Genomic DNA, 72,089 nt, shown 5'->3' with positions numbered 1-72,089 from the left:
AGTGGACTGCAGGCAGTTACGGGCTATAAACCCAAGTCGGGTACTATCACAGACACCTCCGCGTCTTTACCGGACGAGCTGAATAACTTTTTTGCCCGCTTCGAGGCTCACAACACGGACCCAGTTACAACGGCGCAGAGCTCACCTGAGGCGGTGGACCTACAGGTGACGAAGAGGACTGTGAGTAAAGCATTTAAAAAAGTTAATGCTCATAAAGCCGCAGGACCAGATGGAATAGCCTCTCGTGTCCTTAAGACATGCTATAACCAGCTGTCATGGGTCTACACCGACATATTTAACCTGTCCCTGTCATTGTGTGTGGTGCCATTATGTTTTAAAAAAAACAATAATTGTGCCCATTGCCAAGAAAAAACCTGTTACCTGTCTCAACGATTATCGACCTGTTGCTTTGACTTCTGTTCTCATGAAATGCCTGGAGAAATTGGTTATTTTTTATATCAAGAGCATCATTGATCCATTACAGTTTGCTTACTGTTCAAATAGATCTGTGATCTCTCTTGCTTTACACACTGCCCTGGTACACCTTGAAAAGAAAAACTCTTATGTCAGACTACTGTTCATAGATTACAGTTCCGCATTCAACACTATTGTACCATCTAAATTAGTGTTGAAACTCAGTGGCCTTGGTGTGGGCAGCTCCATCTGTAATTGGCTATTTGATTTTCTGACAGGCAGGCCCCAGTGTGTACGCATAGGAGAGAGATGCTCATCCACAGTTCTCACCAGAACCGGTGCGCCCCAAGGCTGCTGCCTCAGTCCTCTGTTGTACAGTTTGTTTACGTTTGATTGTGTCGCCAGATGTGGGAATAACAGCATAATTAAATTTGCGGATGATACCACAGTGATCGGTTTAATAACCGACGGTGATGAGAGGGCCTATAGGAGGGAGATAGAAGATCTAACTATGGTGCGATAACAACAACCTCTCACTTAACACCAATAAGACCAAAGAAATCATTGTAGACTTCAGGAAGTCCAAAGGTATCCACACCCCCATTTCCATCAAAGGGTCATCTGTCGACATAGTTGATAACTTTACATTCCTGGGCATACACATCACAGACACATTCACATGGTCACTCAACACCGAGTACATCCTCAAGAAGGCGCAGCAGCGACTGTACTTTCTGAGGCGCCTTAAAAAGTTTGGCCTAAGTACAAAAGGACTAGTGAACTTTTATCGCTGTATAATTGAAAGTGTCTTAACTGGCTGTATCACAGTGTGGTACGGTAACACGACCGCAACAGGTTGCAGAGGACCGTTAAAACAGCAGCTAAAATCATCGGTAACACAGAACTACCCAGTCTCCACAACATCTACACCACTCGTTGTATGAAAAAAGCCCACAACATCATCAAAGACACCAGCCATCCCGCAAATACCCTGTTCAAACAACTCCTTTCCAAAAAACGCTACCAGAGCATCAAATCGCGCACCACCCGTCTCAGTAACAGTTTCTTCCCCCAGGCAGTCAGGCTGCTGAACAACTGACCTTGAACTGTATTGCACTGTATTGTCACCCACTTGCACTTTTTTTGTGTTTTTGTCTTTTTCTTTGCACTATAGATGTTTGTCTATGTCCTGTGTATGTAAGACAGAATGCTCTGAGCAAAATAATTTATTGTATTTATACTTGTATTTATACATATGACAAATAAACCTGAACCTGAACCTGAACCTGAACCTCTCCCTCTTTCTTGTCGTTCTTCACTTGCATTTCTCAATAAAGACAGAAAAGCCACAAAAAAAAAGAAAACATCAGCCATCACTTCCAGTAACAGCCCTCCCCACCTTGTGGCTAGAAGTTCCCAGTTTTGGACAGGGGTACATTAAGCAGCCGAGGACAAAGCATGTACGGTGTACAGTACATTGTTGTTTTGCCAATTATTGCCAAGAACAGGTTTACCCTCTGTTCAGAAGACCGGATATCCCGTCCAAGACCCAGCAAGCAGCTTCTCTGCTTGTTCTCTCCAGCCAGGAGAATTCCAATGCAGAGCAGACGCACGACAGTACTTCCATAGCAGAAGGTTCAAGCATGGACTTCCCTTTCTCTTCCCGCTGGCACTGCTTTATGTTTACTTAGCGGGTGAAACGTTATGTCTTTGGCACACACCGGTGTGTGTGTCATGTCATGACCAGAGCTTCCGTTTCGGAGGGATTCTCCGGAGATCAGACACTATTATGTGAGTATAAGTTAACAAGTGGTGGAAAGTAACTAAATACTGTGACACACTGTACTGCCGTCTTAAGTAAAGTTTTGAGGTATTCTTTACGTTACTGGAGTAGGCCTATACTTCCAATTTTCTTTTATTTGACTTCTTCTCTACATGTAAGAGGCAAATGTTGTAGCCTTGACAACTTTAGTTATAGTTACTTTGTAGATTTTGATTATTAGGCTATTATAAAACCACTTCAGCCATCTTTGGAAATTTGAAAATAGACAATCTACAAGCTCAACTACTGTTGATCTGCTATTTTCAAAGGATTTTTATTATACAAACTTGTCAATAGGCTACTTTATACTTTTACTCAAGTAAATTTTGAATACCGAACTTGTAACAGACTATTTCTACAGTAGTGATACTTTTACTTAAGTAAAGAATACTTCATCGGTATATAACCGACAATCCCAGGCTGCCACAGACTGGGGTTTATGTGTGTTTGCAGCAGCATCATCGATGCATAAACTTGAACAATTCTCACTCTCAACTGCCTAGAGAACTCTGTGGAGTTCATGCTTGCTGTGCGCACGCACGCACGCACGCACGCACGCACGCACGCACGCACAAAATGTAGGTTTTTATATGGTTCTATCCTCACTCACTCCCACATCAACTGTATGTCCATGTCCTGATCTGTAGATGGTGCTGAGGAGCTACAGCTAATGAAAGAATTATATTATTGTGTGTATTATGCAGTTATCAAGAATGGAAACTCAACACTTCTTACTGACTTCCATGCATCGTAATGCCTTTCTCTAGTAATCCAATGTGTTTAATATTTATCCAGCAGCAATTTAAGCAATTTAAGCAAAAAATAACGTATTTTCTATCAATTACACACCCCATGAAGCCTAGAATTTGTGGATATTTTTTTCAAGCATTCCTGAGCCAATAATCTGATCATTTAGGTAAAGGGATCTTACAATAGCAGTTCACATCACATGGTCATAACTCATAATGTAACAGTGGATGCTCAGAACAATTGGATGCCTCATTTAACAGGTAGATATTTGTATAGAAAGGCCTAAATAAAAGACAGGGATCGCAAATTAGTCTTGGTAAGAATAAGAAACCCTGCATACAATGCAACGGTTTCATGTTCTAATAACTTGATACATTGTTTTGTTTTTTTGCCCTGACCCCTTCCCTTAAAAAAATGAAAATTAATGGCGTCCTTTAGCCAAAGGGAGAGGAAATGATTGCTCAACTGCAATAAATCTGAAATTCTCATCATTGGTCCCGCCTCCCTCACCCGCTCCTCTCATGACTTCTATTGATGGCTCCACTGTCACCCCCTCCACCCGAGTTCAAAACCTCGGTGTCAGTCACCCTTGACCCCACCCTCTCCTTCCAGCCCCATGTCAACCACATCACCAAAACTGACTTTTTTTCACCTCCGCAACATCGCCCGCCTTTGTCCCATGCTATCACACACTGCCACTGAAACACTCATTCATTCTTTCATCACTTCCAGACTCGACTACTGCAATAGCCTCCTGCATGGCGTCACCACCAAGGTTCTCAAAAAACTACAGTATGTTCAAAACTCTGCCGCCCGCCTGCTCACCAGAACCCGATCCAGGGACCACATCACACCTGTCCTCCGTTAACTCCACTGGCTCCCTGCAGTCAAGTACAGAATTGACTTTAAAATACTCACCATCACATACAAAGCCCTCAACAACCAGGCCCCCCAGCTACCTCTCTGAACTCATCGAACGCCATGCCCCCACCCGCTCCCTCAGGTCAAGCACTGCCAACCAACTGGAACCCCACAAGAACTCACTCCCAAATCACATCAGAGCTGCCCCACCTTCGAAACGTTCAAAAGCACACTCAAAACCTACCTTTTCAGACCTTTGGTTTCTAGTTTTTAACATTTTCAAAGCTAAGATTGGCTTCCAAAGTCCGGAGGAGTGCTCAGTTTCAAACAAAATGCTGCAAATCATGAACACATCGTGTGATTTCCGTGAAATTGTGCACGCACATTCCCAATTTCCCACTAGGCCGAGGAAGAAATGCCACGTGAACATTTTCAACTCAGCCTCATGGTGGCGCTATAACTGGCCGAAAAGTGTTTTTACCTCTAACTGCATGGATCTGTGGATAACTTTGTATGCCAACTCCCTAGAGGCCAAGGAAAAACCTTTGCCTGGAATTTTTCACATCTGCTCTTTATAGCGCCACCAGTAGGCCGACATATGTAAAACACATTTTCTAATATTACTCCTTCAGATTTTATCCAAATTTCACACAAATCGGTACACATGCTCTCCATAGTCATGTGATCAAGACGGGTTTGTTTGATTTCTCAGAATCCACCCTCATTGGCTACGATTGGCTTCTAAACCTTTCAGGAGTAGCCCGCTTTGTACAAATCGCCACAACTACTCACCGCAGTGTCCGATTGCGGTGAAACTGTGCATGCACATTCCCACTAGGCTGAGGAAGAAATGCCACTTGACAGTTTTCAAAACACACACACACACACACACACACACACACACACACACACACACACACACTTATATATTACTCCTAAACATTTTGCCAAACATCACACACACTGGTGGAGACCTGTGCCCAGAAGGGCACTTTTTCTAGTTTTTCTAATAAAATTGTTTGGCGTTATATAAATTGATAAATTGTATGTATTATTGCTCCTCCCTTAGTCAAGTGACTACCCCCCCTATACCTCTTTACCCTTTTCTTTTCCCCCATGAACCTGTACATGTTATGTAAAAAAAATCATCAAGTTTCATGCAACACAATATCTTTGGGTTTAAAATTAGCCTACATTGCGAAACTAGCCCACCAAAATAGGGCTTACATAATTGTAAGCCCTTACTTACTTATATTGCACACGTGCAGATGTACTGTACAGTAGGCCTACATGCCAATTGCCGGTGTGCTCATTAAGTTGCACATATAACGTGCATAATAAGCATTATGCTTAAGGTGCAGACCATTCTATCTCCCCAGGGAGTTCCCCTGTGTACTGCTAACGGCTGTTTACATTCCGCCAGAAGTCAAGGCAGCCGAGGCGTTGGATGAGCTGTATGGCGTTATTAGCAAACAGGAGACCATGCACCCGGAGGCCATATCAATTGTGGCGGGGGACTTTAACCACTGTAATATGAAAACTGTGCTACCAAACTATTACCAACATGTCAAATGCCCAGGGCTGCCTTGACGCGACAGATTGGACCATTTTCAAGGACTCTGCCACGAGTCTGGATGAATATGCTGATACTGTCACCGGCTACGTCAAGTTCTGTGTGGATAACTGCATTCCGGTACGTTCCGTTCGCTCCTAACCCAACCAGAAGCCATGGATTAACAATGATATACGCATTAAACTGAGGGAGCGCACCATCGCCTTCAAATCCGGGGACGTGGAACGCTACAAACGATCCAGGTACGAACTGAGAAAAGCTATCAAAGCTGCAAAGGGACAGTACAGGGACAAACTGGAACACAACTACAGCGGCTGTGACTAGCGGCGAATGTGGAGTGGACTGCAGGCAGTTACGGGCTATAAACCCAAGTCGGGTACTATCACAGACACCTCCGCGTCTTTACCGGACGAGCTGAATAACTTTTTTGCCCGCTTCGAGGCTCACAACACGGACCCAGTTACAACGGCGCAGAGCTCACCTGAGGCGGTGGACCTACAGGTGACGAAGAGGACTGTGAGTAAAGCATTTAAAAAAGTTAATGCTCATAAAGCCGCAGGACCAGATGGAATAGCCTCTCGTGTCCTTAAGACATGCTATAACCAGCTGTCATGGGTCTACACCGACATATTTAACCTGTCCCTGTCATTGTGTGTGGTGCCATTATGTTTTAAAAAAACAATAATTGTGCCCATTGCCAAGAAAAAACCTGTTACCTGTCTCAACGATTATCGACCTGTTGCTTTGACTTCTGTTCTCATGAAATGCCTGGAGAAATTGGTTATTTTTTATAGCAAGAGCATCATTGATCCATTACAGTTTGCTTACTGTTCAAATAGATCTGTGATCTCTCTTGCTTTACACACTGCCCTGGTACACCTTGAAAAGAAAAACTCTTATGTCAGACTACTGTTCATAGATTACAGTTCCGCATTCAACACTATTGTACCATCTAAATTAGTGTTGAAACTCAGTGGCCTTGGTGTGGGCAGCTCCATCTGTAATTGGCTATTTGATTTTCTGACAGGCAGGCCCCAGTGTGTACGCATAGGAGAGAGATGCTCATCCACAGTTCTCACCAGAACCGGTGCGCCCCAAGGCTGCTGCCTCAGTCCTCTGTTGTACAGTTTGTTTACGTTTGATTGTGTCGCCAGATGTGGGAATAACAGCATAATTAAATTTGCGGATGATACCACAGTGATCGGTTTAATAACCGACGGTGATGAGAGGGCCTATAGGAGGGAGATAGAAGATCTAACTATGGTGCGATAACAACAACCTCTCACTTAACACCAATAAGACCAAAGAAATCATTGTAGACTTCAGGAAGTCCAAAGGTATCCACACCCCCATTTCCATCAAAGGGTCATCTGTCGACATAGTTGATAACTTTACATTCCTGGGCATACACATCACAGACACATTCACATGGTCACTCAACACCGAGTACATCCTCAAGAAGGCGCAGCAGCGACTGTACTTTCTGAGGCGCCTTAAAAAGTTTGGCCTAAGTACAAAAGGACTAGTGAACTTTTATCGCTGTATAATTGAAAGTGTCTTAACTGGCTGTATCACAGTGTGGTACGGTAACACGACCGCAACAGGTTGCAGAGGACCGTTAAAACAGCAGCTAAAATCATCGGTAACACAGAACTACCCAGTCTCCACAACATCTACACCACTCGTTGTATGAAAAAAGCCCACAACATCATCAAAGACACCAGCCATCCCGCAAATACCCTGTTCAAACAACTCCCTTCCAAAAAACGCTACCAGAGCATCAAATCGCGCACCACCCGTCTCAGTAACAGTTTCTTCCCCCAGGCAGTCAGGCTGCTGAACAACTGACCTTGAACTGTATTGCACTGTATTGTCACCCACTTGCACTTTTTTTGTGTTTTTGTCTTTTTCTTTGCACTATAGATGTTTGTCTATGTCCTGTGTATGTAAGACAGAATGCTCTGAGCAAAATAATTTATTGTATTTATACTTGTATTTATACATATGACAAATAAACCTGAACCTGAACCTGAACCTGAACCTCTCCCTCTTTCTTGTCGTTCTTCACTTGCATTTCTCAATAAAGACAGAAAAGCCACAAAAAAAAAGAAAACATCAGCCATCACTTCCAGTAACAGCCCTCCCCACCTTGTGGCTAGAAGTTCCCAGTTTTGGACAGGGGTACATTAAGCAGCCGAGGACAAAGCATGTACGGTGTACAGTACATTGTTGTTTTGCCAATTATTGCCAAGAACAGGTTTACCCTCTGTTCAGAAGACCGGATATCCCGTCCAAGACCCAGCAAGCAGCTTCTATGCTTGTTCTCTCCAGCCAGGAGAATTCCAATGCAGAGCAGACGCACGACAGTACTTCCATAGCAGAAGGTTCAAGCATGGACTTCCCTTTCTCTTCCCGCTGGCACTGCTTTATGTTTACTTAGCGGGTGAAACGTTATGTCTTTGGCACACACCGGTGTGTGTGTCATGTCATGACCAGAGCTTCCGTTTCGGAGGGATTCTCCGGAGATCAGACACTATTATGTGAGTATAAGTTAACAAGTGGTGGAAAGTAACTAAATACTGTGACACACTGTACTGCCGTCTTAAGTAAAGTTTTGAGGTATTCTTTACGTTACTGGAGTAGGCCTATACTTCCAATTTTCTTTTATTTGACTTCTTCTCTACATGTAAGAGGCAAATGTTGTAGCCTTGACAACTTTAGTTATAGTTACTTTGTAGATTTTGATTATTAGGCTATTATAAAACCACTTCAGCCATCTTTGGAAATTTGAAAATAGACAATCTACAAGCTCAACTACTGTTGATCTGCTATTTTCAAAGGATTTTTATTATACAAACTTGTCAATAGGCTACTTTATACTTTTACTCAAGTAAATTTTGAATACCGAACTTGTAACAGACTATTTCTACAGTAGTGATACTTTTACTTAAGTAAAGAATACTTCATCGGTATATAACCGACAATCCCAGGCTGCCACAGACTGGGGTTTATGTGTGTTTGCAGCAGCATCATCGATGCATAAACTTGAACAATTCTCACTCTCAACTGCCTAGAGAACTCTGTGGAGTTCATGCTTGCTGTGCGCACGCACGCACGCACGCACGCACGCACGCACGCACGCACGCACGCACGCACAAAATGTAGGTTTTTATATGGTTCTATCCTCACTCACTCCCACATCAACTGTATGTCCATGTCCTGACCTGTAGATGGTGCTGAGGAGCTACAGCTAATGAAAGAATTATATTATTGTGTGTATTATGCAGTTATCAAGAATGGAAACTCAACACTTCTTACTGACTTCCATGCATCGTAATGCCTTTCTCTAGTAATCCAATGTGTTTAATATTTATCCAGCAGCAATTTAAGCAATTTAAGCAAAAAATAACGTATTTTCTATCAATTACACACCCCATGAAGCCTAGAATTTGTGGATATTTTTTTCAAGCATTCCTGAGCCAATAATCTGATCATTTAGGTAAAGGGATCTTACAATAGCAGTTCACATCACATGGTCATAACTCATAATGTAACAGTGGATGCTCAGAACAATTGGATGCCTCATTTAACAGGTAGATATTTGTATAGAAAGGCCTAAATAAAAGACAGGGATCGCAAATTAGTCTTGGTAAGAATAAGAAACCCTGCATACAATGCAACGGTTTCATGTTCTAATAACTTGATACATTGTTTTGTTTTTTTGCCCTGACCCCTTCCCTTAAAAAAATGAAAATTAATGGCGTCCTTTAGCCAAAGGGAGAGGAAATGATTGCTCAACTGCAATAAATCTGAAATTCTCATCATTGGTCCCGCCTCCCTCACCCGCTCCTCTCATGACTTCTATTGATGGCTCCACTGTCACCCCCTCCACCCGAGTTCAAAACCTCGGTGTCAGTCACCCTTGACCCCACCCTCTCCTTCCAGCCCCATGTCAACCACATCACCAAAACTGACTTTTTTTCACCTCCGCAACATCGCCCGCCTTTGTCCCATGCTATCACACACTGCCACTGAAACACTCATTCATTCTTTCATCACTTCCAGACTCGACTACTGCAATAGCCTCCTGCATGGCGTCACCACCAAGGTTCTCAAAAAACTACAGTATGTTCAAAACTCTGCCGCCCGCCTGCTCACCAGAACCCGATCCAGGGACCACATCACACCTGTCCTCCGTTAACTCCACTGGCTCCCTGCAGTCAAGTACAGAATTGACTTTAAAATACTCACCATCACATACAAAGCCCTCAACAACCAGGCCCCCCAGCTACCTCTCTGAACTCATCGAACGCCATGCCCCCACCCGCTCCCTCAGGTCAAGCACTGCCAACCAACTGGAACCCCACAAGAACTCACTCCCAAATCACATCAGAGCTGCCCCACCTTCGAAACGTTCAAAAGCACACTCAAAACCTACCTTTTCAGACCTTTGGTTTCTAGTTTTTAACATTTTCAAAGCTAAGATTGGCTTCCAAAGTCCGGAGGAGTGCTCAGTTTCAAACAAAATGCTGCAAATCATGAACACATCGTGTGATTTCCGTGAAATTGTGCACGCACATTCCCAATTTCCCACTAGGCCGAGGAAGAAATGCCACGTGAACATTTTCAACTCAGCCTCATGGTGGCGCTATAACTGGCCGAAAAGTGTTTTTACCTCTAACTGCATGGATCTGTGGATAACTTTGTATGCCAACTCCCTAGAGGCCAAGGAAAAACCTTTGCCTGGAATTTTTCACATCTGCTCTTTATAGCGCCACCAGTAGGCCGACATATGTAAAACACATTTTCTAATATTACTCCTTCAGATTTTATCCAAATTTCACACAAATCGGTACACATGCTCTCCATAGTCATGTGATCAAGACGGGTTTGTTTGATTTCTCAGAATCCACCCTCATTGGCTACGATTGGCTTCTAAACCTTTCAGGAGTAGCCCGCTTTGTACAAATCGCCACAACTACTCACCGCAGTGTCCGATTGCGGTGAAACTGTGCATGCACATTCCCACTAGGCTGAGGAAGAAATGCCACTTGACAGTTTTCAAAACACACACACACACACACACACACACACACACACACACACACACACACACACACACTTATATATTACTCCTAAACATTTTGCCAAACATCACACACACTGGTGGAGACCTGTGCCCAGAAGGGCACTTTTTCTAGTTTTTCTAATAAAATTGTTTGGCGTTATATAAATTGATAAATTGTATGTATTATTGCTCCTCCCTTAGTCAAGTGACTACCCCCCCTATACCTCTTTACCCTTTTCTTTTCCCCCATGAACCTGTACATGTTATGTAAAAAAAATCATCAAGTTTCATGCAACACAATATCTTTGGGTTTAAAATTAGCCTACATTGCGAAACTAGCCCACCAAAATAGGGCTTACATAATTGTAAGCCCTTACTTACTTATATTGCACACGTGCAGATGTACTGTACAGTAGGCCTACATGCCAATTGCCGGTGTGCTCATTAAGTTGCACATATAACGTGCATAATAAGCATTATGCTTAAGGTGCAGACCATTCTATCTCCCCAGGGAGTTCCCCTGTGTACTGCTAACGGCTGTTTACATTCCGCCAGAAGTCAAGGCAGCCGAGGCGTTGGATGAGCTGTATGGCGTTATTAGCAAACAGGAGACCATGCACCCGGAGGCCATATCAATTGTGGCGGGGGACTTTAACCACTGTAATATGAAAACTGTGCTACCAAACTATTACCAACATGTCAAATGCCCAGGGCTGCCTTGACGCGACAGATTGGACCATTTTCAAGGACTCTGCCACGAGTCTGGATGAATATGCTGATACTGTCACCGGCTACGTCAAGTTCTGTGTGGATAACTGCATTCCGGTACGTTCCGTTCGCTCCTAACCCAACCAGAAGCCATGGATTAACAATGATATACGCATTAAACTGAGGGAGCGCACCATCGCCTTCAAATCCGGGGACGTGGAACGCTACAAACGATCCAGGTACGAACTGAGAAAAGCTATCAAAGCTGCAAAGGGACAGTACAGGGACAAACTGGAACACAACTACAGCGGCTGTGACTAGCGGCGAATGTGGAGTGGACTGCAGGCAGTTACGGGCTATAAACCCAAGTCGGGTACTATCACAGACACCTCCGCGTCTTTACCGGACGAGCTGAATAACTTTTTTGCCCGCTTCGAGGCTCACAACACGGACCCAGTTACAACGGCGCAGAGCTCACCTGAGGCGGTGGACCTACAGGTGACGAAGAGGACTGTGAGTAAAGCATTTAAAAAAGTTAATGCTCATAAAGCCGCAGGACCAGATGGAATAGCCTCTCGTGTCCTTAAGACATGCTATAACCAGCTGTCATGGGTCTACACCGACATATTTAACCTGTCCCTGTCATTGTGTGTGGTGCCATTATGTTTTAAAAAAACAATAATTGTGCCCATTGCCAAGAAAAAACCTGTTACCTGTCTCAACGATTATCGACCTGTTGCTTTGACTTCTGTTCTCATGAAATGCCTGGAGAAATTGGTTATTTTTTATAGCAAGAGCATCATTGATCCATTACAGTTTGCTTACTGTTCAAATAGATCTGTGATCTCTCTTGCTTTACACACTGCCCTGGTACACCTTGAAAAGAAAAACTCTTATGTCAGACTACTGTTCATAGATTACAGTTCCGCATTCAACACTATTGTACCATCTAAATTAGTGTTGAAACTCAGTGGCCTTGGTGTGGGCAGCTCCATCTGTAATTGGCTATTTGATTTTCTGACAGGCAGGCCCCAGTGTGTACGCATAGGAGAGAGATGCTCATCCACAGTTCTCACCAGAACCGGTGCGCCCCAAGGCTGCTGCCTCAGTCCTCTGTTGTACAGTTTGTTTACGTTTGATTGTGTCGCCAGATGTGGGAATAACAGCATAATTAAATTTGCGGATGATACCACAGTGATCGGTTTAATAACCGACGGTGATGAGAGGGCCTATAGGAGGGAGATAGAAGATCTAACTATGGTGCGATAACAACAACCTCTCACTTAACACCAATAAGACCAAAGAAATCATTGTAGACTTCAGGAAGTCCAAAGGTATCCACACCCCCATTTCCATCAAAGGGTCATCTGTCGACATAGTTGATAACTTTACATTCCTGGGCATACACATCACAGACACATTCACATGGTCACTCAACACCGAGTACATCCTCAAGAAGGCGCAGCAGCGACTGTACTTTCTGAGGCGCCTTAAAAAGTTTGGCCTAAGTACAAAAGGACTAGTGAACTTTTATCGCTGTATAATTGAAAGTGTCTTAACTGGCTGTATCACAGTGTGGTACGGTAACACGACCGCAACAGGTTGCAGAGGACCGTTAAAACAGCAGCTAAAATCATCGGTAACACAGAACTACCCAGTCTCCACAACATCTACACCACTCGTTGTATGAAAAAAGCCCACAACATCATCAAAGACACCAGCCATCCCGCAAATACCCTGTTCAAACAACTCCCTTCCAAAAAACGCTACCAGAGCATCAAATCGCGCACCACCCGTCTCAGTAACAGTTTCTTCCCCCAGGCAGTCAGGCTGCTGAACAACTGACCTTGAACTGTATTGCACTGTATTGTCACCCACTTGCACTTTTTTTGTGTTTTTGTCTTTTTCTTTGCACTATAGATGTTTGTCTATGTCCTGTGTATGTAAGACAGAATGCTCTGAGCAAAATAATTTATTGTATTTATACTTGTATTTATACATATGACAAATAAACCTGAACCTGAACCTGAACCTGAACCTCTCCCTCTTTCTTGTCGTTCTTCACTTGCATTTCTCAATAAAGACAGAAAAGCCACAAAAAAAAAGAAAACATCAGCCATCACTTCCAGTAACAGCCCTCCCCACCTTGTGGCTAGAAGTTCCCAGTTTTGGACAGGGGTACATTAAGCAGCCGAGGACAAAGCATGTACGGTGTACAGTACATTGTTGTTTTGCCAATTATTGCCAAGAACAGGTTTACCCTCTGTTCAGAAGACCGGATATCCCGTCCAAGACCCAGCAAGCAGCTTCTATGCTTGTTCTCTCCAGCCAGGAGAATTCCAATGCAGAGCAGACGCACGACAGTACTTCCATAGCAGAAGGTTCAAGCATGGACTTCCCTTTCTCTTCCCGCTGGCACTGCTTTATGTTTACTTAGCGGGTGAAACGTTATGTCTTTGGCACACACCGGTGTGTGTGTCATGTCATGACCAGAGCTTCCGTTTCGGAGGGATTCTCCGGAGATCAGACACTATTATGTGAGTATAAGTTAACAAGTGGTGGAAAGTAACTAAATACTGTGACACACTGTACTGCCGTCTTAAGTAAAGTTTTGAGGTATTCTTTACGTTACTGGAGTAGGCCTATACTTCCAATTTTCTTTTATTTGACTTCTTCTCTACATGTAAGAGGCAAATGTTGTAGCCTTGACAACTTTAGTTATAGTTACTTTGTAGATTTTGATTATTAGGCTATTATAAAACCACTTCAGCCATCTTTGGAAATTTGAAAATAGACAATCTACAAGCTCAACTACTGTTGATCTGCTATTTTCAAAGGATTTTTATTATACAAACTTGTCAATAGGCTACTTTATACTTTTACTCAAGTAAATTTTGAATACCGAACTTGTAACAGACTATTTCTACAGTAGTGATACTTTTACTTAAGTAAAGAATACTTCATCGGTATATAACCGACAATCCCAGGCTGCCACAGACTGGGGTTTATGTGTGTTTGCAGCAGCATCATCGATGCATAAACTTGAACAATTCTCACTCTCAACTGCCTAGAGAACTCTGTGGAGTTCATGCTTGCTGTGCGCACGCACGCACGCACGCACGCACGCACGCACGCACGCACAAAATGTAGGTTTTTATATGGTTCTATCCTCACTCACTCCCACATCAACTGTATGTCCATGTCCTGACCTGTAGATGGTGCTGAGGAGCTACAGCTAATGAAATAATTATATTATTGTGTGTATTATGCAGTTATCAAGAATGGAAACTCAACACTTCTTACTGACTTCCATGCATCGTAATGCCTTTCTCTAGTAATCCAATGTGTTTAATATTTATCCAGCAGCAATTTAAGCAATTTAAGCAAAAAATAACGTATTTTCTATCAATTACACACCCCATGAAGCCTAGAATTTGTGGATATTTTTTTCAAGCATTCCTGAGCCAATAATCTGATCATTTAGGTAAAGGGATCTTACAATAGCAGTTCACATCACATGGTCATAACTCATAATGTAACAGTGGATGCTCAGAACAATTGGATGCCTCATTTAACAGGTAGATATTTGTATAGAAAGGCCTAAATAAAAGACAGGGATCGCAAATTAGTCTTGGTAAGAATAAGAAACCCTGCATACAATGCAACGGTTTCATGTTCTAATAACTTGATACATTGTTTTGTTTTTTTGCCCTGACCCCTTCCCTTAAAAAAATGAAAATTAATGGCGTCCTTTAGCCAAAGGGAGAGGAAATGATTGCTCAACTGCAATAAATCTGAAATTCTCATCATTGGTCCCGCCTCCCTCACCCGCTCCTCTCATGACTTCTATTGATGGCTCCACTGTCACCCCCTCCACCCGAGTTCAAAACCTCGGTGTCAGTCACCCTTGACCCCACCCTCTCCTTCCAGCCCCATGTCAACCACATCACCAAAACTGACTTTTTTTCACCTCCGCAACATCGCCCGCCTTTGTCCCATGCTATCACACACTGCCACTGAAACACTCATTCATTCTTTCATCACTTCCAGACTCGACTACTGCAATAGCCTCCTGCATGGCGTCACCACCAAGGTTCTCAAAAAACTACAGTATGTTCAAAACTCTGCCGCCCGCCTGCTCACCAGAACCCGATCCAGGGACCACATCACACCTGTCCTCCGTTAACTCCACTGGCTCCCTGCAGTCAAGTACAGAATTGACTTTAAAATACTCACCATCACATACAAAGCCCTCAACAACCAGGCCCCCCAGCTACCTCTCTGAACTCATCGAACGCCATGCCCCCACCCGCTCCCTCAGGTCAAGCACTGCCAACCAACTGGAACCCCACAAGAACTCACTCCCAAATCACATCAGAGCTGCCCCACCTTCGAAACGTTCAAAAGCACACTCAAAACCTACCTTTTCAGACCTTTGGTTTCTAGTTTTTAACATTTTCAAAGCTAAGATTGGCTTCCAAAGTCCGGAGGAGTGCTCAGTTTCAAACAAAATGCTGCAAATCATGAACACATCGTGTGATTTCCGTGAAATTGTGCACGCACATTCCCAATTTCCCACTAGGCCGAGGAAGAAATGCCACGTGAACATTTTCAACTCAGCCTCATGGTGGCGCTATAACTGGCCGAAAAGTGTTTTTACCTCTAACTGCATGGATCTGTGGATAACTTTGTATGCCAACTCCCTAGAGGCCAAGGAAAAACCTTTGCCTGGAATTTTTCACATCTGCTCTTTATAGCGCCACCAGTAGGCCGACATATGTAAAACACATTTTCTAATATTACTATTCAGATTTTATCCAAATTTCACACAAATCGGTACACATGCTCTCCATAGTCATGTGATCAAGACGGGTTTGTTTGATTTCTCAGAATCCACCCTCATTGGCTACGATTGGCTTCTAAACCTTTCAGGAGTAGCCCGCTTTGTACAAATCGCCACAACTACTCACCGCAGTGTCCGATTGCGGTGAAACTGTGCATGCACATTCCCACTAGGCTGAGGAAGAAATGCCACTTGACAGTTTTCAAAACACACACACACACACACACACACACACACACACACACACACACACACACACACACACACACACACACACACACACACACACACACACACACACACACACACACACACACACACACATATATTACTCCTAAACATTTTGCCAAACATCACACACACTGGTGGAGACCTGTGCCCAGAAGGGCACTTTTTCTAGTTTTTCTAATAAAATTGTTTGGCGTTATATAAATTGATAAATTGTATGTATTATTGCTCCTCCCTTAGTCAAGTGACTACCCCCCCTATACCTCTTTACCCTTCTCTTTCCCCCCATGAACCTGTACATGTCATGTCAAAAAATCATCAAGTTTCATGCAACACAATATCTTTGGGTTTAAAATTAGCCTACATTGCGAAACTAGCCCACCAAAATAGGGCTTACATAATTGTAAGCCCTTACTTACTTATATTGCACACGTGCAGATGTACTGTACAGTAGGCCTACATGCCAATTGCCGGTGTGCTCATTAAGTTGCACATATAACGTGCATAATAAGCATTATGCTTAATGTAATTAACATATGTACAGTACGATCCGTAGAACAGGGTTCCTAGACCCCCACACTCCCTCCCCATTCAGATTTATGGGAGTTTGAATGAATGTTATGTGCAGGATGTAATTTGTATGTGAGGGGACTTAATTTAACGTCAATGTTGGCACCCGTGCCTAAGGTTGAATACATCCCTGCCGTAAAGCATAGCTCAGTGACACATCATGGTTTAAACCATCAATTATTGTATTGCGAAAAAGGAAAAGGAAGATAGTTTATGATCGAGTGGAAGTGCCATTTTGCGGTGTGGGTTTGCTGGCTCAGTATCACGTGCACTACGTACTGTACAGTATGTCTCCTAATTTGGCTTACTCAGCAGCGTTAAATAGACAGATTAGAAATAGATAAACCACATAGTTCTCGCTGATGTGTGCATTTCTACCCCCCAAAAGAGGATAATTATTAAAGAGGATCTCCCCAGTCCCACATGCGATATAATGTATAGGAGCAATGGAAGAGGTATAACAGTAGCCTATATGGAAGTTTAGATGCAGGCAATGGTCTTCAACAGGGGGTCCGGGACGGTGGGAACGGTGGGGTCCTCATACAGGGGGGGGCAGCCAAGTCTTTGCATGATAGGAACTTTTTTTACATTAGCTAGCCTCTTGTCTTCTACATTAGCTATCCACCGAAAAAAAGCAGATACAACTCAATGCCTGCCCTCGCGCTGCTAGGAGTTGCTAGGTGAGCTTGCAGATCGGCTATTTTCAGCAAATAAATTTGCTTTGGTGTTGATGGAAAAAAGAGCAGACTCCTTGGCCTGAAAAACCTTGAAGACCCCTGGTCAACAAAGAGATGTGGGAAATCACCTTTCCTCCATCTCTATCTCTGTCTCATGCCACCATCTAATATCACCATCATGCCAGCATCAATGTGAGTCAAGAAGAGCGTGCAGGTCAAGCAGACTTCAGTTTCGTGATGAAGTCACAAATTGTGACAGGGCAGCAGGTCAATTGCATGAACATATAGTTTCCTGGGCTATTTCCTATCTGTTTATTCAGCATACATACACGCCCATGTACTACTGATTATCTGCTGATGAACTGTCACATCATACACCAGTGGTGTACAGTAAACGTTTTTTCTTTTACTGTACTGGAGTATTTCCAATAACAATAAGTACTACTTACTTCTTAGGTGTGAATGTACGATGTTTATAAAGACTGGTGGGTTTTCTATAAACATTATGCATTGTCATGCAGCACCTTACCACATACCTACTATTCGTGCTCACTAACAGAGAAAGAGGGTGAACTTCCTATAATGTAGGAAGCACATTGGAATGTTGTAATGAACAGGATTAGTTGTTCCCCTGTGGTTCAGGTGGCAAATCCATCCTGTCCACTCTCTGCCAAGACTACTTGTTCCTATAATATTGCTGACTGTGAAGTAGGCTACTGAAGTTGAAAGAGAGGCAATCGAATACTGGCAGAGAGAGAGGGATTCTTACAGACTCACCACCAGTGATCGTCAGATGATGACAACATTTGACCCCATTTAAAACGTGCTGTTAAGCAGACAGTAACACGCACTACGTATATGATGTTCTATGATTGATCATGTGTTGTAACTTGTGGGATTCCATGTGAATGAAAAGTGCAATACAAATAAAATGTATTATGTGGAAAAATAAGGCAAATTCCTGGCAGATATAGACAAAACCACTATGGTGGTTATTTCTGCTTATTGCAGCCCTGCTTGGCCCCCAAGCCCACTGTGTGCTTGTGGAGAGCAGCAAGCTATATGGAGCACATCATTGACGATTTGCCCTGTCCAAAGACTGAAAGGAGGATTGCATTCGCTAAATAAAATAACTGTGTCTTCAACTGACAGACGGTACTTTGATATCTCTCATTGTACGACCTCGTCTCTCTCATGATCTTGTGTTTTTAGACTATTACTATCATAATCTATACCACCAACAGTGTATGAGTAGCAGGGCTTGGGTAAATAATACTATAAGTACTAGGATCTGAATGGGTGTGGTGTCCCACTTCAGCATTCCATGGTATAGTGCATTGTGAAGGATACAGATGCCCTCGTTGCCCCGGCTGATACTGACAATAACCCACTCTGACCTGCGTACTCACCAACACGAAATTGTTTGTTTTGATTGGACTTTGTCCAGTCAGCACCTATTGCACTCCTGTCTGCCCCGGCACTTTCCTTTTCGCTCCTCTGAGCTTTTTTCCCGTCAAGGGCTTCTTTCGTTTCTTGGGAATTGTATTGTTTCCTTTGTTAAACATGCAGGCCTGTAACTGGCCTATGGAACTGAGATTATGCAAAAGATGAACTTTACTTGACTAGTTGTGAATAAAATTGTGAATTGTAAATTAATGAGGGTGACCGGTGACTTGTAAATAATTGTATAAGGACGTAGAAACATAGCTGCAGAATTGGCTAGAATAGGTATAGTAGGGATGTGCCGATGAGACATTTTGGCCGATATCGATATCCGATATAATTAATTGCTGTTATGGCCGATAACCGATATTACGATGTCGGTATGATCTCATTCTGTATTAAAAAATTATAATAATTTTGTCCATTCTGAAAAATACATGTAACAGGGTATCTGCACTGCAGGCTTAGGGAAGTCAGATTTAAATTTAATACCTTTATATTTAATATTGTGAGCTTGTAGATCTGTTCAAACTGTTACTTTGGGCTTGTTTATCTGTAAAGACAGACCTGATTGATTAAGCGAACCGATGGCGATTAATCTAAACTAGAATCGGCCGATACCAATGTGTTTGCCGATTAATCTCCCATCACTAAGGTATTGAGTGCAGAATCTCATGATTTTGAAGTATAGAAATGAGGTTGTTTTCATGTCATAATAGCGTGTGAGAAAACGTCAAGCGAAAATCGAACAATTTCACACCTACCTCTTTCCCATTCTCACAGGCTGTGTATCCTGTCAACAGCAGTGTCAGCAGCATCACCCATGCAAGACCTGATAATATTGATTCTAATACCTTCTAAATCAGTAGTTCTCACACTTTCCAGATTTTTCAAAAATGCTCAAAAATAGAACATGTATGTAGCCTACAAGCTGGCCGAGTCTGTGAGCTTGTACATTTGCTATTTTGGAATATCCAAAGGAAATATCTAAAATGAAACGGATGCTATCCCGGTTTTAACTGGGTTAAAGACATACACTCACTCAATGACTTTAGTGTCATAGGGCAAATAAAGGTTGGTTTTGTTTCATCTCGTTGCACTGTTAAAATGAGAGTGGCTGCATGCAAGTCTGCAGACATCAAACAACGTCGGTTTCGTTCAATACATTTTAGCACGCGTAATTATGACGCCACCGCCACATGTTTACAAGTGCGTACAGCGTGTGAATAATAATGCTTCTCAAAATGTTCATGTTTCTAACTCTTCATGTTTTTAAGCCCTCTTCTCGCACTATTATGTCTGAATTGCACCTTCCTAAATTAGATTTGTTGTATATAACATATTATAATATATATATATATATATATATATATATATATATATATATATATATATAAAACATAGCCTACTGTGAAAGTTGTTCACAGACTTCACACAAAGTTCACCTAACTTTGCTACTACAGGGAAAACATGCACATGTACGTATGATACTCTTTATTACTCTGTTTGCTCTTTTTCTTTGAACTCTTTGTTCTATCCCTTTGTTTGCTGTGTTTGCCGTTTGATGTCATCTATGTATGCCGCTGCATTGTCTGAAGGAAGCCAAACAAAAAAAGTTTTACTTTTATGTACTTGTACACAAGATGTAACAATAAAGTACAACCTTGAACAGAACATAGTGTGAACACAGATATGAGTGATCCATAGAGATGAGATGAGATGGAGTCAAATGATCAATCTCAATATCTGTCAGCGATAACGGCAGTGACTAACCAGTCGAAACAGAGGTATTAGATGCTACAACTACAGAGTTTAGTTAATGCCTGCTTAGCTGAGTGGATGAGTAAGACTTCCAATAAACACAAACACACTGACTGTGACACAAACACGCACGCATGAGCTTGCACATGAGTTACTACAAAAAAAACACCTGTGTGACGTGAGTCACTGGCGTCCTCACTTTTCATCCTCAAGTCCAATGCAGCTAATCAACTTGTCACATCACAGGTTTACAGACCTGTGTAAAACAGGTGTAAAGGAGAATACAGAGAGAGATCAATAAAAAAACGTAAAAAGTACAGTATATCTAGTAGAAGTAGAAGAATGCTCATCTGGCTATTAATGTTTCAATAGCAACAACTGACTACAGTGACATCTGCACCTCAGTCTCTAGTTCCGACATTAGTGGATATAGGGTCAGAAACTGTGGCCGAAAGAAGAAAATCGATGACTATGATGTTCATGCATTATTGTGATATTTGAGGAAACTTCGCGCAATTGAGCAACTTGAGCAACTTCCTAAAAACGTGCCTTACGTATGTGGTCATTCTGAGTCAGCAAAGAGTGGGGTTATTGTATAGGGTTGACATGACACTGCGTAAAGCCCTAACCACATCAAAGGGTCGAGGCGGTTTTAGCGTTGTCCCAGCGGTGTGTGATATGTCCGGTGTCTTAACATTGAACGACATTATTTTGTATTTATGATGATAAATGATAAATGATAGATGATAAATATATGATAGCCTAGATACATCTTAACATTGAATCACCCAAAGAAAAGGCTGATTTCCCCCAACCCACCCAACTGGTTGGGGCGATTGGATCCAACTATCACCATTCGTATGGAATGGATGCTTGCTGATTGGAGCCCATACTATGGCTTGATTTCTTGGGGATCGGGTGTCCTGTTGCACGTTGACCCACTACACGTCGTCCCAACTCCAAGTTGTCCCAAGTGATTCAACGCATGGAATTCAATGGCCCAAACACCACACCAAAGGGTCACCATGCAACTCCTTGCAAGCGTTTGGACCCAAGGAGTTGCATGTAACCATCCATTTGGTGTGGTTAGGGCTTAAATCTGCAGAGGGATTTCTGTCGTCTGGTTGCCAGGCTAGCCTGACAGCTTCATGAATCACGATCGATACAACACTTTTGCACACCCAGATTAAAAGTGCGGGAGTGAAACGGTGAACAACAACAAAAGATGACCTGCACACTGCCACTTGCAAAGGTATAGTACACGTAGCATAATGTATTTAAAGCAACGTTTCGGTCATTCAACCTTCCTCAGGCATCAGTTCAGTGGTTCAAAAAAAGTGAGGGCCGCTCTTATCGTCATACGTCATCATACATCATCTCATTCTCAACCAATGGCACATCTCCCATCCAATCAAACGCTGGCCAATCACAATTTGCGTCCTCACTTTTGACTTCAATGTTTGTGTTTACACACTTGTTTACACACTAAAAAGAATCCTAGGCACTGGACTACAAAGATCTTTTAAAAGGTTATATGGGTCAGATGAGGACACCATATCTGGGGTGGGCAAGTGCATGTCTGACGTACACAATGAGAGCCTCAGAGACTGTTGTGCTATGGGGACATGTTTCTATAGCATGACGTGGGTCAACTTCCTTCCTTCCTTCTCCAGAGGTTAGTTGGTCACTCAGTACAAAGGTGAGACCTTTCTCTATATCATGAAACATCTCTATCCTGGTGGGAGTGGCCTATATTCCTGGATGACAAGTGATGGAACACCTTTTGTTTGGGTTATAAAAAGAGCAATACAAAGTAGTAATACTGCAAATGTAGAAACACTCTGTTTAGTCTGTTAAGTCTGATATTCAAAATGTTAAAGTACAAAAGTATTGGCATCGAAATATACTTCAAAATGTTCAAAATGTATACACATTTAAAAAATATATCAGATCTAAGCTCACAATGCATTGCATCGCAACGTATCGTGAGCTTGTACTGTAGATCAGCTATCGTATGCATACGATACGATTATGCTAAAAGGATAGCACAATAAGCCCTGAGGGCTCAGTCATTGTGGTCTTGTGTATTCAATGTATAGAGATGCTAAGGTGGCGCATTATTGAAGATCTTCGGTAGGTTCGAGGTGGCCCAACACGGCGACACTTCACTTTGTGCTGGATTTCCCTAGAAGTTCATCGTCACCCATGTGGCTTCCATGGAACTTTTTAATTGTGAAATAAATATTAGTGAATAACTTATGACAAAGCAGTGAGCATCTTTTGAACAGCAGTTGACTGACATGAGTCATTAACCATGTGAACCAACGCATCCTCACTGAAAATTCACCATATTTCTTTTTGTAATCTTTTTTTTTTGGGTCAATTCGTTATGCCAATCGATTCCTCCGCACACACATTTGTGTGTTATCACTGCTGTCGTATATACCAATGACAGTGAGGAGCCCCCACCGGGAGGACATAGAGCCTTTGTCCAATACTCCTCCCGCCCAACGCTCCCTGCTGAGTGTTAGGTGCCGACCCAGCCCATAGGAGTAGGCTACGTGGAGTACGTGCAAAAATATCACCCTTCCCGCCCGGCTTGAAGTGGTGCAGTGATGATTTGTTAATTATTAGTCATTCAATTTAGAAAATCATTACTGCACCCATTCAAAGCAGATTTATTGGCCATAGAAACAACAATAATAGTACAATAATAGTTTGTAATATTACGTATTATATAGCTATTATAATTATGCAAATGATTAGGCTATAATTATTACTTAATTTATGATGAAAAACTAATTAATAATAATGATCACATTATATTCAAGCCAATTAATCATCAGGATTATCTCAATTCACGTTGATGTTTGTAAGGAGGTTGTATGAGGTTATATTATGTTAACCCCGAAACAATTCCAGTTACTGCCCTCCCCCCACGTGGCTTCCAAAAAGGGGGATCCCCATTTGGACAGGATAAATGCAGCGACCGAGGACATTGCAGGGTGTACAACATACCCTCTATTCTTCTGTCCAAGAACCAGCAAGCAAGCATCTTCTCAGAAGACTTCCACTTACAGACGCACTAGCCTACTTCCATAGAAGACAGTCCGAGCATGACTTCCCTTATTTCTCTACCCTTGGCACTGCTGACTGCGTTGTGCTTGCTGTCGGGGCTGTGGTGCACGCCGCTGTGTCGTGACCAGTGCTGCCAGTTCTTGGAGGGATTCCCTGTTAGACTCAGAAAGCTGCGAGAGAGCTTCTCAGAGATCAGAGGTTATTATGTAAGTATTTTTAAATTAGAAAACCCAACCACAGACCATAATACGCATGAATATGGTTTATTGTTTTTGTCTTGCAGCACTGGTGCATTAAACTTTGCTTAATTCTTAATGGGTATAGCCTAGCCTACTGTATGTAGAGTAGCTGTTAGCCAGTAGTGAACTGGCTAACAGCCAACATCTGACGTATTGTGCGATAGTAGGCTATAAGAGTATATGCACGTCTGTATGATTTTCTCACTTTCTATGTGACTGATGATTACTGAACACCCCATTGTTTCTGCAGGAAGCCAAAGACGCCTCTGAGATCGCACTGCTAGACCAGAATGTGGAAAATTACTTTAAAGTGAGTATCACTTCTATTGTTAAGTCATTTTCTTACAGTCTTCTTCTCCCCATGCCCAAAGTGTTTTTATTGATTCGATTTCAAATTTCTAGTTACTAGCAAATGTGGCAAATTTACCCAAATGTACAATTTAAAAAAACATTAAAAAAAACTAGTGGTATCAAACTAATCAACTAATTATTAAATGTACTCATTTCTTCATCAGAGTCCATTCGGCTGCTATGCCATGAACACAATTCTGGAGTTTTACTTGGTGACAGTTTTTCCATCAGCCAAGACTGGATTGACAGAAGAGATCAGGGACTTCACAAATCATATGGAATCCATAGAGCTGATCTTAGATGAGCTCAAGAGAGAGATGATCCAATGCGTGAGTACAATTCTTCCGACTATAATGACTTCCAGCCCATTAAAGACCTGTCAGATTCAACAAATCTCTTCTAGTTCCAATTAAAAATGTATTTTTATTTTTTCGGCTTTAATGGGCTAATGATGTCTGTGCAGCTGGCCTAATAGATATCATCCTTTTTTTTCTTTCGTCTTTGAAATATATTTTTTTAGAACTATACTGATCTAGGAAAGTGAGCGCCTGCTCACTCACACAAACACCATGACACTGTCAGTGTCAATTTGATCTGTTCTGCTGGCTATATCTATACTAAAATCCCATCTCTTCTCTTCCTGCAGCGAAACTACTTTTCCTGCCAGAGGCCCTTTGACATCAAAAACCTGAACTCCACTTACCACGAGGTGAGTGTCAGTCAAAAGTGCTGGATAACTCAAAATCTCAACTCAAAATTAAACATATGTTTTCTTCAAGCGTTTGTGTTGCATTCATACAACATTGCTAAACTGAGTATTTTTTGCTTGTCCACTCCACAGATGGATAATAATGGAGGTCTTTATAAGGCTATGGGAGAGCTGGATGTGTTTTTTAATTACATTGAGACATACCTGGCTTCTAAACTGCGACACTGAGCTGAGAAAAGGTGAAAAGGTCTAAGCCACCGTGCTCAGGGCTTGGTGCCTGAGATATATTGCCAAAAGTGGTTAAATGTAGACTATAGAGATTGTACAAGTCCTTCTAATATATTAATAATTTATTTAATAGGTTAAACTGTTTATGCACCTTTCAGGCTTATGCAAAGGTTACAATGTCATTTATTTTAGATGTTTTGTAGACAGATTCCGGGTTCATTTGTTGACATGGCATAGTTTGTATAGTTTCAATGGACAGATTATTTATTTTTTGATATTTTACTGTTTAGACTGACGATAGATTCTTGGTTTACTTATGATCCTATCCTAGATAACTATTTCTATGCAATTGACGTATTGACGTATTACCTCGTGTTTGACTTACTGTAAGTCAAGTAAAGGCTAAATGCCGACATTGTAAATTGCATTGCAACCTTTAATGTTGAAGAGAACAAGAGAAATGAGGGTTTCACTAAGAAATCAACTTGGCAAAGAAACCAGGAATTAGGAGGTACAAGACCCATGTAGAACACTGTAGGGCTTTTTGTGTTGCCAAAGTTGTGTTGCAACTAAAACACAATGCTGCATTATTTATCATTGTTGACTGTGTATCCTGTGATATTTATTTTTTTACCTCCTGTATTCTGTGCTAATTTAATGTCTGTATTCAGTATTTATTTATTATGAATAAAGTATTTGTAATCAATGTAACACTCAAACTACTCATTACACGGAATGTCCCATTTCAAGTTTTCAAATAAAATGTATACAGTACAGATCTTTTGAAAATAGCAGATCTACAAGCTCTGGTATTTCCAAATGACCGAACAGTATACAGTATACTAGGGTTGACGTGGTAAATGTAGGTGTTGTAATAATAATCAAAATCTGCAAAGTAACTAAAGTTTTCAAATAATTAAAAAGTACAATATTTGCCTCTGAGATGTGGCGCAATAGAAGTAAAAATACTGAAAACTGGAAATACTTCAGTAAAGTAAAAAATCTCAAAATTGTACAGGTACAGTACTTCGGTTCTTTAGTTACTTTTTGGTATTGATAGCCACATTCTGCAGTGTTGCAGTCTGCACGTGCTCTCTGCAGTGCTCTCTGCACGTGCAGACCAGGGCCGTGCAGAGAGCACTGAGGGGGCAGGGGCTCAAACTCCAGAAAAGGGCACATGTGTGCGCGCGCACAGCGCGCACCGATTTTTGGGGTGGTCTTTTTGTGGAGTCCGTCCCTTGTGCCATTTCATGTCATTGGACAGTAAAATAAGCAATATGTTCTCATTAGTCTGAAACTAAAATTGACTGATGGCAGTTTGGCAGATAATTCATTATGATAGTGGAATCATCATTACTTGTCAAATGTTTGTCTTGAAGGGCCAATGGCACTTATTGGCCCCCCACACAAGCCCTTATTGGCCCCCCATATAAGCCCTTATTTGCCCCCCAAATAAGCCCTTGTTTGCCCCCCACACAAGCCCTTATTGGCCCCCCACACATAAGCCCTTATTTGCCCCCCACACAAGCCCTATTTGGCCCCCCACAACAAGCCCTCATTGGCCCCCCACATAAGCCTCCCCCCACATAAGCCTCCCCCCACATAAGCCCTTATTTGCCCCCCACACAAGCCCATATTCCCCCCCACATGCCCTTATGTGGGGGGGGGGGGGGGGGCTTTCCCTAAAAGGGTGCTCAAGCCCCCCTAGCCCCCCCCTCTGCACGTGCCTGGTGCAGACTGTCGACCTCAAACATACCTCAAACATACCACTTACCAGCAGCCGGCCCTGTATAACCTATAATCTATTTAATTTACCGTAAACTGCAACTACCCAACATCACCCCCTAATACCTCCATGCGCAAAGACAGACACCAACATATTAAATATAGGCATAAAACAGAACAGTTATATCATGCTGGGTGGTGTGGCTATGTAAACCCAGTGTAACATAAGGCTGCTGTGGGCTTGATGATGTGCTCATCATTGTGGGTATATTATGGCTGAGACTGGCACAGCAGAGCCAGTTGCAGGAGTTCCCACTTAAGGCAATTTAACAACAATTTAACAACTGTTGTTTATCCGTGAATGTCGTGTATCCGTGAGCCTATCTCCTGTGTCTGTGGCGAGAGGCGGTGATGCACAAGAACACCCCCTGGACTTACCCCCAGTCCAACCCGTGATGCTAAGAAGGGAGGCATAGAGCACCGAAGTCTGACGTCAATATCGTTAGAGGGCTCAAATCCACAGGTTCATGTACTTTTTATTTGCATTGTAATCCCCATAGGGGGATTTTAGATCGTCTCAAATAAGAACTGTGTTTGAAAAATAAACATGTCATCTCGGCCGTTTCGCTCATATGGATATGAAGAATCAACTGACTGAGAGAAAACGTTATTGTTACTGCTACTGAATTAGTTACATTTTCGCTAGAAACAGACTGTATCATAATGAGTATCTGACTGTTGCAAACGATACAGAGACACCTCCCTGACAATAACGCAGTGACAGCTATATTCTTGGACCACATATGCTTATATGAAACGACTTTAAGATGACCCCAGTTATTCTCCATAGAGAAAACTTACAATTGCCAATTCATATTCTTAAATAGCATTTTTGAATCAGCATTCCAGTAACCTGATGATGGTGAAAAGAGTGTGACTTTTCTTGTAACCACCGTGCTCTGATTTCTGGTGCGCTATCCACTCAGATTAACATGACAATAAAAGGTACTATAAGTCGTACACAGTAGATTTTTAACCATTTTATTTTCTACATACAAAAAAGGATATTCTGTCATCATGTGATGAGTATATTTCTGCTCAAGAAACTGCATTATATGCATTATCTTCATTGCTTCATTACAATTCTAAATTTTGAAAATTACAGATGACATTTGATAGAGATAAAACGAGAATTTTATCTCGTTTTGTACCCCTAATGTATTTTATTGTCTCGTAATGTTGCTTGCTTAAATAAAGCTAAAAGGTTAAATAAAAATAAATAGCTCTTATCTCAATCTAATGTAACGGAACCACTTGCTTAGAAACTGTCTAAACCCATTAAAACCGGGAAAGCGTATGTGTCAAAATTAGATTTTAACCACTTTAAAGGAGCATTCAGTGATTTGGGTGAAAAACCCTGGTCCGTCCCAGTAACAAGATGTGCACATGCACACGCTCTTGGGGAAGCCGCGCAACAGGCCAACAGCACGCACACCAAGGCCCGCCGCCTCCGCTCCATCATGATTGGAGGAAACATACGTTTTATTTCATTTTAGACGACATGTTTAGAATCGCCCACAGGTCTTAATGGGTTAAAACTCCTGCAACGTTCTCTCCTATATCTTCTTCAACAATTCCCCAATCACAAGGAGAGTACATCTCATCTTCATGCATCATTTGGGAAACTGAGTGTTGTACATTTCCATACAGGCATGGTGACGTCAGTATGTCACAAACAACCCCGGTGGCAACTAAGTGTGCAAGTGAAAGCGAGGTGTTTTTGTAAGTGCGTATACACTAGTACACATTGGTACAGTTTCTATAGATGACCGCAGTCATGACGTTTCTCCTTTTCCCCTTTTGGGCAGGGATGTAGAGAGAAGATGCTCCGCACTGAGAGGAAGCTAAATCCATAAATCCAAATCTGAACCATTTATCTCAAGAGCAGTTCGAGAGTTAGTTGACACATTGTTTGCTTGCCATCAAGTGATTGTCATTGTCACATCAGCTCTGCATATAAGGGAAGCTTCCAACCGCAATGTGCAGTGTCCATTCAGTGGTAGTCTCGTGTAGCCAGACAACTATTCCACAATCTCCGAATGCTATGGAAAGTGAAAGAGGCAACAGTTTGGCAACGCAAGACTAATTCAGTGGGGACAGAGCTTAGGTCCACGTCTTGTCAAAACAAAGTGAAAATTCACACTTGTGTGAAGTGAGGGGTGCAAGATTTATATTGCCTCACGTGACGTCACATGGCGTTTACTGCTGTAAACAAACATTAAAAGTCCATAGACTTGGCTGCCATATGACGTAATTTCAAAAGCCAGACGTTGGAGGGGATAGGGCCCCTCCATAAGACAACCACGAAAGGTGCAGTCAGAGGTGTATAATATTAGAAAGATGAAGTGTAGCCTTGATGCATAGTTGCGTACACTTATCCACTCGTGCATCACAGTGTTCTACAAACAGTTCATTCACATGTACATCCCTACGTGCTACTGCAGTCCTTCCTATAGTGATACGGCAAGCGCCACTAAAACGAAACGAAATCCTGAGGAATTCATTTAACTCTGAGAGGGTTAGAGTTTTGTTTTGTGTTTTTTCTTTTGCAATCTAAGGTTGCAGGGGGGGGGGGGGGGGGTGGGTAAGGGGAAGGATGATCAGAAGTATACCGGCTGCTAGCATCTTTATCGGAAATAATGTTTGCAAAGTCCAAGGATGTGACGTAACTTTTACTAGGAGGCAAAATCAGAAGTGACACTGACAACGCGCAGTTGTCAAACACAGATATTATGCAACCAGCAGTCATATCCTCAACATGACCATATTTGGGATGTGCTGTAGATTTTCTAAAATTCTGAGTTGTTAATTTAGAGATTCAAGAACACAGAACTGTAAAGTGGACACTACAATAACTGTAGTATTTTAATATATATACACTGTACAATAATTGTTATTGTTTTAACTTTCCAGGAAGAGAAAGGCTGTAGTTGCTATTAGCTTGGAATCCGTGTCGAGGATGGTATTGGTAGGCAGGTTTCTGAACTGTCCACAGCCCATCAATTAGACATGGGGAGAGTAGGCAGAACTTGCATAATGACCATTTTAATGGTTTTATTAGTAAAATATGAGGATAAGATAAGAATATAAGAAAATGGGTGAACTTTAATGATCGTACACAATACAATACTAGTGATATTGCACTTGGAAATTGCCATTGTGTTGTGTATGAAATGTGCCATACAAATAAAACTTGCCATGCATGCCCAGGTGCCCGTTCCACGAAACTTGGATTAGAGATTAAGCCGGGATTTAAAATTTCGTGGAACAGGCCCCAGGGAGGAAATCACGATATCATCTTGTGAAAGGTTTCTTGCTGGCATATGGGTATTACTATGCGTCTGTCTGGGGCCAAGTCTAGGAGTTGTCTACATCTAACAGAACATCTGATGTCTGAGAGGATATGAGGTGTGTTTCATGGTAAGGCTGGCATGCCACTTCAAAAGAATCACACACACACAACAACAACAGGGACTTTTACCCCCTCCCACACACACACACACACACACACCGTATGACGATATGACTGTGGGTTTCACCATACTAAGAGCCAAACCAAATGGACCCGTTAGGGTCCATTTGGTTCCATTTGTACACTCTTCAGAGTTACAGATCCATAAGGGTCCATTTGGTTCCTAACTATCGCTGGGTACCCCCTGGAACTCCCTCAAGGACCGCTGGGGGTTCCCGGACCCCACTTTGGGAACCACTGCTCTACACGGTTTGGGGAAACCAATATTCACAAATAATTGTGATGACTCAATGCTTTAACTGCGTTTATGTAGCCATGTAGGCCGATAGTCTAAATACTGTACCTCTAACTTGGCCAAGGAGAGGATTCCCCTTTGCATAAGAGGTATTTGCTTGTAATGTATTCCCAGGGGGAAGCCTCAAATCCTGTGAATATATTGGTTAACTACCAGTTAACCCATTAAAACCGGGAAAGCATCATGTGTTATTAGATTTTAACCACTTTAACCATTATTTTATACTTTCTTGGCTATTCAAAATAAAACAGGCTTTGCCTCGATGTTTAATCATCGTGCCGGGCGTTATTTCTCAACAGCTAACACTGCAGCATATACAGGTAGTATCTCTTCGCATTCTACAACATCTGCCAGTGCTGCAGGGTCTCTAGGGATACACAATTAATCGTTCATCATAATTATTGGTATGGGATGTAATTTCATAAATAAAAATGCAATATCGGAATCATACCTATACCAAAATGTTGCTGATTTTTAAGCAGTGCCTAACCGCTCCAATGAACAGCTGTCGTGTCCCTGATGTATGTATGTCTGTATGTCTGTTTGAGTACGGACAGCTGTAATACTGCTGGGTGGCACTGTGTGTCTCTATGTCTGTGATCAATTATCAATTAATCAGAACATTTAGACTAGAGAGTAGAGACACACTTCTAGGATAAGTGTGTGCATACTAGTGTGTGCCCTACTTTTATTTTTATTGGCCCAGAGGTTCAATTCAGTAATAGCTAAGGTATGGCAAGGTCACGACAGCATCAGGCGGGTATGAGTCTGAGTTTGAGTGTGTTGGGCTATTTTGAGACATTTCCAACATTCATCAAGAATACACAGCAAGCAATTGAACATCAAGAAGGAACCTGCAATGCAATTGTATTTCTCACCGTTTCTGATGGCTGTGATGCGCGGCCTATGCTTAGGGCCTATGTGGCTTCAGATAAGAGTGAAAGTCAAGAGGGGCAACATAAAGTCCAAATGTTGCGTTGTCCATTTCCATCCTTCTGCTCCAATGTTTCGATCCAAATTAATGAATTTCAGAACTTCATCCATTGTCGGCACGATCAAATCTGCTTCCTTTTCATTTTGCCATCAGTAGCCTAAAGTAAACCAAACTCTCTGCCAGTGCCACTTGCTTGAAAAAACGCGCCACTGCCTTGCTAATAACAATAATGCATTGCACCTGTGCCGAGTGCTGACCCGCTGAACCTGGGAATATACCATTTGTGAAGATTAGGGGGAATGTGTTGTGGAGAATATAATAGGCTACCTTGTGAAACTGATTTTTTGTTCAAATTTGCATTTGTAGTTATGTTACTGTAATTTTAACAGAATAACCAACACAGATAGACACATTCATGGATTACTTCTTCAATGGAAAATAAAACAAAACCTAGATTTGATATGTGACAGAGAGACTTGTATGGACTTTTGAATATAAGATATTCGCACAAATGTAGAGAAAACATAGGACAAATGGACAAAGAAAACATATCATTTGATTTGGGAATTAACCATAATATGAAGACAAAAAAGAAAAACATATATTATGTTTTTCTTTTCTTTTTTGGGGCACAGTGCGCTAGCCCCTCCTATATACAGCTTTAATGTTTGTTGTCTGAATAATCATTAAAATGTGTTGTCTGAACAGTGAAATGCCACTGACAATGAATAGAGAATTGACGTTGTGTGTCTGAGCAAATCGGCATATGTATATCGGTGGGAACCCTTGGCCAACTAGGGATCACCATTCTTGATGTGTACAATGATTAGAGCGGCCCTCACTTCACACTGGGGTGATATATCCATCCATCCATCTTCAACCGCTTATCCGTAGTCGGATCGTGGGGGCAACAGCTCCACACTTCCCTCTCCAGAGCAATATTAGTGACTTCCTCCTGGGGGATCCCAAGACGTTCCAAGGCCAGTGAGTCGATGTGTTTCCTCCAACTGCGCCTTGGTCTGCCCCGGGGTCTCCTCTCAGTGGGACGTGCCTCGAGAACCTCCCCACCTAAGCTGGCTCCTTTCCAGGCGAAGAAGCAGCGACTCTACTCGGCGTAAACTCGAGTTGTGACAAATCATGACAATAAACACAATGTTTTGGGCCGATCAAATAATTAGTATTGAGAAAAACAAAACAAAAAGTTTTGTACCCTGCCTTTATTTTCTTCTAATTATTTGATCGGTCCAAAACATTGTGTTTATTGTCATGATTTGTCACAACTCGAGTTGGCTTTGTCCCCGGCGTAAACGTCTTTAAATAAATACTTTTTGAAAAGCCTATGGGGAAAATGAATGGGGAATTATTTCCTGGGCCACTCGTTGTTCTGAAAGGGGGCGGAACTGCGACGCTCTATAATCCCGTAAGGTATGGGTCTAATGCCAAGACAAGAAAAATATATATAATCATTCATTTCGAGGAAAGGAAATTGACACTGCGGCAAGATGTGTTTTACATGTTGTTTTAATCCAAAGCTGAAGCAGACAGAAAGAACAGCAGTTGGACTTCAACAAACTAATGAAAGGAAAAAATAAAAAATAAAGGTATTCAGTGAGAATCTGCAGTGTTAAATGTAACTCTGCTCAGAGTTCGGTCTGGATTTTACTGTGCAAGGAGGACTGAACTGTGCTCCCCCCTCTGGTATAGGAAACAACATAAACAAAATAACAGTGTCACATAAACATTGTCTTTATGGTGAGATTTGATGGGGAACATTGGGATAGGAAAACAAAAACGTGATTCCTTACAAAAAACGCTGTGGAATTAAACTAAACTCGAAAATGGAAAAAAAAACAACAAAAAAGAAGACAAAGAATCATAATTTCCTGTGATCCCCCAGGTCGAGCTGGGCGGGTTTCCTTTTTACGTGAAGGTGTCGACGGTAAAGGTCGGAGACAAGAACTATAAACAATTATTCATTGATTGACAACCGTTCAGAATGTTAATAATACAGTAGCGTAGCGTGCTGGTGGTATGTCAGAACTTGCTTCCATGGTGGAGAGAGAGCAGTTCTTAAGTACTTTTTTCTAGTTCGCATGAAGCGTCCAGGAAGTGTGTGGAGAGCAGTTCTGAAGTACACTCTACTTCCTAAGAAATACCTTGTGTCCTGTATTGTGGAGCTGCTACTCTGCTTCCTATAATAAATCTTCAAGGACATGTGTGTGTGTGGAGTTTGCTATTCTCTACAAAAGGCTGGAGAACAGAAAGTATCAGACAACGTTGGTTTATACAGTCCCTTTGAGCTCCTCTGAGCTGCTTTTTCAGTTGCAGTTTTTACAGTGCTACCGTGCAACTAACAGTAAACAGGGTGGGTCATCGTCATCAGGGTTGGGATCTGGACCCAGAGGAATCGGGAGGAACCAGATCCAACAGTGAGGAACCAGGAATCGGTTCCATAACATTTGGAACTGGTTTCGTCACACTGCCAGAGCTGGTATGTGGACTTCACGTCTGCTGTACAATTACAATACCTGTGGTTTTCAAGGAACCACCATAATTCTGAGAGTGTGCAGTCTCAGAGTTGCAGACCTGTTAGGAACGCCCTATAGGAATCGTTACGGTCCATTTGTACAGTCTCGGAGTTCCTATACTCTAGGAACCGTACGGTTAAAGGGAACCGTAATGGAATCGGACCATTAAGAGAGAATCGTTAAGGAACCGGGAATCGTTAAAACCCCAAAGAATCCCAAGTTGGGATTCCCAACCCTAATCATCGTGTCACCCTATAGGTGCTGCTACAGACACACACACTTATTTTGCTATACAGTGTCTCTCCCAACACATTTGCACAGATAAATCAATGATAAAAGCATAAAAAAATATCCTAATAGTAATTTACGCTGATGAAGGCGATCTGCATAGCATTAACCTGAAACACTGTGTGGAGAGACGATTCTAAAGCATCAAATTGGTAAAAGCTTGCACCAATGTGTGAACAGTAAAACTCCTCAGTGTTAATGTTTCCATTGATAACACTATCAGTTAAATTAAAGGGAAATGTCACCAGATTCATGGAATGCACACAAAATCAGGATTTAGGTTCAAAACGTTTCCCTTTAAAATCACTTGAAACCTGGTGTCCCTATTGTGGTGCGAACATGTGGAAATAGCAAATCTACAAAACAGCAGATCTACAAGCTCACAATGCGTCACGCTATTTTCGGCAAAGCCATTTGGTGTAGCGGGAAATACGAGCGGAACCAGTACAGAGCCCAACGGGGGACCCTGACTAGGATTGGAGTGGTTAACACTCAGGATTTTACTGTGTGCAGGTTAAAAGTCCACCGTTGCTTTGCATCACGGCAACAATGAACAACGGTCTATATGTGGTTCTCAACCTTTTCAGGCCATGACCCCCCCCCCCCCTTTCTAGACAATTTTGGTCAATGTTTGACCAGTTTTTACAGTATAGTTTATTGATTACTTTTGATGCAGTAATGGCCTTTTTAAAAAGGCCTTAAAAGAAAAATCATGTAGCGAAACCACCCCACCCCCAGGGGTCTTTACCCACAGGTTGAGAACAACGGCTATAATTATGCTACAGATTTAAACAAACAAAAAACACTCTCCTGCTACCTGCAGGAGGTGTTGTCCCGGTTCTGTTTTTCTGCATGTGACTCCATTCTCTCTGCCCTTACCACTTGTACCTGGACCAGTGTGTGTTACTTAGGGCTGGGCAATTAACCCAAAATAGTTATAGAGTTATAGACCGATACGTAAAAAAAAAAAAAAAGATTTGACCGATACGTACATTTTTTTTAATATACACAAGTATATATTTTTTCAACGAATCGACACAAAAGATTCTAATAGCTTCTTTCTAATCGACTATATTGTAACCCTGTATTGTACTTCACTGTACAAATATAGCCTAGTATCTACAAGCTCACAATGCGTCACAAAATGCATTGTGAGAATGTGAGCTTGTAGATCTCCTATTTACACTATTTATGTATTTATTTACCTGTATTTAAACAATCGTTCATCAATCCAGGCTAAGGTTTGAAATAATCATTCAATAATTTGATATTTTAAGTCATATTGCCCAGCCCTAGTATTACTGTTGCAGAGAGAGAGAGATGGCGAGACGAGGCGCGGCCATCGAGTGGCGTTATGATGACAAGGCCTCGGCTTTACATTCACTTAAAATTTGAACCTTTACAGACGCTCCTGACCCCCCTGGAACAAAGAATGAGCTAAGGAAGTCTCCTCCTTCCTGCTCTGGGGCCAGAGACAAGAGCGCTTACTTACATTCCATTTGTCTTTTCAAAAATACTCTGCAATCACGTAGAAGAAAACATTTTCCCATAAGACTGGTAAACCATCCCGCTGCGTGAATTCACGCGACCGGGATGGTTTACCAGGTACATTTTCCCTTGCATTATTTGTGGGTGGGGGTGGGGGTTAGCCATCAGATGTCAAAACAATCACAGGTTTTAGGGTCTTGAGCTAGAAGTGAGGGGGTTGGAAGACTAAAACGAGTGCGAATGCAAAAGCTGTTGTTCCATCCCCCTCTCAGTACAATGTGTTAGCTGGGGAAAAGAGAGGAGAGGAGAGATCCATTTCTCTCTCTCCCCCCTCTTCTTTTTTGTAACTTATAATCTCTTTGACTGGTTTACTTCCCCCTCTATCATAGCAGAGTGGTCGGCTTGTTAAATCGGTTCAGTGATAATTATATATATACATATATATATAAAAAATAAAAGACTCCTACAAAAACATTAGAACTTGCCAAGGACAATAAAACGATAAGAAAATACATGCGATGTGCCTCCCAATTCCCGCGTGTCGACAATTATTGCTTCTTCTTGTACAACCTGTGTGTGTGTGTGTGTGTGTGTGCATCTTTCAGTGGTCGGGTGACTGTGCATCTGCGATGGCGTTGGTGGCTTTCTTTCTTCTCTTCATTAGCAGTGGATTGGTCGAGTCCTCGATGGTCTTAATCTTGATTTGCTCATAGTCCACCCTCATGGTCGCCAAGGCACTGGTCATTTCCTCCTGCGGAGGGTGCAAAAACAGCTTGTTATTAAGAGAAGACCACCTAACGTAGAAACCCCAGCAGTTTCCCTGTTTCAGTCATAAACCTTGCGTTTCCAGGGTTTGGGGTTTTTCAAATCAGAAATCATATAATTATAATCATTTTGATTGATTGAATATTTTATTACTCAGAAATGTAAACAGCACGTGGTACAGTAAGACATTAAAAGCAGCACCTGGCATGTAGTTTGGGGTATCAGTGGCCACTTTGAACACAGATAACATGGCAGCCAACATCTTCCACTTCATTACCAAAGAGTCTCTGCAAGTGTGTCCGGTGAGGACGCGCTCTGATTGGCCAGTCTTTGTTTGACTGGCAGTTCTGGCTTGATACCATGGCGAATGCCAGGATAAAACTAATTGTCTCCCCTATAATACAGTCAAGGCCCTAACATGGACAAGAATGTCCATATCGGTGCATCTCAAAAATATAGTTGTTAAAAAGTGACATACAGTAGTGCTGCTTTAACCCATTTTTTGAAAAATGTATGTTTCTATGTCAGTCAATTTTTCCAAAATAGCAGACCTACAAGCTCGTAGCGCGCCACTCGGTGGCGCGCTATGAGCTTGTAGATCTGCTATTTTTCAATAGCTAAAGCATAACATAATGCTAACACCAAAAGGGTGTCAGTCTTTCCCAAATATAGAGGGACGAATGAATTATTTTGGAAAGTGTGAAAGATAAAAGAAAATAAGTAAATAATCCCAATTATGGTCAAAAATATATTTGGGAATTTATTTCCCTGACCTAGCATGCACTATACATTTGGCACTGATGATTTGACCATTATGTGTTACAGAGAGCTCGGACTCTAGGAGCCACGCCATTAAAATATGGAAAGGGGGAAATCTCACCTTGACGTCCTCCCACGCATCCTTCTCTTCTTTCAGCACACGGCTGGTGTGGAGTGGGGTCTGAGGAACCTCCATCGACTGCTGGAAGGAAGCATAAATGAAAAACGTTTAAAAAAAATTATTATATTATTATTCAGTCTGAGAGCCCTTTCAGCGCTGCTGAAAGTGTGGCCAAAGTGGGACTGTTTGGTGATTGGTTCATACAGGCCTTCTACAGCGTCACCAGACCCTGAATGTGAGGCTAGAGATCTGCTAGCGATTCAGGGGCTGGAGCCAGGCTCACATTCAGGAACCAGGAATCAGTTCCATCACATTTGGTTCCATCACACGTTTCCAGAACTGGTCCCATCACACTGTCAGAGCTTTGTATGTGGATTTCATGTTTGTCTGCTATACAATTACAATACTAGTGGTTCTGAAATGTTTTAATTTTAAGGAACCCCAGCCCCATAACTCTGAGAATGTACAAATGGAACCAAATGGATTTTGAATCGCTAAGAACCCGGAATCGTTTAAATACAAAAGGTTCCCAACCCGCACTACAATTCACATCGAGTATCAGAGAGAGAGAAAGAGAGTGAGTGAGAGACAGAGACAGACAGAGAGATGGTAATGTTCTCACATTGATCCATGGGTGGTTCATGAACTCTGTAATGGTCATTCTCTGGGTGGGCTCAGTCTTCAGGAGGGTCCTTATTAGCTGCTTGGCTATAAAGGGACAATCACACATGGTATTATTGACAATCCGCAATAAGGAACATAACATCTATACCAGTTAACTCCAACTAGCAACAAAACACATTTGTGGAGACATTGCCACTTTGTGAAAACCTACGTCACAATAGTGATAGTATGTATGTACAGTATGCAAAGTAATCCTTACCCTCCTCCGACACGTCAGACCACTCTGGGTTGGGAAACTCATACTGTCCCATCCGAATCCTCTTCTTCATCCCAGGAGAGATGGCTAGACCGTGGTTAGAATAGAAGGGAGGGTACCCACACAACCTGTGGAGGGTTAGATCAACAGCACCGTGGTTAGAATAGAAGGGAGGGTACTAGGCATGTAACGATATATCGTATATCGATATATATCGATATTAATCCCGACGATATCCATCATATTCAAGTGCTTTTGGAGAGAAATGATAGTCACTTTCAGTAGCACTGTAGAGGGGAGCTGTGTGTGACTGTGCCCAGGTGATGATGGTCGTTGATGCTCATCAAGGAAGGCAATTATGTTTCTGCACTGTAAAAAGTAATGCTACTTCTTTTGCAATGTAGTTAAATAAAAACCCTCAGGGGGGAAGATAAATTATATAAAATTAAAGAAAACGGTAATTTTTCTTTAAAATATATATATTTTTAATATCGTGAAAAATCATATTGTGAACCTCATATCGTGATACGAATCGTATCGTGAGTTGAGTGAATCGTTACATGCCTAGAGGGTACCCACACAACCTGCGGAGGGTTAGATCAACAGTAACATACCACATGCCTTACTTGGATCCCTGAGGGGCAGGTAGGAACAGGACACAGATACATTAACACATTTAAAGCCAGGCGTTTCTACGGACACCCATTTACTTGTGCCAGGCAAAAACTACAAAACTGCTTCTTGTTGGCGGAACAAATAATGCTTTGTCTGCTCAGATCATCAACATAATAACATTAATTTTCCAAATGATTTTCACTTTTGTTTCACTGTGAAAGTATGAACAAATTGAACATTCAGTAAAACAGACTTACAGGATATACATGATGACTCCTAATGACCACATGTCACAGGATTTGTCATATTTCTCTGGACCCAAAACCTCTGGAGCTGTAGAGAGGAAGAAGAGAGAGAGAGAGTGAACATTAATCAACATCCCACTGGCATTAGTCTCGCGTTACCAGACTGTTGCCTCCGCAATTTCCAAATGCTTCATCTGTCCGGAAGAGCTGTCATGAGTAAACTATACAGCGGAAGTGGAGTCTCCTCGCCCCTTCCGTTTCGTCTTTACAGTCGCGCACATTTATCCTAATATAAATAGAAAACATCTAAGCATATATAGCTTGTTGCTTAGCAGAAAAGGAAATAAAAAAATAAGCTCTAAAGATATTTTAAAATATATTTTCGTGAACGGAAATGGCAGCTTCCGTTACTCAGCTCATGGGGGCTATAGGTCCAGACTCTATATAGCATTCGGAGATTGTGGAATAGTTGTCTGGCTACGCGAGACTACACTGGCATTATCACTTGATGTAGCCACCTTTTTCCCCACCAAGGTACTGTAAAGTCACTTGCAAATAAATTATTGGTAGTTGCTGGTTGATGTTTTTTTGGGCTTGATTCTAAAGTGTACAGTAGTTGCTTATTTGGGCTTGCTTCCTAATGTTATTTAAACCAGTGGTTCCCACATTTCTTCATGTCAAGGAACCCCAGATTAATATGTAATTGTCCAGACATCCATCTGAAAATATTGTGTGCCTTTTTTATTAAAATGTTTAAAAAATATTCAAAATATTTAGATTTATTCTCAATGTGCTTTTAAATAACAGATGTACAACCTCACAACATGTAAGGCTGTGAGCTTATAGATCAGCTATTTTCATTTGTGCTTGTTTTCATAGACCTGGCCACTTGTTTCTCTTGCAAAACGGAGAAAGAGAAAGAGGAACTTATGCACATAGATATTAAAAGAAATAGATGCCTCATTGGTCGCTGCAGTTCGTTGGAGCGATGTGTGTTACACCGGGGGAGGAAGTACGCCAGAAGTGTGGAAGGCACGTTACGTGACGTCACGCTGCCACTCAAGTGATTACTGGCCAATCGAAGCGCATCTTTTCCGGGACATATCAGATATATCATATATATCATATCATGCGCTCTGTGAAGCACGCTCATGCTTCCGCGGGGCTTCGCAAGGAATCTCGGGAATGTTTTGCCCCCCCTTGAGCACATACGCTCCAGAGCCGGAAAGGGCGTCTACGTTTATATGTCTATGCTTATGCACACACAAACGCAAAGACTTATGGGCTATATGAAAAAGGTGGATAGGACTATGAACGCACTTTATGCAAATATGATTCGTAATTCGTAGGACTATATTTACTTCAAAACATATACAGAAAATAATTTCACCCACTCCTTTACAACTTGTGATGTGACAATGAACTTGACCAAAAGGCACATTTTCAACCATAGTCTGGGCCATATATTTGTCAGTACAAGCTCCTTCATAATAAGTGTGAAGGAGTAAAACTGTGTGTGTGTGTGTGTGTGTGTGTGTGTGTGTGTGTGTGTGTGTGTGTGTGTGTGTGTGTGTGTGCGCGCGCGTGCGTGCGCGTCCGTGCTTTGCAGATCCTTACCAACATAGTAGGGTGTGTAGCATGGAGTAGCTAGGGAGTTGTGGGTGGTGGTCTCCTTAGCAAACCCAAAGTCTGTGAGTTTGAGCACTGCATTGGGCTTCTTGGAGGTATGCAGTAGGTTCTCAGGCTGCAGGGAGACAGCGGCAGTCCGGCCACAAGATAAAGGACGAGAGGTGCAACATGTCAGTATACTGCACTTTGCATGCATAGGGAGAGCCCCTGGAAACATTTACAACATCACTTACATTCTACAAGCTCTTCAGCAGTGTAGAAATATTGATGCTAATGTAAATTATGTGTGATTGTTCGATGCAACACAAACCTTCACATCTCTGTGTGCAATGTTGATTGCGTGCAAGAACTGGATGGCTTCTCCAATGTTCCTCATGATATCTGACGCTTCTAAAATAAAAAGAAAAGACAAAAAATAGTTGATAAAACTCCCAAAACATATTTCATTTTGTTTCATTTTGTTAAGTACACCACGGATATAACAACATGCACTTTTTTCATAAAACTGTTAGGATCTAGAAGACATTTGTAGAATCGGCCTAAAACCTAAAACCTAAAAGGGTTAAGGCGTTGCTAACTGGCTAAGAGGCCAGAACTTTACCCCTCTCTGTGAAGGCCTGGTCTCCTCTGTCCTGGATTCGACTGAACAGCTCGCCTCCATCCATGCTGGAAGGTACACACACACACACACACACACACACACACACACACACACACACACGCACGCACACACACACACACAATATTCAGGAGTCAGCACAAATCGACAGTAACAGGACAAATTTAAAGCTGTGATCCATTAATTCCAACAAATCCTCGACTGCAGCTTTAATGTTCTTGTTCCTCACTGACAAATAGAGATGTGCACTGGCAGGCACTGCCCTCACAATTCAATTCGATCACGATTCACCAGGTAACGATTTGATTATACGATGCATTGCAATTCATCACACCCTTCTATATTACTGCACAACATCGCAAATGTTTCATCAGTCAATACAAGCAGTCAGATTACTGAACAACATATTTTATTTTGAATTATCTGGCCCTAAAAATATGATTATTTTTGACAACACTACTGACATAGGCACTATAAATAACTGCATGCCATTTATTCTCTGATGCTGGCTGGCGGTAGGAACAGAATCAGAAAGTTAATACATTGTGGGTTGAGGAAAGAACAGTGTGTACCAGAGAGAGTACAGTACAGTCATAACTGAATTACTATACAGTAAGCTACTGTGTGGTCGCTGTGCATGAAACAGGTCAGTAACACACACACACTCGCCAGCCATACAAAAACCGAAAGCTACAAATTGAATGACTTTGCTGAAAGCGTGTGAAATGCTGCGTTACTTTAAGCCTGATAAACTGTCAAGCAGGAGTGCACTTAGTATCACAACTGGAATGAGTAAGAAAGGCGACCTATTAGAAACTCAAACCATCTGCCGCAGCTGTGACTGGAGGCAGAGGTTCTTACTCTTTCATGTTTGACATGGCGTGCTCCTTCAGCAGAGGTCACTGGAGAACGCGGAGACTGTTCACACAGTGGCACATTAAACTGGTGCCGCCGTAGTTTCCTACTGAGGCTGCAGCCCCATGGGTTCTGTACAGCACTTTGGTACCACACATCTTGTTTAACCCATTTTGACCTGAGATCAGATTCTAAAAATGTCTTCTACATCCTGACAGTTTTCTGAAAAGGCTATGTTTCTATGTCAGTGGTTCTTCGATTTTTCAAAAATAGCAGACCTACAAGTTCATAGCGCGGCACTCGGTGCCGCGCTATGAGCTTGTAGATCTGCTATTTTTCAATAGCTAAAGCATAACATAATGCTAACACCAAAAGGGGTTCCCGCCCAAAATGGGTAAAAAAAAAGAAAAACGTGATTCGATTTGAAACAGAACACGGTGACCACGGTAACACTGAAACCTCATCCGTAATAGTAATTAGTAATAACTTCCCCAGGAGAGAGCACGACTAGGTCAACATCTATCTGCAATCTCAGAAGATGAGTAAACTTGAAGCTTAACACTAAAGCTAGCTAGTATTTCACCACGTGTGATTTTCTTGGAAATTCTCATTTTATTTCATCATTCAGAATGACCTTTTTTTCTGTTTGTTTCTTTACATGCCAGTCTCTCTATACCGTCTGAGCTATATATACACGCTCCTCAGACAGTACTGGAAACTTGTCATGTGCTGTGGCACCACAAGCTGTGCAGTGCACGTGTGAAAGGTCGCTGGGATGGTTTGGTGGTTTTTGGTGGTCTTGAACCTGAAAAGTCAAAGTTAGAGAAAACACACCTCATTTAGAAGAAATGGGTTAAGTCTCATGGCGCACGCGCACACACACTTTACAATAACTAATGTGACCGTGTTTACAATAACTGAGAAGGCATGGCATTGATGTGCACAATGCAGTCTGTAGATTTTGTTCATTTACATGGGTATATTGGGTATATTAATGCATGAAGTCTGTCATTTTGTGGGTGATCAGGTGGGGTGGGAGCGGCTAGTTACAGGAGTCTTTGTTTTTGATATGTTGTCCTTGTTTATGTATGCATGGATGTATCCTGGGCCAGGATGGTCACGTGACAGGATTCCTTGGGGGGTCAATTAGAGAATATAGAAGAATTGTTATTTTGATCAAGGTTTGCCAACGATGTCTCTCCTAATGGTTCCACCTCAATACAGCATGGAATTGTGGACAAAATCTCATTCAACGACAACAAAATATTCTAAGTTGTGGATGTGGGTCTCAAAAGCTGAATAAATAATGCGCCTTGATATGAAAAGGGTTGAAATTGAAAACCACTGCATTGTTGCTTATTTGTGTTGATTGGTAATGGTATATGTTATTATTAACCTGATGGAGGCAACATTTATGTGGATGGATAACAGAATTTTATAAATCATTTCCGTATCCGTTACCCATTTACTAGCTACTAGCTACTAGCCCCGGCTAGGGCACCAACAGACTACTTTTCAACCAGGTCAGGAAGACACGTTATGAGACAAAATACATACAATGATCAAACAGAAAGGATGAGAATTATTTTATATCGTCTGCTGCAACAACTGTGCTGAGACAAACCACAAATCAAATGAAGTTAGAAAAAGAAAGTTGAACGAACAATATGACAGCCTATTTTCATAAAGATGGTCATCTCTATCAGCCATTGATCATTTCCACAGGAAGAATTGCTCCCAATTTTTCCACTGAAAGGAAACGGACATGTTCAGCCAGTTCCTGGAGAGACTGAAGTCTGGAGCACCAGAACTAAACTTCCCCTCGTTGCAAACTCGTTTCCTTTAACAACAGACGTTGCCCCAGCAATGATCAGCCACAGCCGTGCCCACAAACCTGTGAGTTCCTCCTCGCTCATTATTCAGCAGCAAGCACTGTGCAGGAAAACACTGAATATGAAAGACATGATGCGTGAAGGTGAAAGCGTGTTCCATTCATGCCATGCCAGTCTGCTTTCTCACATTCAAAGTATACAGATCATCATCATCAGTGACAGGTGACCACCTTGTGGACTCTTTGAGAATTGCAAGCAGCATGATTTGAATGGACTGGCAACCAAAAGTTATCTGTGGCCGGTGTCTACAACTGTCACACTTGAGTGAGACACCACAGAAGATAGTTGTAGTGTGTGAAATTGGATTTCTTTTGGCAGGACTGTGTTTTTTCCCGCCTCTCATTTTAAGTCCAGTAACACATGCTTGGAGTATTTATTTGTTTTTCTTCATCTTTTTTTTTTCCAGAATAATAGTGCAATATATTTATCCTGTACTGTTGCCAATATTTGATCTCTATTTGAAATTGTATTAAGTGGCTCTTATCGGAATTTTAGAAGTCCCATATATATTGCGTATCGTTTGATGTGCATACCGGTAACCTGTTTTTTTCCTCCACACAGCCTTTATTGTTCATATTGGACTACTGAGTTATGATATGTTAGGATGTACTTTATTATTACATGATTGACTTATGCTACATTTGGATTATTATGAATATTAATCAGATGCAAAAGCGGTGGTGGTTTTCACTGTCTGGTGATGGTAGACCTCACCAACCTTAGAAATCTGCTAGTGCCGGTGCCATAAAAGGTTGCCCACCTTACAGTATATGTACAGTAGTGCAAGTGCACCAGAGAGCATTACAATAGTCCATGTGCACTCAGAGGCGGTTATAGTAAGGCATCTGCATCTGCGCACTCACCACTCCATGACAATGAGCAGACACTTCCTGCCCTGATAGAGGTTTTCATAGACGTCGATGATGCGCACGATGTTGGAGCAGGGCGACGCTCTCCAGTGGAGTTCTACTTCCCTACGAGCTTTGGCACAGTCCTGAAGCATCTGGAGAGAAGGGCACACACACACACATAGGGGAGGAAATTAATAAAACTATAGCTACAGAAGGCTACGCTTGAGCATCAACTATGGCTCCTTTTCAACTACAATATGCATATTTCACAAAGGCCATGTTCACTGGCTCCAATAACAGTGAGGTTGGCACGGTCATCACTTGAACTACTAGCTTAATTCACAGCATACAGTGTAGAAGTGCAGTGCTGCCATCAGCAGGCAGAGAGACAGACCAACAGCATGACAGAATGTTTCAATCTTCCCATTCCAGAATTGTGTGAATGTAGCGCCCTCTTTGTGCAACAACGAGCCATAACACAACTAAGAAAGGTTAACTAGTAGAGTGTATATTTATTTATTTTGCAGATTTTGAGGACCAAATGTTTAGTAAGATGTTCAAAGAATTTACAAAAAAACCCCAGAGAGAACATAGTTTTAGGTTTGGAAATCATAGTGGCCTTGGGCTATATATTAATTGGTTATTTTTTAAGCTGTACAACAACTACTCAACTCATCTAAACTACTACTATGAAATTTCATATCAGTAATTCTTACTCAAATGTATTCGTTCAGCAAAAACTGATATTGTTGGGTGTACGACAGGAGCAATAATGTGGCGATTGTGCTGGCTTAAGGAATTGAAAGAAATGTCTATTCAAAAGCTTGGGCTAGATACACCACAACATGTAGAACAATCTAAGGGCCCGGTTCGTTCTTGTGAACTAAAAATTTAGGAGAGCTACTACAACAACATCACCACCTCAAACCCCAAAATACATACACCATTTTATAATTATAATTCTTATAAACTATAATATACTGCACTACTAACAAAGTATTAAATAGCGAATTTTGAGTACATTCCAGGGTTCCATTCTTACCAGTAGAAACAGAAAAGTGCATTTCTTATTCACAGACAAATCAAATGTGAACAAAAGAAACTCACATCCTCTAAATGTATTAACTTATTAAGACCTGAGGCCGATTCTCTAAATCAGTAGTCTTTTTTTCTTTTTTAATAGTAGATGTACAAGCTCGCAGCATGGCACAAAGTGACACTGTGAGCTTGTAATAATGCCTGCTATTTTTGAATAGCCAACGCAAAAAAAACAACAACTAAAATGACAGATGCTTTCCTGGTTTAAATAAATAAAGAAAAACAATGTGCACTATTCTGTATCGTTCAAAATGAGCTGGGCTCTGTCCAAGTAGTGTTTGGACTGGCATTCCAGCACTGCCCACCACAGCCACTCTGGGCCTCTGGGACTGGTTCCAGTGGACACTGAGAGCCGTCACAGCCATGAGAAGAGAGTCCAGTCTGCTGCGCCGTCTGTCTGTCTGTCTGGACGGACGGGAAGCAGCTTCTACCCCACCCAGTTCAGCCGGGGTATGACCTTTGATCCAGTCCCTCTTAAGCCCAAACCACACCAAAGGGTCGGGTCGGGACAAAACGTTGTGGTCAACCACACCAATGCAGGTCAATGAGTTGCATTGGTGTGTTTTACTCTAAAAAAACGTTTTGTCCCGACCCTTTGGTGTGGTTTGGGCTTTAGGGCTGTCAGTCACCATTGCAAATTTAAGTTGACGATAAATTGTCACACAAATAATTGCGATTAACGATTTTATTGTGTTTTTGGCATTGAACATTGGACCGAATAAAGAATATTGAAATGAAATACTGAAATATACAAAGAAATTATAGCTGACATGTAGTGTCTCTCTCTCTCTCTCTCACACACACACACACACACACACACACACACACACACACACACACACACACACACACACACACACACACACACACACACACACACACACACACACACACACACACACACACACACACACACACACACACACACACACACACACACACACACACACACACACACACACACACACACACACACACACACACACACACACACACACACACACGATATATTAGTCAAATAGTTACAAAGTATCAAATTGTAACTTATTGATTACAATTCATGCAATTTATCCCATTTTTCTAAAATAGCAGATCTACAATCTCGCAGCGCGACACGAAGTGATGCGCTATGAGCTTCCAGCATGTGTCTCCACAGTCAGCTGAATTATAAAAAATGTGAATGGATTTTCTAGGTGAAAGTGATTTTGGGCAGTTTTGCGTGGGCTCTCAATGTGTTAAACATGGCAGGGCATTGTAGACTAGACAATGTCATATTAATAGTCTTTCATCACCAACACCTCAGCTTTTATGGTTTTTAGTTTTGTTATTGTTTACATAAGTATCATATAGCGTACATTTCAGTGAAATGTCAGGAAAGAATGAAGACATGGACTAAGCCTACTGTACACAACATTTCAGAGAGCAGTCACATTCTGTTGCTTAATAAGTCACACACACCCTCCTACATGTTCGGACCTGTTGATTCCCACAATCTTTGAATGGCATGTTTGAAACTATAGGCTGACTATTAGTCTGCACACAAAGTCATCTGGCTAATGTCTTGCTCTTGGCAGTGTCAGACAAGATGCAAGCCAAGCAATCTGTGTGTGTGTGTGTGTGTGTGTGTGTGTGTGTGTGTGTGTGTGTGTGTGTGTGTGTGTGTGTGTGTGTGTGTGTGTGTGTGTGTGTCTCCATGAGTGTGGAGACAAATATGCCCTCAATATAAGGACAATCATAAGTCACAATTTGACATCAGTGTAAGAAGCAGCCAGTTGCACTGTGCTGTGCATTACATGTGGACCTCAAATGTAGTAACAACAATAGTACCATCATACTAATTTAACTGGATGCCAAATTTCATGCATTGCACAGTCTCCAAAAACCTCAACGAGTGCTTTTGTGAGAAAATGACATGCCGATCAGTCTTTGTCACTGTAGTGTGATCAAATAGATGTAAATGTGCAATTTGAAATTCAACATGTTGTCATACGATATGTTGTCGACGATGTAATGGTGCGTTCAGACAGGCAGATGAAACGATGCAAAAACACATCACAGCATAATTTGCTTCCATTGACAATGAATGGTAGACTGCATTGTTTAATCCGCCCACTGTGAACGCAACATAAGAGTGACAACGTGAGTAGCCAACAGTCGAGCTGGCATGGGTTGGCACTGCTCTCTTTCAACCTGGTGTCGCTGTGGGAGAAGGTTTTGACAAATTTACACACATACACAAAAAAAAGAAATGGAAAGAAAAGGAAAATCTAATATAGCAAAAATTGCCAATCTCTACACATACATGCTCACAATTCAATATATTCTAAACCGGCTATTTTTGCGTTATTTGCAAACAGGAATAGCATGTCGTTGTGGTCAGTCCATATTTGAACTACAGGCCAGGGCCACACAAAAGTATCAAAAGTACCGTAACAGATCTGCTAGCTTGAAGCGCGAAGCGACGCGTTTGAGGTTGTAGATCTGCTATATTGCACTTTTTTTATTTGAATCCTGAAAAGTAGCAGTTTTGGACATATGAGACAGAGATGTTATTATTGGTGATGTCGTTACTCAGAGAGTGGAACACACACTGGAGTTCAAGCACCCGTCCTGAGACAATAAACAGGACTGGCTGACTGCTTGCGTCAACGCCGACATCTGAGGGAAAAACACACAGCTACTAACGCACACAAGGATTTACGTAGAAAACCTTTATTGATCCGCGTGGGGGAAATGCACACGTCATAAGAGCTAATGCGGGGTGAATGAAAAACAGGATAGTACAGTTATTAGTAAAGAGATAAGAAGAGGATTTTTTTAAAACTGTTAACGTCACTTCCTTCAATCAGCGCTATGAGCTTGTAGATCTGCTTTCTTTTTAGCGTGAACATACATTTTTGTGCAAATCTTTGATGTTATTAACATTTTTAACTAAAATCTTTGCTTCTCTGGGATCCCTGCCTGGAAGAAAAAACATTTTGAGATGGAGGTCTACAGCCAAATAAAGATAATTTTGGGGGGGCCTTGACATGAAAAAGTTTGCGCACCACTGAAAACATTTTTTTTTTTTTTTGGGAATACATGTGTAGAATTGGCCTCAGGTCTAATAATGGGTTAGAAACAACAACATCGTACTCTGGTCTGGTGTGCACACAGAGGCTAAAGCCACGACACTCTCACCCATTCCAGGTGCTACACCGTCCACTACACCCAGGCCCAGAGGCCTACACCACTACACCCAGGCCCAGAGACCTACACCACTACACCCAGAGGCCTACACCACTACACCCAGGCCCAGAGGCCTACTTTCCCTGTCCTGACCTGGATGTTGTTGCATTATGTCAATAAGTGCCGTAAGCCTGTCCTCCTCCTAGGCGTTTACTCTCAGCGGGGCCATATAAGAATAGCCAAGTGGAAGTGCAAAATAAAGCTACAGTGTATATGAGCCTCAAGAGGACGTGGTTGTCAAAATCTTAGTTGGCCAAGTAACCACCGATTTTATGGTGAGCTAATGTTGTTCCCCAAGCAACGGCAGTTTGCTTGAGGTCACCAAACTGCCAACAAATGCAATATAAGACATGAACCTTAACCGCATAAACCCATCACGAGACAAGAGCCACACGCCGGACTAGTGCGATTTCCAAGTTAGCCATTGTTGCAGATGAATCCCAAAACACTGAGTAACAACAGGCTTATAGTGACACAGCCGCCGAGCACCAAACAAGGACTGGGTTCAGTTACACATTGGGAAGTAGTTTAAAATAAAAAGGTGAATATATTTGACGCGCATTAGCCTGCTGTCCATGTGTCAAAGAGGAACTGAGATGGGGATATGCTCTAAAACTGATATCAACCCTTCCGAATACAACTACCTCTTTCCGCAAACAAAGGCGCGCACGCGCGCACGCACGCACGCACGCACGCACACTGCCACACACACACACACACCTCTCCACTAGTGTCGTGTGGCGTAACAGGCCAACATCTGCTGTGGTCCCTTTGAGGCTAAAGCAGTGAGCCTTGTGGAGGGGGAGACGTGGGGGGGCAGATGGACATACAATAAACCCCTCCAGCCGACACAAAAGCCCCCTGAGCCCGGGGGCTGGAGGACAGAGGGTGGTGGGACGGGGGGCTGGGTGGGTGGGGTTGAAGGATCAATCCTCCACCTGCCTGTGTGGGACCCGCACGGAAGGGGTTAAGACTGGTTCCGTCAATCAGGAAGAGGGTTTAAGATAGATAGAGATAGACTGCTCAGTGGAGGGTGGTGGCACAATGGAACGTGGTATGAGTGGAGGCGGTATGACAGAGGGTGGTATGGGGATACGGTTCCCTGTGGGTTTCCCTGTGACCCATGGGGTTAAATCCGCTATGGGGATGAGCTATTGAGTGTAGGGCATTGTGCACCAGCTTATAAGAGAGGCATCAAACATGTTGTGTTATTTTTGGCAATGCTGGGTTAAAAATCCATATGGGAGTGGGGGGGGGCAGGTCTGTATATCTGTCCACCTGTGACAGACATAAAACGGACAAAAAACAATGGAATAAGCACCTTAATGGGGCATGTCTTCAGGGGTTGTCAGTGGCGTCACTTCTGCCATTGCAGTGCCCTTTTGTGCCCTGACCTTTATTTGTGACGTCACAGAGTACCAGCAAGGCGGTAAGGCATGATTTGAATGATAGTGGCACATACAGTAGCAGATCTAACAGTATATCACAAGCTTGTAGACCAGCTATTTTCACAATATTTATCTGTGGAGTCAAACTCAATGTAATTGCCTCAACTCCTGCAAAGTGCTTCTCAGGGTGGGGGGTGTCCCCAGTTCAAATGTATTATTATTTTGGTGGTGTCAGGTGGTGTCAGGTGTTTGTTTGTTAGTAGGGCTTGAGGAATTGAACCGGACAAATTCTGCACAAATTCTGCACAGGTGGGTGAGTCAAGTGGCTGCCTGCAGCCGACGTAAAGGCAGCCAGACACCTTGCTCAAGGCATGTTTCTGTCTGGATAACAGGTGTCTCATTGCGCAACAAAACCGTCATCATTAAAGATAGGACTCACATCAGTCGGAACGGCACAGAGTCGCAGCGAGTGACTACATCTACAGTACATCGCACGTAGAAAACAGCTGTCTCACTTCCTCACACAGACGGATGGGAGGGGTGGGGGCGGGGAGAAAGCCGACCGAGGAGGAGGGTCTGATGTGAGACGATAAGGATTAGGAAATCAGATGAGGTGTGAGAGGAGACGAGTGACTAACTTATGATCAGCGATGGGAATTTTAGCATGTGTATTACTTTTTAATCTCAGTTCCACCTCACAGATGCTTGTCCAACCAACCTGAAATCCCCTCCTCTGTATCGTTTAGATCATCACTTCGATACAGAAACATGCTAAGAATGATGTGTTATTTACTGTACCTAATTATTGCAGTCTCCTACAGTTTTCAAATGATATGGGGATCTCCCGTGTGACTATGTGCTGTGGTTTTGGGGGGGGTGAGAGAGTGAGTGTGTGTGTGTGTGTGTGTGTGTGTGTGTGTGTGCGTGTGCGTGCGTGTGTCCATCCGTCTGTGTGGGGAAAATCCATTGACAAATAGTAATAGTCAATACTATTCTCTGTTCCATTAGGGTCCGTGTCCACAGAGAACGCACTTTGGATATCATGTCCATAGCACTCGCAGATGCCCGCACAGTTTGAACCCATCAACCATCGAGGTGCTCACTGCTCAAACGTCCTGTCATCTGTTTTCATAAGCACAAATAGCTTAGACAATGTAAACATGGTCTTCTCATGGTTACAGTAACAATTGAACACCGAGTGTGTTTCAATACATGGAAGACTGGCGCTGTCAACTCAAAAGGCGTTCTATGTGGACAGTGGACACGTCCCCTTAACCGGACAGTTTAAAAAGAACCTATCAACAAATGTTGATCGACCATCTTGCAGATAGTCAAATAAATAGTGTTTGATTTGGGCATCTCAGACACCAGGAAATGGGGCGGGGAGTTGGGCCCCATATAGACAGTCAGACTTAAATAAAATAAATATATGTTCCATTCAAACATAATTTGAGCAGTGTGAATCTGTGCTGTGGGTTGCGAGAGAGTGTGTGCGTACATGCGTGCGTGCGTGCGTGCGTGCGAGGCATAAGCCTCACAGCATTAATCACCTCATAGCAGTTTGTCTGAATGATGCTACAGAAAAACACAATCATATCCACTTCCCTTTTCTGATAAGACCATTCAGCAGCACTCAACCACTTCACTTCCTTATTAGGGACACATCACGAGGCCAATGCAGGCAGAGAGGAGATGCGCACGAACACAAAAATAGATCCAGAAAATGTGAGGCTGAGCGAACATATAAATTAAGATTGATACCAAAGGCAGGGGAAAGGTTTACACTTTCAGAGGCAAACATTTAAACATTAGATGAAGTAAAGGTCTCGTGTGTATCGAGCGAGACTGAAATAGAGCTGCAAATATTGATTATTTTCTTTTTAATTAATTAGTGTGTTTTTGTATATGAATGAATCAACATGAAAAATAAATTAACATTTTTGGGTCATTAACCACTTACGCCATATTTTATATTTAGATTTTTATACGGTCATGAGCTAGTTCTCAATAAATAAATAAAAACATTAGCATTTTCCCCAAAATGTATTTTAAAAAGAGGCAAAGAGTCAAACATTAGGCTGTGAGGTATAACCTTTTCAATCTTTCATTAAAAAACAAGTGAGTGAGACAGAGTGAAATTGTCTCTGTGGGTGTTCACATTCAACATGGAAAGCTCATCAAGTTTCTCGGGAAAAGAGAGTAGGCGGCAGTAATTAAATACTAGTCTGCCACCAAGGCACAGCCACAATGCCACATCCTCCTAAACAGTAACACAGTCTCAAAACTGAGGAAAGGAGGAGGTGACAGAAACACCATGGTGGGGTCTGAAGTGGGGCGAGGGAGGCACCGGGCATCAACAACAGGAATCAGTGTTGGCAGGTTTTGCGAGAGAAACAAGCAACCTGGTCTATGAAAACAAGGCCAAAAGAAGTGACTATCGGCCACATGAGCACTTAAAGTTTAAACCTATGGAAACATCAGCTATTTTTAAAAGATCTACACGCGTTTTGAGCTTGTAGATCAGCTATTCAAACAAATCTTGGGGGGAAAAAAATCCCAAGATTTCCCAACACCTCCCTGGCACAAAATATTTTCAGATGGGGGTCCGTGGAGTGTACATATTAATGTGGGGGTCCTTGACATGAAACTGTTTGAGAACCCCTGGTTTAAACAACATTAAGAAACAAGCCAAAATAAGCAACTACACTTTAGAAACAAGACCCAAAACACCACAACCACCAATATTTACAAGTGTCCCTACAGAAAAACAAGCCAAAGTCACTTATAAGCGGACATGGCAACAATACCGGGAATGAGTACAAAACAAATCAAAATCGCTGTTTAGTCAAAGAAGCTTAACATCACCAAGCTAAGTATTTTTGCCACGAGCTGATCTGCTTGTTTTGTGTCATACAGTTCAGTAATCTGGGGGGGGGGGGGTGTAAGTGAGCCGATACCAGACCATAAACATCACTAACACAGAGCAGACACCACAGCTCACACTTAGTGGTTAAATCATCCTACCTAAAAAGCCTGGTTTAACCACTCTGCATATGCTGTACGATGGATAGCATAAATAGCTGTAGAAAATAGCTTGTAGATCTGCTTTTAAAAAAAATCATCATTTTTGGTTTTTGCCTATAATGACATGCTCAAAATAGAGTGGTGGTTAAGTAATTACAAGCACAGCTCTTAACCAGTGCTACGTTAGAGAAGAGAAAACACATTTTTTTACGGGAAAATAACTCAGCAAATATCCACGTTCTTCAGTCAACCATTAAGCAAGCTTGTCCATCTCAAGCCTAATTTGTGCTCTGTCGCACAATGACTTACAAGCTCACAGCGCGGCACATTCACTGTGTTGTGAGCTTGTAGGTCAGCTGTTTTCAACACCACGTAAAACTATCATGCCTGCCAGGCTGCCACACTAGTAGCCAAACACTTAAGCCCTTCAGTCCACTGTCACTAGAGATAAGACACACACATTCCTCTGGAACAACACAGCATTGCTTTAGTGCAGTGCCCCCCCCCCCCCCTTCCATGGACCCGTTTGGGAAATTCCTACCGTGTTCTATATTGAAGTCTCGAGTCGACACATGGGGTTGTCATCGACGTGAAAAAAGCATCCCTTAAAATAAATCTTCACATTTCTTGTTTAGCTTAAATGCCGGGATGTAGCAAAATGCCTATGCAATGTTGACACTTCTTTTAACTAAACCTAATTAAGGTAACCGGCCAGTCGTCCCAATTTTTGGTTTTGAACGTTTCGAAATACGCTTGGTGCTGGTGAGAACAGTCGGCACCAGCGAGGTGGAACACTTACAGCCACTAATATTAAGTTAGGATGTAGTTGGGCAAAAAAAAAAAAGCGTCTGAAGCGGAAGCCACGAGAGGCACTGTGCCGAACGCTGCAAAGGGGGACAGAATAATAAATCATCCCCCCATAGTCTCGGTAACCCCGAGACATCAAACCTTTGCCGTCTCTGGAGTGAGAATGCGTTGTACTCCCGGGGCCGAGTAGGTTTTGGTGCCAACCGTTTACCGTTCCTAGGTCGACAGATTTGACCGGGCCGACCGTTCTTCTTTTACTCAAAATGGAGAGAACTTGAGAACTGCCAAGGCTGAACATAAACATATATACTGTATACTGTATATTCTTTCCACAGCACTTCAAACTTTGTGCTTGTGTGCCCATGCTTACAGGTTAGACTGGAAGACACAGACTGGTTCGACAGTTTCTGTCAGAACAGGATCACACGGCAAACCAAGAATCAAGTTGTATACAAGCTGCAACAGAAATAAAACCAGGAACATTTGCAAAGACGCTCTTTATGGAAACCAGCCCATGTAAAAAGAAGAAAGAAAATAATCATATATATATATATATATATATATATATATATATATATATATATATATATATATAATATTCATTTTGTGAATGGCTTCAAGTACAGGACACAACAAGGGGAAGTACTCGACCTGTGAACTGTACACATACAGTGTATAAAGAAATACTGTCACAGTTTATTTTCACTGTTTGAGGAAGGCAGTTCTTAAGCTTAGCAAATCATCTTTATGCAATGTATATCTCTCTTTGGTCAAAACCAGACTTCTTCCTGTATCCAAGAATAATTGCATCACACTGGAGTACACATGGATTAGAACAAGATATTTGGTTCTGATGCTTTTTTGGAGAGTCCTAGACCACCGAATAGAATACCAATTTCTATTGAGAATTATAGAGAACAAATTAATTAAAATAAACAAATTACTTTTTGATATATAAAACATTTAAATTGAGTATTATATAAATTTTAAACTTCCATATAAAAGAACATTATCTTGGATTTATACAATGATCAAGAAACAAGAAAATCGAAAACACACACACAAACAGAACTTATTCAAACATTTTCAAAAGTCCATCTACAACAAGCCAGATCGGTCAGACTGATATCGGTCAAGCAGTCAAGCAGATTTTACTGTGTATAGTTGCATGTTACTTGAATAAATTCACCAACTCTGTGTGTGTGTGTGTGTGTGTGTGTGTGTGTGTGTGTGTGTGTGTGTGTGTGTGTGTGTGTGTGTGTGTGTGTGTGTGTGTGTGTGGCCGTGCGCGTGCAGGCGTGCGTGCGATAAAGCTCAGAAATGTCATCTCATCACGGAAGGGAAGTCTGCCTATGGCCTACTTTTAGAAGCAACTTCAATACTTCCGCTTCACACGTTCTTGTCAAGAGTACCATTTCTGGTTCCAGAATATTATAGTGTTAGGAACTCAAACTGCTTTATGTGACTGCCTTTTTTTTCCTTTACCCTTTTTGGATGCACTCACCACCAGTGTGTTTTAAATGCCAGTTCCGGATGCACAAAAACTTTTGCACAGACATCTGCATCTAAATGTATCTTCAAAAGCAGAGATTCAGAAATGTGTTCAGGTGCACAGTGACAGAGAGGAAGTCCAACAATACTGGTTTGATTTTAAACTATACTAGGGTGACCGGGTGCAACAGCTAATTTAACTAATCGATTATTGATAATCGCTCATTTTATAAAATAATCAATTCATAATCCACCCCTTCTTTTGGCCTCATTCTTCTAGGCAAAAATCTGCCCCAAAACATTACATTTCTTGAACAGTGAAAATATCTACAAGCTCAGTGCGTGGCAACTATTCTTGCACGGCATAGTTGTGCGACAAAGTATAAAGAAGGGCTTAAGTGGTTAATGATTCATTGAAATATAAAATATATTAATATTCTTAAAGGGGCTTTTGATTATTCGATTCATCGAGAAAGTAATCGATGCAATATTCGCAGCAGGAAAATAATTGATAGCCACAGCCACAACAAATCACAACAAATCATGATCACCTGACATTCATTGGCTACATGCTACTGTCAGCGGAGGTCGAACCACCTTATAGATATATAGAAGGAATGGAAGAGGGCATGAAGGAATGACCGGGAACCTCTTCCTTCCCCTTTCTGGTTTCCTTCCTTCCTCACACCGTCTCATGATGACGGCCAGGGGGGGGGCATGGCACTGCTTCTTCCTCTCCATCCGTTGTACACTGTCTCATGATGACTGTCAGGGGGGGCATGGCACTGCTTCTTCCTCTCCAAAACCCTTTCATCAGTGATGTTGACATTGACAATGGGTGGGCTCCAGCCAGGCCAGGGTTTGCGACAGGTGTCACAGCAGACACGGCACAGTTTTGTAAATAGCTTTCAGACCAGGAAGACTTTGCTATTTTCTTTTTTACAATTTCAGAATTGAAACCATTCAGGACGGGAACCTCTTTGGTGTTGTAACCCTTCTGGACGGGAACCACTTTTGGGGTTCTTGTTGCGATGTAGTTTGTAAATACATCAAAGATGCGAATATAATCCATTCCTAATGGATGCCTTGGCCTGGAGGAGAGGTCATCAGGTGGTCTCCAACCTTCTTAGAGTGTTTCAACCATAGAGTATTAAAAGGATAGAGACTGATCTGGCGCGAAGCTCCGCTCCCCCCCCCCCCCCGCTATTCATGTCAGTGGAAGTTGCTCAGTGGCGTTTTGAAGCACCCGGAAGGACCGTCTCAGAACGTCTACTTCCGCATCAAATGCGGAAGTGCAACCGAGCGCTCAATGTTAAAGCCCAGCTGCACAGGGTTTCCCAGTCATGAATCCACGGGTCCGCTTATAGTCCCTCCTCTTACCACTAGGGCCCAGTGTTTCAACGTTGGAGCGCCTCACTGGCCCCTTGGTTTCAACCCTCAACCACTACACTCTCCAGTTGGCGGGTCAGCAGTGATTGGCCAAGTAACTGCTTCTCCCCTCCAGGCTTCCAGCTATAGACAAGTCCACGGAGGGGCACCCCGCACGCAGCCATCACCGGGAGGGTGAGCCACACCCGGCCAACAGGCTGTGGTTCGAAACCTGCCGGCCAGGTGCAGCAAACCAGTGCTGACCACACCTCAGCAACTGCCGCGCCCCGGGCACCCCCCCACGGACCCGCCCACTGTCTTTTCTCCCCTGCCAGAACTAGTAGGAAGCTCTCTCTGCCTTGTGTGTTCTTGGGGGACATCAGACACTGGGAGGTCTCTAGGACTATGGTTAAAAAACATAACATTTTTGTAATTTTATAATAAATATTAGATTTTTTTCAGAAAACTTTAGGTCAGGCTTTAAAAGGTTTTTAGATTCAGTCCTAAATGGGTTAACCTCTACTCGTGAAGCTAAATTGAGTCTCATTAATTGTGGGGACAATGTCACTATTCAAGTGGCATTGTCTGAAATGAGTCACATCAGAGTGGACTCATTCAGCAAAAAACCTCGAGTCAATGTTTTTTAGTTAGCTAAACACAGGCCGCAGACAGAGAGAGGGGCAAGGGGGGAAATGGTAAGTACAAGAACAAACTGTAAATTAGCAGGCAAAGAATTATCCTCATGGCCAAAGGCCCCATCTTGCACAGGTCAAACAATACTCATCATGTACACATGGCACAGACACACAATAAGTGGGCCTATTAATGTCACTGACAGACCAGACAAAGATTAAGCTGAGCTGTTGTAGGTCACAGCAAGGAGATCAGCATGTGGCACAGCACACACACACTGTACACACACACACTAATTCCACCAGGCACCATACAGGCTACATCATTGTAATGGTCTTAATAGCCATATATGCCTGATCTGACAAACACATTTGGCATTAACCCGTACTGACACAATGGTCTGGGGGCCTGGGGCTCTGGGAAAAATGTGACAATATTTTAATAGCCCCAGTGATGTAAATATGTTTTCAATGTATTGGGTCCCGGGACCCAGGGGTGGTCTTTTAGATGGGTCCCACAGGGACATTTTACGAGTCCCACTTCAACGACGTTAGGAGTCATATTGTGTATAAAAAAAACAGTGCAAAGTGTATGCAAACAGAACAGTATATAAAGTAAATTAAATAGCACCCAAATAACTAAAGTAAAATATAAGAAGTCAATTAAATACTTTGTGGTACACTCAGTGAGCTAAATAAAGTGTATGCCATGCTCAGTCTCTCATTTGACATTAGACGGTATCATTGCAATGGCTGTTTTTAGCCAAAATGCGCAGATCTACAAGGTCGGAAAAACAGTATTCGGAGGTCTGCGGTATTCCGCGCGGGGGTACAGCGGAGGTCTTGGTGGGTACAGTGAAAACACAGCATATTTGCATCACTGGCAGCCCAGTGAATTTGAGACAGATAACAAATTAATCAATTTTCGTTTGGCCCATTCATGCTTTTCCCAGTGCCCAACCATGGAAATGTATGATGTTGTACAACATGATTACTACTTCTTTTTAGCATTGTATGAATACCATTTCCTTTTTTACTATAATTTTGTGAATGTGCTGAGCTGGAATGAACTATGCTTGTGCTGTTGAGAAGCACAGCTCCTCTCTGTCGCCACGAGGCTGCAAGGCAGGTTGATGGAATCACAGCGGAAGCCACCCTTCCTAACTTTGGCAGAAATGGCTAATGTTGAAGCTCTTCATTTTACATGTACGCCTTTTTCTCCCAAACTTAGCCAATTAATTCCTCCCCACACACTACTGTGTTGTGACTGTTCAGCTGTTGTATAATCCTACTGGTTCACCTGTCAGTTCACCAGGAGGACGTAGCACCTCTGTCCTATAAATTCTGGCAGTAAATGAGTTTTAATGGTTCCCTTTAACGATTCCTATAAATTCCTACACTTCACTGGTTCTACAGGGATCCTCAGGGTTACTTGAGGCGGTTCCAAATGGACCCTTAACAAAGGTCTGTAACTTGAGTGTACAAATGGAACCAAAATAATGGACCCTCCATTAGTCCATTTGGTTCCATTTGTACACTCACAAGCTCATACAAGCTCATAGCGCGCCACCGAGTGGCGCGCTACGAGCTTGTAGGTCTGCTATTTTTGAAAAATCGAAGAACGACTGACATAGAAACAGTTTTTTTCAGAAAACTGTCAGGATGTAGAAGACATTTTTAGAATCTGATCTCAGGTCAAAATGGGTTAAAGAAGTGAAGAAGTGCTTACGTTACGTTCATTAACATCAAACACTACACCCAAACCCACGGTGGTGACATGACATCAGCATCTCCACATAGCTTGCTCTGCTATGAGGAGGAGGACAATAGGCATAGCAGCAGGTGATTGAGAGCCCAGCAGCTGTCAGAGTCACACACTCTCTCAATTCAATTTCCCCTCTCTATCTGTGATTCAGCTGGTGTCATCATTATTACTGGCACAAATCTTGGTTCAGGAGACAAGAGAACATTTTTGACAGCAGGTGATGTCACCGTGGGCCATGCGCTGGAGATTCCTGGCCCTGACAGTACAGTATAGTATAGCAGCCTAATAAATGGGATAGACGGGAGGTAGGCTGACTCAGCCACCAGGGAACGGTGGGACATCCAGAACATTAGTGAATACAGGTGCCCAGCATCAGCTTATTAGGCTATACAGCATGTCCTTGACTCCTATCTACACCAGCACATCAATAAGCTTCAATCTGCATTTTACTGCAGTGCAGAGGCTGTCTGTCAGATGAATCAAAATGTCAATGTCATTTTACTGCAAGAGTCTCAATAAAAATCTGAGTAGAGCTAAAAAGAGAATTATAGGCTTATGTGCTGTGATGTTCAAACATACATGCGATATTATGGGGCTCATAATCCCAATCCCCAATAATCCCAAAACACAGGAATTTAATCTGTGAGTGAGTGCGCTCATGTGTGTGTGTGTGTGTGTGTGTGTGTGTGTGTGTGTGTGTGTGTGTGTGTGTGTGTGTGTGTGTGTGTGTGTGTGTGTGTGTGTGTGTGTGTGTGTGTGTGTGTGTGTGTGGAGACATTCAGCAGCTCTGATAAGTGATAATAGGCCTATCTCACAGCCCGCTTTCCACGCCCACTTCCGGTAAATAGTGGTGTTTTTAACATGAGCATTTACACGTTTTTTTCTCTGGAGAATCTAAGTACATTTTCTAATGTAAAAATGTGACAGACCAATATTATTATGAAGCAAACAAGATGGTAAATCAGGTCGAACAGATAGAACAAACCTTACCTTGAGAAAACAAAAGTTGTAGACTTCTTAAATTACCTCGGTTAACATGTAGTGTCTATGGAGTGACGTCACGCTATCACCACTAACCCCGAAAGGGGGCGTATTTAGGGGGGCGGGGAAATTCTGTGAGATAGGCTTACTGTCAGTGATGGTTGAGCTCATAGATGGTACATACAGTATATATATATATCTCTGTTGGTTGGAAGCTGTAACTTGTAACCAAAACTATAACTTTTCAGGATTCAAATTCAAAAATAGCAAAAGTAGCATATCTACATTAAGCTCAAAGAAGCACGTTGCTTTTAATTTTGAGCTTGCAGATCTGCCACTTTTGATACTTTTGGATGGCGCTGTAGTATGATCAAGTCAGGCGTTACTTTAGGAAAAAACACAAAAAGTTATAACATGGAGTCGGAGATAGCAACGATATCGGGTACAACATTGTGTGCAATGCAATCACTGCAGCAGAGACTCACTCAGACTCCTGATAGACAGTGACAGAGATGATAAGAAAGAGTATAGCCATGTCAACAACACACAGCATTCCAATTTCCTTTGCACCACTTCCAGACAAATAAATGAACGCAGACTTGAGTGTCTAATCGTGTATGACGTCTTTCATTGTCTCTTCTACGTAGAATTGGCTTCTTGTGGTCTATGACGACCACAGACAATTATTTGATTACATGTTTTTATCAGAAATTATGCAGCCAATGTGTCACAATCATTCAAAATACTGTAGGTATCCATTTTGTTAAATGTCAAAAATAGCAGATCTATAAGCTCACAGCAGATTGCACAAAATGAAAATATAACTTAAATCAAAGTTTAGCAAATCATTGTTTAACCGAGTGTTTACACGGCAATAATAATATTGGTTTACGGTTAGCCATTAACATCCCTACCTCATAAATCTGTATGCGTTATCTTTCATATTCTAAATTGCCTGTTGCTTACCATAGCAGTCAGTTAGTGTGTATGTGGTCTCCCTTCACTGCTTAGTACTTACTCAACTCAAACACCTCACACACACACCTCCAACAACCAGTGTTTCAAATCGGATTCAATTAATATATAAAAGAAAACATAAAGACAAGAGATCACCCCTTTCAGGCTTTTGACTCGTCCTAGGTAACTAGGCCATAGGTTATTTATTATTTGTAAGGGATTTGATTTATTATATACATTTTGGTGGTTTGGTTTGGTGCCAGCTTGAATGTGACAGCCCGTAAACCTCAGCTCTCTCTCAATGAATGCATGACACAATGTTCAGCTTGTAAACATGCCACACAGCTCTGATACAGTGTTTTAAATAAGCTTTGATAAAGAACCTCAGCTCAGTTGCCTTGTGGTTAGACTGTCCACCATGAGACTGGGAGGTTAGGTATTACTGCTTAGCACTCAGTATCAAGGGTTGGATTGGTGGTAAATCCCTGCGACATACTGGGACTCCCTCTTTCATTGGTGTGTCTCCCAGGTTGCGCCTAAACCCTAACTTCAAAAAACTACTATGCTTAAACCCTTAAAGGTGTAGTGAAACGGAAATGGTGGACATTTATTGTGAAGTTTCAAGTTGAAACACCGCTATGAAGTTTCTGAACCAATCAGAGCGTCGCATCCCTTCAGGGGATGGGACGGTAGCTAGGGGCCGTAGCTATGCATGAGCTATGCTACGCAGGACAGCGTGTGGATGTTTGTTTACAAATCAGATAGTCGTCCAGCTTTACCAGTTTACTCTTATGTGGCTTATTTCTACCCTATAATGTTTTCAGATACATTTTTTAGCGTGATGATTAAGTTGAAACCGAGTAATACACTCCCTGGATGTTATCTTGAATGGGAATAAAAACGGAAGATGTCTGTAATCAGTAGCAGCTGTGCAGCCTGTGCTGGACGGATGCGGAGATATGGGGAATTAAACGGGTGAGCTTCATTTTTATTGGCTTTTATCGATGTTGGCCTCGACACGTCATCACGCAGCACGTTTTTGTTTTCAGGAAGTAATAAAAAATATATTTTTATGGACGTTTGATATAAAAACACACAAAAATGAGAATTTTCTCGTTTTTTTGGCATCTATTGTTACGTATGCCCATATGATGACCACGGATATGGTCTAAAAGTGTGAAAAACGTATTTTTCATTTCACTACACCTTTAACCTCACAAAACGTATGCCTAACCTCACAGAAACTATGCCCAAACCTAACCTCAAAACCACGTCCACCAGGGCGAAACACCAGGAAAAGAGAGAGTCCGGAGACATACTAGCGACATACTAGTGTCATGTCCAGGGGGACGCACTTGTACATCAAGCTGCCTCAGTCACGCTACAGAAACAGGAGACAGGCTCCTGCCCTAATGGCTTCATTGGCTTGGCAAGGCTAAGGCTCATAAGTTTTAAGAAGACCCATTTGACCAGAAGCATGCATTTAATATAATTAAATTATAAATGGTCGTTAATCTTTACGCCGGACCATTCTCCAAGGTTTCCACATGACACACTGCAACAACACAGGATTACACCACACATTTGGGGAGAAAATGACACACACACACACACACGTATGTAGGTACCAACCATTGCACAGGAATCAACAGGATGTTCCCCTGCTCTGATTCATCAGGTTGTGATATTGTGTAATAAGAGTGAGAGTGCTTGTTTAGTGTTTACAGCAGACCAGTAGCATATTCCCAATCATTGTCAAACACATACGTTTCTATGACTATGACGTAGGTAACTAGGTATAAGGTTCGAGGGAGAGATTCATTCGGTAGTACACTGTCCACCTGGGAAAGGTTAATCAATGACGTCTTCCATTGATTAATCATTGACCAGTCCAGACAAAAGAGATAAAGTGATCTCTACTGACTGCCCACTACAGTACACGGACGGCAGTGTGATTTCACTTTTCACCCATGTTGTTTATCTGTAAAGCTTGATATATATGATTTACAAGTCTATGATTTCTGTACATATACTTTCACTACTCTAGTGTTGATGATTTCTTGTACGTTATTGTATCCATTTAAATTTCTTTCTAGATGAGTTGAATACATAGGAGATAGGACCACAGTGTCAACAATCATTGTATAATTGTACTGTACCACTGTAGTTTTTGCAAACTGTTAATAAAGTATTCAATCAATGTCAAAAGGAAAGCCCTGGTGTATACATTTAATTCAGTTTATTCATCTACCTGCCAATAACAGCGGATATTAAACCAAATCAGAGGACACAGTACAGTGTTTTACATATATAGTGTTACTGTATGTATTTGTTGATGATATTGGATTGGGTTATTTTGTATGCTAAAGTCCCCAGGACTTTTTTGTTATACTTTTAGCTCAAATGTCGGACTGTACCTCTCGTGCTGTTTACATTTCTGTCTGATTAAGTATTCAATCAATCAATCAATCAATCAATCGATCACTTAGTACCAGACAGTGCACCATCATGTCATGTTCATAAATAAACATACCTTCAGCGCGTACTTGTCTCCGCTCTTCTTCTGGAAGATCTCCAGCACCTTGCCATTGATGCCCAGTCCCAGCACCTGGCTGGTGACCTTGTACTCGTCCGTGATCGCGTTCTTCTTGATCTGGAGATGACCTCCGGCTTTGACGTGGAACTGTAAGAACTGACCCGCGGGGTTCAGCTGTTGCTGGCCGGCGGGGTTCTGCTGCTGCTGGCCCTGCTGCGTGTTGTTCGGGAACAGGGGCTGGTTCTGTGCGTTGGAAAGCATTGTTGTTGTTGTTGTTGTTGTGCCCCAGAGGATGTACACCTGTCTCCGTTTCTCCCCAACAGTCCGACTCCACTTGTCTCTTTCTCTGCTAAGATTCTTCTTCCTGGGTTCAGGTGGCCTCTGCTCTGATGAGTTGGGTCGCTCAACAATTAAATGGCTGGCTAAATAATATGCAGGTTCTAATGGCACCAGACGTGAGAAAAAACTATAAAATAATAAAAACTACGGCGACTTCGTTCGCGGTCTCTTCGATAAACGTGCTAAGTTGGCTAAGCTGTTTAGCATGCTAGCATGGTCCTATTCTTGACCTGTGATCGGCGGCTCGGCTAGCGGTTAGCGCCGACGGGGGTCCTCCGTCTGCCGGTTCCTGAAAGAGCATTTCACAGCGATACTACTAATACAGACATTACCATAATAAAACAAAGCTAAAGCTCCGACACGAACACTTTAATTGTGTGCAAACTTTGGCGACTTGACGAGTAAAAAAAAAAGCCGGAAAGAATAGAAAAGACAACAAGACGAACAACTCTTCTGACGTCGAAAATGCTTTTTACTTTCCTTCCGACGGCGGACAGGAGAGCCCGCCCCCAGTCAGTTTAGTGATTACGTCATGGTGGGCAGAGCCATGGTGGGGCCCCTGGATTCAGTGTTGCCAGATTTCGCGAGAGAATTAAGCGACCTGGTCTATGAAAACAAGTTCAAAAGAAGCGACTAGGCCACGATTGATTTGATTGAAGTATGTATTAACAGTTTGCAGAATTACAGTACATTTCAAGCACCACCTTGTTCAATTCATCATAACATTTAGAGACATAGCCTACAAATATACACTTCTATATAGCGAAAAAACAGGAAATCATCATCATAAAGGAGGTAAAAAGGGGAAAGAAAACATATACAGTGAGGGGAAAAGGGGTGGGTGGGGGATTTAGATTTTACGGGGGCCAGTTTCGAATTTCAGCCATCCGTAGGTGCCCTTTGAGAGCGGTTTTGAAGGAGTCAAGGGATTCGCATGTCTTAATGGCCGTTGGTAGGGCGTTCCACATTTTGGTGGCATAGGAGCGAAATTAATTTAGTCCCTTGTTTGTGCCAAATCTGGGTTGCACAATGCACATGGTTTGTTGAGCTCCCTCTGGTGTTGTGGGTGTGGACTTCGTTGACATTAAGGAAGTATTTAGACAGGTACATGGGTATCTTGGTGGTGGTGTATCGAATCTTGTGGACCAGACACATTGCAAGATGCTGTACTCTGTTGTCAACCCTATAAGCCATTCCAGCCTGTCAAAGTGGGCAGGGGTGAGGTGGGTTCGGGGAGTGAGACCAAGTAGCCTAGTAGCCTGACCAGTTTGTTTTGTGAATTCTGGAGCCTTGTTTTAAGGGCCTTTGAGGTGCTGTGGTACCAAGAGGTGCATACATAGTCGAAGAAACCTTGTTAGGGTCTTCAAGGTGTTTTTGTCGACCAGTGTTCTTTGGTTGACTTTTTTGATTTAATTTAGTGGCCATTTTTTCACTGGAAATATTTACCTCTAAAATGCACCCATATAGGTAATTTCGCTCTGTTCTTCACCATAGTAGAGTTATAAAGGATAGCGGGAGGACCGGAGCGACAAAAAATAATTTCAATATAAGTTGCTCAGTGGCGTTTTGAAGCACCCAGAAGACTATAACCCAATGGCTCGAGCGAGCGGAAGAGCACTGTTACGTCACTGAACGCCCGTCCACCCCATGAACATGCTGCAGTTCCACTTTGACAGTAGGTAGTGGCAGCTTCGACGTTGGATAGCCTTACTGAGGGCTTGTTCTTCACCTCCACCACGACCACCTGTTCTCTCCCCTCCAGATAGGATATAGAAAAACAAGCCCACAGTAGCTTATAATAAGCGGACATGGCAACATGAATGGCCTTCATTCGTACGGCGGGTGTCGCGCGCCGAACAGATTGCAGAATTACAGTACATTTCAAGCACAACTCAATACAAAAACTGTTAACTGTGGATGACAGATAAAGTATTACACTTGTTTACAATAGGGCCCACCATGTTCAATTCATCATAACAATTAGAGACGTACAAATATACTCTTCTATATAGACAAAAACAGGAAATCATCCGAGGAGGTAAAAAGGGTGCTCTGAAAAAAAAACATATACTGTAGCCTACACTACAGCTGGGGAAAATAAGCCTATCTCACAGAATTTCCCCGCCCCCCTTAATACGCCCCCTTTCGGGGTTAGTGGTGATAGCGTGACGTCACTCCATGCTACACGTTAACAGAGGTAATTTAAGAAGTCTACAACTTTTGTTTTCTCAAGGTAAGGTTTGTTCTATTAGTAAGAGAAATCTATGCAAATCTGGGAACTAAATAGTTACCAAGAAATTTCTTCACCAATGTGTTTCTAAAGGTGTCTAATAACATGTACTAAAAGTTTGAAATTCAACTCCCGTGGGAAATTGAGTTATTAGCATAATATGCATAATATGCCCATAACATCCTATATAAGGCAAAAAAGTCCAAATTTCATCATTCTTTAAGTAACATGTGACATATGAAACTAGGGTGTTTGCATGATTCTGAATCCATTCCAAGCATTAGTTTTGCACAAAAAACACTCCTTGGGAGGAAAACGGCCACACAAACGTGATGAGGTCAGCACACTTGGTCAAGTGGATATGGCCTAATTTAGCCCAAGGAGTGTTTTTTGTGCAAAACTAATGCTTGGAATGGATTCAGAATCATGCAATCACCCTAGTTTCATATGTCACATGCTACTTAAAGAATGATGAAATTTGGACTTTTTTGCCTTATATAGGATGTTATGGGCATATTATGCTAATAACTCAATTTCCCACGGGAGTTGAATTTCAAACTTTTAGTACATGTTATTAGACACCTTTAGAAACACATTGGTGAAGAAATTTCTTGGTAACGATTTAGTTCCCAGATTTGTCAAATACCTGATAAAATGCCCTTACTATCTGTTCGAGCTGATTTACCATCTTGTTTGCTTCATAATAATATTGGTCTGTCACATTTTTACATTAGAAAATGTACTTAGATTCTCCAGAGAAAAAAACTTGTAAATGCTAATGTTAAAGACACCACTATTTACCGGAAGTGGGCGTGGAAAGCGGGCTGTGAGATAGGCCTATCGGGTGGGTGGGCCGTTTAGCTAAAGAATCCGCCAGAATGTTCCATTTGTACAATTAGAGTTAAATTAACATTGATTTCACAATATAAATTGGGGGTCCCAGAGATAGAAATGCCATTAAATGGGGGTCCGTAGACTAATGCATGTCAAACTAACCCTAACCTCACAAAAAAAGTAGTCCGTCTAGACTCTCGACTTTGAAGTTTGAATCCATATGTCACAAGTTCAAATCCCTCTTTGCAAAATTTCCCTCTTTCCAACAACCACGGATTACCTTTTTTGTGAGGTTAGGGTTAGTTTGACTTGACATGCATTAGTCTGGCATTTCTATCTCTGGGACCCCCAATTTATATTGTGAAATCAATGTTAATTTAACTCTAATTGTACAAATGGAACATTCTGGCGGATTCTGAGAACGCTCTGTGGTCTAGACTCTCGACTTGTGTAACGATTTGTGGGATTTTTGGACACAATCTGGAGGAGTAATATCAAAAAATATGTTTTTCAAAAGTCGGCCTCCTGGTGGCGCTATAACAGGCCGTTCTGGAACATTTGGGGCAGAGGTTCATCGTTGGCATCCAGAGAGTGTGTGTGCAAAATGTGGTATGACCGGGTTAAAGGTGCTTAGCTTAGATTAGCTGTTAACAAACAGACACACACACACACACACACACACTCACACACGGACGGAGTGCAAAACATACTCTCTCTGTCACGATCTGGTGGTGGTGAGGACCCAAATGCAGGTCTTGCAGGACAGCCAGGCAGGTGTAGTGATCAAAACCCATGGTTGGGTAATTTATTTAACAGGAGGTGAACAGAACAGAAATCACAAATACAGACTAAAGCAGAGTGACACCTAACAATGAACCGACAAGGACTGACTGGGGAACAAGACTAATATACACAGGAGGGCTGATTACACATGAGAAACACATGGGGAAGACATGAACATAGAACCAAAACAACTAGAACAAGAACATAGAAATGCAACAGCTTCAACACACTGTATGACTTGAAATAATGTGGGATTAAATATGTGGAATGTTATATCACGGAAAGTTAACTGATAAGCTAGGGGTGGGGTGGGGTGGGGGGGTTATTTTCTACTAGACATAACAATGCTGCATTTGTTTTGATACGATCGAGACATAGTACTATGCAAGACCTTTCTTTCATAGCTGTCATCAGGGTTGAGGGCCCTCTAGCACAAGCAGGGAATAGAGGTTATCCCTTAGTTAGGAGGTTGGGCAGTGGAACCCTGGAACTCAGGTTTACAATGTTTTTTGACCATTTACAGTAGTATTATTGTGGGTGTATTTTTTTCTGCCCACTCTTTCTTCCTTTTCTCCTGAAATGTACACACTGAAGTAATATTGCCCTGTTGCCCCTGTTAAGTGTTGACTTGATGCCATATGTAGTTCCATCTGAAGAAAGCGAGGATTATACAGAGACATTGGAGATGGAGTCACTTGGAGGGGGCATGAGGGGGGAGGGAGGAAGAGGGGTGAAAAAATCCTGGGAATTGCACTTGTGTCCTATGTATAAATAGAAATGTTGTCTATACTGTACTGCTTTTTCCAAATAAAATAAACATTATTAAAAAAAAAGAAATGCAACAGCTAGATAAATAGAACATAGAATCAAAACAAGTAGAACATAACATAGAAAAATAACATCTAGAAGAGCAAAGTCTGAGACCGTGACAGTACCTCCCCTCTAAGGACGGCTCCTGACATCCCACAAAGTCCAATGGGGAGAGGGGCAGGAGAGGAACATGAGGGGACAAGAATGGGAAGTGTGAGCTGAAGAGTTCAGGACAGGTTAACACAGGCGGCGAGGCAGGGAAAGGGGCTGAAACCCCCCGGAGCGTTCTTCCACTGCCAAACAGGAACGCCGACGATGCATAGAAAGAGTCCAAACGGTAGGGAAAGGGGCTGGAACCCCCCAGAGCTTTCTTCCACATGCCAAAGGGAGATGGGGGCCGAAGGACAGGGAAAGGGGTTGGAACCCCCCAGAGCTTTCTTCCACTGCCAACGGGAGGAATGTAGACACTGGGGCCGAAGCAAAGCTGGACACTGGACAATCACCACTCCCACAACCAGGACTTCAGCGAAGTGCAATTAGAGTTATACAACCAGGACTTCGAGGAGAGGCACCAGAAGATCCACGACCAGGACATCACAATCTACCAGCCGGTGCTCCAGTAGCATTCTCTCCAACAGTCAGCTAGCCAGAGCTTCATTGATGTCCATAAAACACCTCAAGGCCTCACCAGGTGTAGACAGGCCGGGATCAGGCAGGGTGCTGTCTGCTGGGTCCATACTGGTCGGTTCATTCTGTCATCTATTATACATTTGAAAACATGTGCCCAAGCGCACGCACAGGAACAAAAGGCACCAGCTACTACGTCACTGACACACTGCAACACGCTGCAACACACACTGCAACAACACACTAACACGACACAGCCTTACCCTCCGCGTCGATCCACGGCTATCTCCTCATGTCGCGCCGCACGACCACATTCAACAACACCCGCGTAAACACTGTCATTGCACTGCCACTAAAGCCGCCTCCCGTCCACACTCACAAACAACATCAATATCAATAATAAACACAAACACGCCACAAGCACCGACACCCCCGCCTAATTTGTTGCCAGGTCTATGAAAACTAGCCCAGAAAAAATGCCATTCAACACGCTACTTACAACTCGCTTACAATTCGCGGACCTGGCAACACTGCATCCTGTTTTCCCATTGGCTACGGTTGCTACAACACGCATTTGCACTGCATGATGGGAGCAACACAGCTTAATGTAGGGGTCACCGATTGCTGTGCTACATCCCCCTCATGTTCTCAGCACCCCCTTCGGCTACACCACACACACTCACCTACACAATTCTCCACATGCAACACAGGCCCCTTATTGGCTAGCCCCCTCACATGGCGATCCCCACGCAGCCAGCCACACACACACACAACGGCCACGTTCGCAAATATCGCACTGAGCGCACTGTGCAAATGCAATGCAAACTAATAGGCGAGTGTGCTTCGCCGCGGTATTTCCCAACGCGCCCATCTCATCGACACAACGCGCGCAGTCGGATGCCAAGCTCTTCCGCGATGTATTCCTTTCCCAGTCTCACCACACCACGGACTCATTGTAACCTCGCATCAGTGTCACTGCAGACACGTAATCACACTGTGGAGGATTTGTGACTGAGTGACTGTGTGTGTGTGTGTGTGTGTGTGTGTGTGTGTGTGTGTGTGTGTGTGGGGGGTTTGATTTCAGCATGTTTTGCAGTGCACACCATGGGACAAATCGCCTTTTCACCCCCTGCCACTGTGCCCACAAACGCATGTACAAGAGGAAAACAATCTAAACATTATATACTAACGTCAGCATCGGGCAGATTAACACACACCAGCGTTATTAGTTGAGTTTTCTTATTGAAGTGCCTCTGATTTGTAACTGTGCGTTTATGTCAGTCACCGCTGCGATCCGTTGTTATTCAGCCACCAGCAGCAACATACGCACGGACTGGAGAGAGGCGACGTGTTTCTCTCCCTTCGGCTCATGTAGCCCTCATTGTAACTACAAATATTGTTCCCGAAGAAACAATGTGGGGTCACTGCAATCCAAAATATTGTAGGCCTACTATAATGCAGTCAAGGTCCCCACAAAAACATACTACAGTATGTTCTGCTCCATTCTCAACATCTTTTGGTTTCCAAAAACACTAACTTATTGTAAGTAAACCAAAACAGTAAAAAGCAGTTTCATGTGTGCTTATTTTAAATTAATTTAATTTGCTTTGATGTGAAAATAAAATACAACAAATAATAATAATACCCATCTGTTAATACATGTGAAGGGCACAATACTGGGTTTAAAAACACAGCTGAAACATGAAGTGGAGTCTGTCAAATCTCGCAATTTCCTTCTTCCCATTGCGCTGCAACGGAACTAGGATGAGCCGCCCGAAGGGCGGCGAAATTCTAGTGATGTCACAAACAATGAACAAACAATGAACCGACAAGGACTGACTGGGGAA

General features: G+C 42.4%; 2 protein-coding genes across 3 annotated transcripts; one reads left to right on the top strand and one right to left on the bottom strand.

The window, feature by feature from the left end:
- Window positions 1–23,834: 23,834 nt before the first annotated feature.
- Window positions 23,835–25,335, top strand: il10 (interleukin 10; the record flags this gene model as incomplete). The annotated part of the gene is made up of 5 exons (XM_079510605.1): window positions 23,835–24,002; window positions 24,259–24,345; window positions 24,551–24,715; window positions 25,033–25,095; window positions 25,228–25,335. 5 exons carry the CDS (start codon window positions 23,835–23,837, stop codon window positions 25,321–25,323), a joined length of 579 nt encoding a protein of 192 aa, XP_079366731.1. The 3' UTR covers window positions 25,324–25,335.
- Window positions 25,336–33,312: 7,977 nt separating this feature from the next.
- On the bottom strand, window positions 33,313–68,859 carry mapkapk2a (MAPK activated protein kinase 2a). Of its 2 annotated transcripts, none has more exons than XM_079511240.1 (10): window positions 68,733–68,859; window positions 45,357–45,496; window positions 41,729–41,793; window positions 41,438–41,517; window positions 41,116–41,242; window positions 39,511–39,586; window positions 38,642–38,766; window positions 38,381–38,466; window positions 37,759–37,839; window positions 33,313–36,864 (listed from the first exon to the last, which is right to left on the bottom strand). In XM_079511240.1, exons 1-10 carry the CDS (start codon window positions 68,814–68,816, stop codon window positions 36,715–36,717), a joined length of 1,014 nt encoding a protein of 337 aa, XP_079367366.1. In that variant the 5' UTR covers window positions 68,817–68,859; the 3' UTR covers window positions 33,313–36,714. The 2 variants fall into 2 exon arrangements, with proteins under 2 accessions (XP_079367366.1, XP_079367365.1); XM_079511239.1 differs by lacking the exon at window positions 68,733–68,859 and adding an exon at window positions 64,617–65,433.
- Between the last annotated feature and the right edge of the window lie 3,230 nt (window positions 68,860–72,089).

Source organism: Electrona antarctica, assembly GCF_951216825.1.
Source record: "Electrona antarctica genome assembly, chromosome: 9".
Classification (NCBI taxonomy): domain Eukaryota; kingdom Metazoa; phylum Chordata; class Actinopteri; order Myctophiformes; family Myctophidae; genus Electrona; species Electrona antarctica.
The sequence above is the reverse complement of the archived record's forward strand: the minus strand, read 5'-3'. Positions and strand labels throughout refer to the sequence as shown.

Coding starts and splice junctions, on each gene's coding strand:
- mapkapk2a (XM_079511239.1), bottom strand. CDS start 64,880: ATGCTTTCCAACGCACAGAACCAGCCCCTGTTCCCGAACAACACGCAG. Junction 41,243..41,437: donor TTGCACACAGAGATGTGAAG/GTTTGTGTTGCA, acceptor GTCTCCCTGCAG/CCTGAGAACCTACTGCATAC. Junction 39,587..41,115: donor CTACACACCCTACTATGTTG/GTAAGGATCTGC, acceptor TCCTCTCTACAG/CTCCAGAGGTTTTGGGTCCA.